This window comes from Hordeum vulgare, chromosome 3H (assembly GCF_904849725.1).
Source record: "Hordeum vulgare subsp. vulgare chromosome 3H, MorexV3_pseudomolecules_assembly, whole genome shotgun sequence".
Taxonomy (NCBI): Eukaryota; Viridiplantae; Streptophyta; class Magnoliopsida; order Poales; family Poaceae; genus Hordeum; species Hordeum vulgare.
Genome location: NC_058520.1, coordinates 33,456,283 through 33,528,371, shown reverse-complemented (window position 1 = coordinate 33,528,371; position 72,089 = coordinate 33,456,283). Strand labels below are relative to the sequence as shown.

Below are 72,089 nucleotides of genomic sequence, written 5' to 3'. Positions count from 1 at the left end.
TTTCTTCGCAACTTCTTTGCGATCAAAGTCTTCAAGGAACGACCAAAGTCTTCACCCGAAGACATACATTTTTAGGGGTCGATATTCATCGAATAACTCAAACTCCTCAACGTCTTATAGAGCATGTGTACTCTCACAAATGTATCAGTCTCTTAACCTATAAGTCTTCAAACCACCAAAATCACTAAGGGGCACTAGATGCACTTACAATCTCCCCCTTTTTGGTGGTTGATGACAACTAGGTTAAGTTTTCAATGGGGATAATAATATGGAATGTAAGTACAGAGTTTGAGGAATTTGAAGTCAAGATACATAGAAACTCCCCCTAAAGATGTGCATGTTTTGAGGAATTTGCTTTGATCAGCAGATGCACATTGATGACTTATATCATGGAGATATCCCCCTGTATCTTGCAATTCATGCATGCATTTGACATATAATATGAGGAATTAGAAATGCATGATGAAAAATGGTGTCTGATGAATTTCAACATGCATGCATTAATAGACTTGAGGAATAAGCATGTGAAGAAAAATGTTCAAAAGAGTTAGAACAACATCGGGCTTAAGTTACAACTCATTACATTAAAAACTTGAGAAGAGCCAAGAGTTTGTAACTTAATAAAGTTTATAAGCCCATAGATAGAATCCCGCTTGAAGACTAACTCTCAAATTTCTCCCCCTTTGTCATCAAGTGACAAAAAGGGACAAAACTGAGGACTAACGCCCTTGAAGAATGTCACTTCTGTGTTGAAGTAGAGGCGTGAGGATCCTTGGAGGCGTACTTCTTGGTTGGACTGGTTGTAGTATCCTCGGGTTCTTCATCTGATTCTACACTGCAGAATGAAGAAAATGAGCTATCCTCCAAGTCAGGAATTGGAATTGGCTTGAATTTATTCTTTGGAGGCCACGACCAGTCAAAGACTTGAGTAAATTCCATTTTTGCAAGTTCCTCAAGAGTCTTTAGGTTAGCCAAGGTGGCCCAAGTGCGATCAAATACCTCATGAAGATAATAGTGATTTTCTTCACTACATTTCGAGTCTCGTTGAGAGTTTTCACAATGGCGCCAAACTGACGTTTTACCCACTTGTGATTGCGATCGACTTTCTGATGAAGACCGAGGAATAGCTCTCTGTTAGTCATCACCCTGGGGGCTGTTGGGCTTGGAGGTTTTGCTCTGCCATCAGACTCTTGAGTGGCAGTGTCGTCATATGAAGAATAAGAGGCAGCGTTGAGAAATTGACCATCCAGGGGTCGATTTCCTTCATCAATCACAGACTTGCATTTGTCTTCAAAATGTTTGATAGTTCTCTTGATGACTTTGAGAGGCGGCAGATAGCCGAGGTGATTCTAAAAGTCAGCTTGGTAGTTGATGGCAGATCTGTTTGTGATGAAAGTCATGATCCAAGGTGTATAAATCTTCACCTCAAATGGTGATAAGGCATTGTCAGCCAAAGTCCTTAAGAAGAAATCATGAAGATTCATCTTGTTGCCATGAACAACATGAAATAGGATATTCTTCATAATCCCAACTACATCTTCTTCCATGTCATGGCCCTTGATTGGTGCGATGGAATATGACAGTATTCTGTAAAGTGTCCTCGACACATACAACAATTCCTTCACCAGGAATCTTGTCCTGGGTGGTTGACCTGGATCCAAAGGTTTCATGAGGAATTCCATCAGATGATTTGGCAGTTCTCTTTCATCATAGAGTCTAATTGCTTCATATGAAGGAATTGGGAGTGGAGTAGCTCAAAGAAATTCTGTGGCTGGGGCTTTGTAGTGAGTGTGCTATGTCATCCAGTCCAGAACCCATGAGTTGATGTCTTAGGGGTCACCAGAGAAGTGCAGCGTGGCGTAGAACTGGAAGATGATGTCAGTATTCCAGTCACCAATGGATGTGCAGAATGGCAATAGCCCTGCATCGTGAGGAACATTGAGTACTCGGGTGAAGTAAGGAATTTCCTCCATGTCACGGTGAGGAATATGGGTATGAAGAAATATCTTTCTTTCTTCCAGAGAGCACATAAGCATAGTAGTTGAGCTGATTTCTGGTCCAGAACTTTCTGTGCCTGATGCGAAGCCTATCATAAGGATTTTCTCCTATGAAGTAATGGCATTCATCATAGAAGTATTTCTTCTAAAACTTTGTCCTTTTTTAAAAGGGCTGATGAGGCTTCAGTTGAAGATTATGTTGCTGTTCATGTTGAGGAGTTGTGGCGACTACAATTGCAGTTTCAGGATTGACCACTACAATCGCAGTTTCAACATTTTGAGCAGGAGCATTTTCTTCAGCTTGAGGAATTTGCTGATCCGAGGGAGCAGTTGCAGTTTTTGGTGCTGTAGTTTCTTCAGCTAATGCAGTTGATTCTCAGTCATGTGCTGATTTCTCATGTGTGCTCTTTTCTTCAAAGCCAGTTAGAATCTCCGTGGCTACATGAGTTTGAGAAATCTGAGCTGATCTTGGCGAGTTTGGGTGAGCCTCTTCCCAGAACTCATCATGGATCAGAGGCGTACTGCATCCAATGTCTTCATCATCCTTCATTTCATCAGGTGTCATTGGAGGTGTTGTGTCTTGAGGAATTTCATCTGCTTGAATTTCCTCATCCATTGGTGTGGATGCACTAGAGTGATTGTCCTCCATTTCCTCATCCTCTTATGGAATGATGTATTCTTCACCGAATGGAACCATCATATATGATGGTGCTACATTGAGGGGAGTAGCATCCACTAGAGCTGATGATGAGGTTGGCTCAGTCTTCATGCGTTTCGCCTCTGAAGATTCTGAAGTATTTGAAGCTTTTCTCTTCTTAGTTTCTTTTTCAGTAGCTTTAGTTTTCTTCACGTATGATGCTGACGGAGTAGTTACTTTGTTCACCTTTGAAGATTTTGGTGAAGGTGCAATTTCACCAGGCACTGCATTATCAGTGTGAGGCCTCGCAGATTCTTCAGCTGAAATATTCTGAGGAATTTCTTCAGCAGCTCGTTCTTCATTTTCATCTTCCTCAGTCAGTTGCATAGTATAGCTTGGCTGAGGACTTGGTTGATGCTTTGGAGCGGCAATTTTGCTATTGTATTCATCAATAGCAGCAGTTGCAGCTTTCACAAATTGCACTTTGACCCCTTTCGATCAACATGAAAACTTGCATACCTTTCAGTGAGGGTTTTTAGTTCTGCCTGAGTAGAAACAAGTTTCTCAGGCGTCAGGTTAAGGAGGTTTTGCTTCAAATATTTCTCCTTCTTAACTTTTGTAAGCCTAGCTTGTGTGGCTTGCTGATCCTTCCATTTTGCTTCATTGATGAATGTAACAACCATATGGCTTACTCAAGGAGGAAGCTTAAAATCATCAACTGGAGTGTTTGGATCCTCATACGAGAGATCGATGAAATTCAACAGTACTTTAGGATCAAGTGCGAGGGGTATGGTGCTGCGAGTGGCTTGTGCAATTCTTTCTTGCTTGTTTGTGATGATGGCTTGAATAGTTTCATCAGCATATTCTTCACTTCCTTTTGATGCAGAAGGAATGTTGACGACTTTGCTTGGACTCGGCCTGGTGCCTCTACGATCAGTCATCTTAGTCTTCAACAAAGCAGGTGAAGATTTTGAAGCTGAGCCCGAGGCAGATGGCACAGAGGAACTTGTGTTTTCTGATTGAAGCTTACTAAGCTGTTTCTGTTGAGGAGGTGAAGACTTTGCAATAATAGCAATTTTCTGAGGAATTTGCTCTTCTGAAACTGCAGATGAGGCTTTTGGTTTGAGACTTTGTTTCTTCAATAGAGTCTTCTTTTGAGGTTGTTCTGTAGGAGAGGCCTCAGCAGCAGAAGAAGTGGCAGCAGCAGCTGCAGCAACAGAGTCCTCATTGAATTTGGTGACAGCAGCTTTGGCCTTTTTCTTCAGCTTTGACAAATACTTGTCTTTTTCATCAGGGTAATCCTCAATAGTGGCTACACTTGAGGGATGTGCTGCTTGTTGATCTCCCTGTGGCAATCTTTTGCAATGTGGTTTGAAGGCAAACTTCTTGGCATATTTTGGAGTGACATATCTGTATTCCTTCCACTCCTCTGCCCACCCGCGTTCAATTTTCTGAAGCCTGATCTTGCGTTCAGCCATAGTCTCTTTGCCATGAATTTCTTCATCTCGCGTGCAGTACTCAGCATAAATCTCCTCAGGGATCTCAAAGGCAGTGTTCTGTTCTAGCTTCTTGCCACCGTTCTATTTTCGGTCTTCCTCCATTTTCTTCAGCTGAGGTTTTTGCTGAGAAATTTGTATTCTTGATGATTCTGAGGACACATGCAATGTTTCTTCTAGAAATGTTGCAAATGAGTTAAGTTGATGAGAACCTAGAGATTCATCAGCTGGCATTTTTGTACCAATGAACAGAGTATAGGTGCGAAGAATTTGGAGAGGTCAGATGCGTTCTCAGATTTGAGGAAATTGAAGAAATTCTTAAGTTTAGGAATTTGACCAGTGAGTTGAGGAATTTGACTAAGCATTCTAATCTTGGGTTCTAGAGTTGTGCAGACTCGAAAATTTACACAATTGAGGAATCTCGTGAAGGATTTGGTGGCTTAGTGAAATTCATCAAGTATTCTAGACATGGGTGTGTACAGCTGAGAGATTTTCTGAGAAAAACTGATCTTACAAATCTAAAGAGAATAAAGAGATCAACGGGGGTAGTAAAATAGGATTTTAATTACCCTTAGTGAAGAACTCGATGAACTGAAGCAGTAAAAGAGGAAGTTCTTCGGTCCAGATCTTCAGTGCCCTAACTTGGCGACTGAAGACAGCTACGATAGTGGCAGAGGAAGATATTCCGCACTTGGCATGAGTCAGGCGACAATGAGGTCGAGGTAGTGAAGCTATTCCTCACCGGCGATGAGGATGCTAGCGGCGGCGCTAGGTTTTGAGCTTGAGCGGAGAAGATGAGAGGAAAGAAGAGTTTTGACTGAGGGGAGGTAAGGGGCTATTTATAGCTCAGGTGAAAACGGTCCGGGGCTAAACTTTTGGACCGAACTACCCTTGCCCTTTCGTCTCCACATGACACGTGTTGCCCACGATCGAAGCGGTGGAGATCGTGGTTATCCGAACGTGAGTAGTGGGTGCGGTAACTGTGTAACGTTATAATAAATAAATATTTGAATTTTGAGGATTTTGTTGCAAAGTCCTCAGTTGACAAGGACTCAGTGAGGATTTGGAACCGGTGTCAAACAGAAGACATATGAAGAATTGAGAATAGACTGGGTTGAGCTTAGTATAGAGGGGAGTAGGGTCCGATCACATTTACTTAGAAGAAATACTAACTTGAAGATTTAGCAATAAGTGAATGTTGTTGAGGACATTGAAAGCACATTATAATATATATATAATCAAATGAAAATAATCACATATAGTTTTGAGGAAATTGAAAATTTTGAAGACTTTGAAAATTTTGAGGAATTTGTGAGAAGTCTCACATTGAAAAATTTCCAAGTTGAAGAATTTCAAAGTTGGGTGGTGGCGTGACCCACCGTATAAGAATGATGATTTCACACGTCACGTACAATTGTCGTAGGGCCCTGAGAACCAAATTCTTCATTAATTTCTTCATACTTAGAGTGATATTCTTCATTCATTGAAGAAAAATCGTTACTTCGTGTGTTGCACATCTAGGTCATCAATTTTGCATAAGTGTTAGGATGTGTGCATGTTTTTACAAAACATTTGAAGACTCTACGATATTTAGCTCACACCGCAACTTGCAAAACCTTCTCTCATCCAAGGGCTTTGTGAAGATATCTGCTAGTTGATTGTCAGCCTTCACATGATCGATGATGATATTGCCCTTGAGGACATGGTCTCGAAGAAAATGATGACGAATCTGGATGTGCTTGGTCTTCGAGTGTGGTACTGGGTTGTTGGAGATCTTGATTACACACTCATTGTCGGAGTAGAGGGGTACATTCTTCATGTTGATGTCGTAGTCTCTAAGGGTTTGCTTCATCCATAGCAGTGTATTCAACTTAAGTAGTGGAGAGTGATACACAATTTTGCTTCTTTGAGGACCAGCAGACTAATGATCTTCCAAGGAAATGGCATGTGCCTCATGTTGACTTGCGATCCACACGGTCACCAGCATAATCAGAATCAGAATACCCAACGAGTTGAAGATTTGAGCCCTTGGGGTACCATAATCCTAGTGTTGGTGTGTGAGCTAGATATCGAAGAATATGTTTCACAGCCTTATGGTGTGATTCCTTCGGTTTGCTTGAAAACGAGCACACATGCAAACACTAAGCATAATATCTGGCCTAGATGCACATAGGTACAATAAAGAGCCAATCATAGAACGATATACCTGCTGACCAAAATCTTTACCATTTTCGTCGGTGCAGAGGTGGCCGTTGGTAGGCATAGGAATCTTGACACCTTTGCATTCATGCATGCCGAATCTCCTGAGAACATCCTTGAGGTATTTCTCCTGAGATATGAAGATGCCATTTTGTTGTTGACGAATTTGCAGACCTGAGAAGAACTTCAGCTCCCCCATCATGGACATTTGATATTCTTTACCCATCATGTAGGCAAATTCATCACTGTAACGTTTGTCAGTACAACAAAAAATAATGTCGTCGACATATATTTGGCACACAAATAGTTCATTGTCATAGGCTTTTTTGAAAAGAGTAGGATCAAGTGAACTGGGTTTGAAGCCTTTCTTCATGAGGAATTCCTTCAATGTATCATACCATGCCTGAGGGGCTTGCTTGAGGCCATAGAGTGCCTTTCTAAGTTTGAAGACTTTGTCAGGGTGCTTCGGGTCTTCAAAACCTGGGGGTTGAGCAACATATACTTCTTCCTCAAGCTTACCATTGAGGAATGCACTTTTCACATCCATTTGATATAGAGTAATATTGTGATGATTAGCATAAGCAAGTGATATTCAAATAGCTTCAAGTCTAGCAACAGGTGCAAAAGTTTCATCAAAGTCAATTCCTTCAACCTGTGTGTAGCCTTGGGCTACAAGTCGTGCCTTGTTCCTCACTACTTGACCATCTTCATCTTCCTTGTTTCGGTAGATCCACTTGGTGCCGATGATATTTTGCTTGCGAGGATCTGGTATTTTGATGAGTTCCCATACGTCATTTAGCTTGAACTGAAGAAGTTCATCTTGCATGGCTTGAATCCACTCAGGTTCCATGAAGGCTTCAGTAACTTTTGAGGGTTCTGTGATAGACACAAAAGAGGAATGCCCACAAAAGTTAACTAAATGTGAAGCTTTTGAGCGAGTGAGAGGACCTGGCACATTGATGTCATCGAGGATTTTGTCAAGTTCCACTTCATTTGCAATCCTTGGATGAGCTGATTGAAGACTTTGGATAGGCTGAGGAATTTGTTCTGCAGCATGTTCCTCAGGTGCACGTGCTTGAATTTCATCAGTGTTGGGGACGACTTCTACAACAAGGGGTTGTTCCTAAGTAGGAATGATATCTTCAGTAGCTTTGAGCTTAATGGCTTCCCCAAGAGTCGATTTATCTGACACAGGAGGCAGTTGCTCTCTTTGCGAGCCATTAGTTTCATCGAACCGCACATCTACAGTTTCAACAACCTTGTTGTGATAGGTGTTGAAGACTCTGTAGGTGTGCGAGTCCTTTCCGTAACCAAGCATAAAACCCTCATGTGCTTTCGGTGCAAACTTTGAGCTATGGTAATGATATCTAATCCAGCATCTTGCACCGAAGACTTTGAAATAACTTACATTGGGTTTATTGTGAGTGAGGAGTTCATATGAGGTTTTCTTGAGGAATTTGTGAAGATATACCCTGTTGATGATGTGGCAAGCAGTGTTGATTGCTTCAGGCCAGAAACGGCGAGGAGTCTGATATTCTTCAAGCATAGTCCATGCCATTTCAACCAGAGTCATGTTCTTGTGTTCAACGACTCCATTCTGTTGAGGAGTATAAGGGGCAGACAATTCGTGAGTAATACCAAGTTCATCAAGATAATCATCAAGACCAGTATTTTTAAATTCTGTCCCATTATCACTCCTGATGTGTTTGATCTTGACGCCGAAGTTCGTCGAGGCCCTTGAGGAAAATCATTTGAAGACTTCCCGCACTGCAGTTTTATACAGAATGATGTGTACCCAAGTATAGCGAGAATAGTCATCAACAATGACAAAGCCATATAACAATGTTGCATTGGTTAGAGTAGCATAATGAGTAGGTCCGAACAGATCCATGGGAAGCAATTCAAATGGACGTGTAGTAGTCATGATAGTCTTCGAGGGGAGTTTGGATCTGGTTATTTTTCCACACACACAAGCACCGCAGAGATGGTCCTTGAGGAATTTGACAGATTCGATGCCAATGACATGCTTCTTCTTGGCTAGTGTGTGTAAATTCCTCATGCATGCATGACCAAGTCGTCGATGCCATAGCCAACCTTCCGAGGTTTTTGCTAGCAAGCATTGTTGGAAATATGCCCTAGAGGCAATAATAAAATGGTTATTATTATATTTCCTTGTTCATGATAATTGTTTATTGTTCATGCTATAATTGTATTACCCGAAAACCGTAATACATGTGTGAATACATAGACCACAACATGTCCCTAGCGAGCCTCTAGTTGGCTAGCTCGTTGATCAATAGATGGTCATGGTTTCGTAATCAAGGACATTGGATGTCATTGATAACGAGATCACATCATTAGGGGAATGATGTGATGGACAAGACCCAATCCTAAGCATAGCACAATATCGTGTAGTTCGTCTGCTAGAGCTTTTATAATGTCAAGTATCATTTCCTTAGACCATGAGATTGTGCAACTCCCGGATACCGTAGGAGTGCTTTGGGTGTATCAAACGTCACAACGTAACCGGGTGATTATAAAGGTGCACTACAGGAATCTCCGAAAGTATCTGTTGGGTTGGTACGAATCGAGACTAGGATTTGTCGCTCCGTGTGACGGAGAGGTATGTCTGGGCCCACTCGATAATGCATCATCATAATGAGTTCAATGTGACTAAGGAGTTAGCCACGAGATGATGTGTTATGGAACGAGTAAAGAGACTTGCCGGAAACGAGATTGAACAAGGTATAGGCATACCGACGGTCGAATCCTCAACATTGTGGTTCATCCGATGAGATCATCGTGGAACATGTGGGAGCCAACATGGGTATCCAGACCCCGCTGTTGGTTATTGGCCGGAGAGGTGTCTCGGTCATGTGTGCATGGTTCCCGAACCCGTAGGGTCTATACACTTAAGGTTCGGTGACGCTAGAGTTGTTATGGGAATTGTATATGTGGTTACCGAAGGTTGTTCGGAGTCCCGGATGAGATCGCGGACGTCACGAGGAGTTCCGGAATGGTCCAAAGGTAAAGATTTATATATGCGAAGTCCAGTTTCGGTCATCGAAAAGGTTTCGGGGTTAATCGGTATTGTACCGGGACCATCGAAAGGGTATCGGGGGGTCCACCGGGAGGGTCCACCTGTCCTGGAGGGTTGGATGGGCTGAAAGTGGAAGGGAACCAACCCCTGGTGGGCTGGTGCGAGCCAAGAGAGGAGGTTCCAAGGCGTCTAGGGCTAAACCCTAGGGCGTGAGGCTACCACCCACCCACTTGGGTGGCAAGCCACCCCTAGGGTGTCGCCGCCCCCTCCTAGGGGAACCCTAGGGTGGCCGCCCCCCTCTCCCTGCCTCCTATAAATAGTGAGGGTTTTGGGAGGGCTGCACACACCTTGAACACCTGATTCTATCTCCCTCGGCGCAGCCCTACCTCTCCACTTCTCCTTCTCCGCGGTGCTTGGCGAAGCCCTGCCGAAGAACCACATAGCTCCACCGCCACCACGCTGTCGTGCTGCTAGAGTTATCCCTCAACTTATCCTCCCTCTTTTATGGATAAAGAAGGAGGATACGTCCGTGGGCTGTAGGTGTGTTGAACACGGAGGCACCGTACGTTCGGTGTTCGGATCGGATCTTCCGCGATTTGAATCGCCGTGAGTATGACTCCATCGATCGCGTTCACAGTAACGCTTCCGCTTTGCGATCTTCAACGGTATGAAGATTCTCTTCCTCACTCGTTGATAGCTTCTCCTAGATGATCTTGGTGTGATGTAGGATTTTTTTTGAATTATTACTATGATCCCCAACAAGCATGTGGCTGGTTGAGGATCTGTGGAAAAATCAACAATATACAAATCTCCTCTCCTAAAGCCTTCGAAGACTTTGAATTTTTTAGATTCCATGATGACTACACATCTATATTTTACAAAGATGACAATCATATCAAGATCACAAAGCATCGAGACCGACATGAGGTTAAACCCAAGGAATTCGACAAGCATGACTTTGTCCATGCGTCGGTCCTTGGAGATAGCCACTTTACCAAGTCCCAATACCTTGCTTTTACCTTTATCAGCATAAGTGATTTGCTTTAGTGGTGATGGAGTCAGTGGCATATTCAGCAATAATCTTCTATCGCCAGTCATGTCATTTGTGCAACCACTATCAAGAACCCACTCTGTATTCTTGGGTTTGTCATCCTGCAGATGAATTAGTACATCTTACCATCTCATATGCTTCAGATTTGAAGAATATGATATCAATTTCATCAGACAAGAATTTCATCATAAACAGTAAATTTGAGGACATGTGAAATGTTATCATTTCATCATTTTTAGCTTGCATCCAATCAAGCAATTTCCTCAGGTCTCCAGCAAATTCTTCAGATGATGACTTTCATCTGGAGACCTGACATGTAGAAGTGATTAGTTTGATTTCTTCACCACCCACATTTGAAGGGGTGGCAAAGAGTTCATCATACTGCGAGCACCATATGAGAATGGAGGCATTGAAGCTAATGCACTTATTTTCATAGTAGGGGGGTTAGAGTACTCAAATGAATAGGCACATAAATTCTTTGAGGACTTATGAACATAATGATTTGAGGAATAACGCTCATATTCATGTCCCTTGTAGTTTCCCTGCATATCAGAAGCATTAGTGCGAGTACGAGCATAATATTGACCATTTGAGGAATTTGATCCTCGTGAAGACTTTGGTCCACGTGAGGAATTTGATCTGGGGTTCTAGTTCTTCAATGGTGGTGTCATGAGGACATTCACCTAAAGATTTTACAAGCAACTTTTGGGGACCCAGATTTTCCTCAGGGGTGGTCCATTCCTGCAGTTAGTTCTAATATATCGAGCAAATACTTCACGAGATTGATTTTTGAACAGATTATAGCTGGAGTCAAATGACTCACCAGGGGAATAGGACATTTCACATGCAAAGCCTGTTAGAGTGGATGGATCAACGGGAGGGCCTTTAGGAGCAACCCATGAGGTTTTGGGGTACTGCTCAGGTTTCCAGTATGATCCATCTGCATTCAATTTCCTCTCGAAGGCAATGCCTTCTTTCCTCGGGTTCGTGTTCAGAATCTGCTTTTTGAGCACATCACAAAGGGTTTGATGCCCTTTGAGACTTTTTTATATGCATGCCACATACAATTCCTTCAACCCTGCATTTTTGTCAGTAGCATTTGTGGTTTCCTAAAGTGAAGAATTTGATACCAGTTGAAGAATTTGTAGCGATAGAAGCATTTGATGATTCACGTGAAGAATTAGCAGTTTCACGCTCAATGCATTTCAGACATGGTGGAATGAATTCAACCTGAGCGGTACTGATATGTTGAGCAAGCAATGAATCATTTTCCATTCGAAGATGATCATGAGACATTCTTAACTTTTCAAGATCAAGCTTCCTTTGAAGAAATTCATGGGAAATTTTTTATGATCAGTCAAGAGTGACCCATAACGATCTTGAAGACTATCAAATCTAGTCTGGAGACTTTTTACATCTTCGGTAAGGACTTGAGTACGATTCATTTCATCGTTTAACAGAGCATTGCTTCTGTCTAGCAGTTTCTGAAGCTTTTCAATGGCACTTTGTTGCTTAGTGGCAATGTTGGCAAGTTTATAGTAACTGGGTTTTGATAATCATCAGGTTCACAGTCACTAGAATCAGAGGAGGAAGTGTGGTTTGGTACCTTTGAACCTTTTGCCATGAAGCAATAAGTTGGAGCGAAGTCATCAGAATATTCATCACTGTAGATAGCGTTGTCGTTTTCTTCAATGTTGAAGATTGACTTGCTGACGAATGTCGTAGCCTGCCACACCAGACTTTGACTCCACTTCGGAACCTTCCTCTTCATCACATTCCTCAGATTCTTCTTCAGAATCCATTTCCTTGCCAATGAGTGCCTGATTCTTTTTGAAACTGGTCTTCTTGTGCGATGAGGACTTTGAAGATGAGGATTTTGAAGATTTCTTCTTCTTCTTCGAGTCATCAGAACTTTCATCCTTGTATTTCTTCTTTTCTGATTCTTTCACCCAACGAGGACAATCAGCAATATAGTGACCAAATTTTTGCATTTGTGGCAGGTTCTTTTCTTGTACTCCTCAGATGAAGATTCAGATTTCCTCATATCCTTTCTTGAAGATTTTCCAAACTGGCCACGTTTAGTGAACTTATGGAATTTCCTCACGAGCATTGCAAGTTCCTGTCCAAGTTCTTTAGTGTCACCAAGACTGCAATCCGAGTCTTCTTCCAGATGAGGAAATAGCCTTAGCCTTCAGCACACGAGGTCTTGAGTAGCTTGGTCCATACAGATCTCTCTTTTCTTCTTGTTGAAATTCATGAGTATTGAGTCTCTCAAGTATATCAGCAAGATCTAGCATCTTGTAGTCTCTTCGTTCTTGAATCATCAGAACCAATGTGTCAAATGATGGATCAAGAGATCGAAGTAGTTTCTTCACAACTTCATGGTCACTGATGTCTCTAGCTCCCAATGCTTGCAGTTCATTTAAGATGTCAGTGAGGCGATCAAAGGTATCTTCGCAGCTTTCATTGTCAAGCCTCTTGAAGCGATTGAAGTGATTGCGAAGAACATCGACACAAAAGTGACGCTGTGTTGAGACTCCCTCATTGACTTTGGACAGCCTATCCCAGATAAGCTTCGCTGCGCCCAAAGCACTAACTCTGCCATACTGACCTTTGCTCAGATGGCCAGAGATGATATTCTTCGCTTGCGGGTCAAGTTGCTTGAACTTCTTCACATCAGCGGCAGAGATAGTAGTAGTGATGACGGGAATACCATTTTCCACAATAAACCAGAGATCATTGTCAATAGCTTGAAGATGCATCTGCATCTTGGTATTCCAGTAGGGAAAGTCCTTTCCTTCGAAGGTAGGACATCCTGTAGTAACCTTGATCATACCTGTGGTCGACATAACTAAAACTCCAGGTGGATAAACCAAAATCACACAAAACAAGGGAGTACCTTGCTCTGATACCAATTGAAAGTGCGTTATATCGACTAGAGGGGGGGGTGAAAGGACGTGGATGTCGCCTAGGGGGTGAATAGGCGCTTTAAAATAATTACGGTTTAGGCTTGAACAAATGCGGAATAAAACTAATGTTTAATTTGTCAAGCACAAAACCTAAAAGAACTAGGCTCACCTATCTGCACCAACAACTTATGCTAAGCAAGATAAACAACTAAGTGATAGCAAGATATATGACAATAAACAATATGGCTATCAAAAAGTAAAGTGCATAAGTAAAGGGTTCGGGTAAGAGATAACCGAGGCACGCGGAGACGACGATGTATCCCGAAGTTCACACCCTTGCGGATGCTAATCTCCCTTTAGAGCGGTGTGGAGGCGTAATGCTCCCCAAGATGCCACTAAGGCCACCGTAATCTCCTCACGCCCTCGCACAATGCAAGATGACGTGATTCCACTAAGAGACCCTTGAGGGTGGTCACCGAACCCGTACAAACAAGGTTGGGGCAATCTCCACAACTTAATTGGAGGCTCCCAACAACACCATGAAGCTTGCATATGGCTTGAGGTGACCACAAATGCTCGGGGCAATCTCCACAACTTAATTGGAGACCCAAACGCTTGCCCGGAGCTTTACACCACAATGATTGAGCTCCAAGGCACCACCAAGCTTCTAGGGGTACCAAGTACCCAAGGGTAATAAGCTTCTCAACTTCTCGCTTCCACGTATCACCATGGAGAACTCAAACCGATGGAACTAATGCAATGGAAAGAACACATGAAGTGGTCAAGTCCCTCACACTCAAATCCCTCCACAACAACAAAAGATATGGAGAAATATGAGAGGAAGAACAAGGAGCTCACAAAGAACTCCAAGGTCAAGATCCAAGGGGTTCCCCTCAGATAGAGGAGAAAGTGATTGGTGGAGATGTGGATCTAGATCTCCTCTCTCTTTTCCCTCAAGAACTAGCAAAAATCATTGGAGGAATTGAGAGTTAGCAAGATCTAAAAAGGTCAACAATGGGAGAAGAACACGAGCTCAACGGATAGATAAGGTCCAATGGGGAAGAAGACCTCCTTTATATAGCGGGGGAACGAATCCAACCGATACGCCCACTCAGAGCCCGACTGGAGTGGTACTACCGCAGCTCGGAGCGGTACTACCGCTCCCAGAACGTTCGAGGGAGCGGTAGTAAAAAATTACTACCGCTCCGGGGGCTGTACTACCGCTCCAGGAGCGGTACTACCGCTGGATACTGAAACCGCTCTAACTTTCGCATACGAACGCCGAATCGAGCAACCTCAAGCTTGTTGAATTCACAACGACAAGAGCTATTCAACAACGACATAAAATCTTAAGAACACGCAGTTAGAAAATGCCAATGATATAGAGAAGTGAGACCTCTATGAACGAACAACCGACAAAAACTTCCAACATCGAAAACATCATATAAGATGCATATGGACTCCGTTTTCGATGAACTAGAGATTTTCATGAAGATGACCATAAGATCTAAAACTCACAAAGAGAAACACCAAACAAGAACCAAGAAATATGATGCAAGGATGGAAATGGTTTGAGCTCTCAACGAACGATACAATCAAGCTACTCACTTGAGAGCCCCCCTTGACAGTACGACAATCTATCCTAAAATAGAAAACCTATCAAGGGCGAACCTATACCTTGCACCTAGTCCTCTTAAGCTAGATGATGATGATCTTGGCTTCCTCAAGACGGACCACCTTTCTTGATTGCCTTGGTTTGACGAAGACTAGTTGATTGCTCCCCCATATTCACTATGGGTGAGCCACTCTTCAACACATCTTCACAAGTCCATTGCCACCACAATGGATGGCAAGATTCAAGCATGATATATTCGTGATGCTCCACTTGAACTTGCACACCGCAATCTTGATGACGATCACCACTTAATGTCATTCTTCATAGGTTGAATGGGATCTTCCTCTTGACGCAAACCCATGGAGACACACCAAACCCCGCATAGAACTCTCACAAGGACCATGGGTTAGTAGACAAAAGCGTTATGGACAATGCTTACCATACCATGGGATCACTTAATCCCTCTCGGTACATCTTGTACACTTTGTGTGTTGATCATCTTGATTTACTCTTTGCTTAGTCTTGATAAACCTTGTGTCTTTATGACCATTCTTTGGATAATACCTTGAATACCACCTTGGTCATCATATAAACTCCTTGACACCAACAGATGGACTTCAAGAAGTGCCTATGGACAAAACTTTTGAATATAACTTAAGGCAACCATTAGTTCATAGGGATTGTCATCAATTACCAAAACCACATATGGAGAAATATGCTCTAACAATCTCCCCCATTTTAGTTATTGATGACAATCAGTACAAGATAGTTTATATAAGGAAATAATCATAACCAAGCGCACACGTACAAAGCTATAATGCATGCGTACAAGATGTAAATGCTTAAGCAATAAAAGCAAAACCATCTATGCATCACCAAACTAAACTCTCTAAACTTCTCCCCCATTGGCATCGATTGCCAAAATGGACAAAAAGTTTAGAAAGCCAATATAGTAGGTGGTCCTCCAAAAAGTGTGTACTTATCAACAATGTGCAAAGAAATACACAAATACAATGATAATCATTGGAGGAAAACAAACTATATCGAGGACCAAAAGATTGCAAGAAGGATCGTATGTCATAAAGACATACAAACGAGAGAAGCACACAATCAAAAGATACCAATAGGAACAAGCAATCATATGGTCCTTCGAACCACATGAATAAAAGATATTATGATAAGGACAATAGTGTGTTTTATCAAAACTAGAAAATCTCCCCATGATTTGTGCACTAATAAGATTTTTTTTGTATTTGATACAAGTGCACAAAATAGGATCGTTGCTCCCCCAAAATTAATAAAAGCACACAACAAGTGCAAGAAAATAGATGAGACAATAAGTATATCACTCGCACAAAGCATATGGTTGAGCAACATGTAAAAGAGGCAACTTAAGAGTAAGCTCGACCAAAATAATGTGTGTGAGTCATGACAAGGCACTTGAGAAGACTAAGGTGAGGATGTGCATTACTCATCAATATAGTCTTGAAGAAATAAGAACAAAGTGCAAGACATATCCTTCTCTCTCACACACTACTAGCAAATAGGTTCACAAGCTTACTAATAAACAACTTGAGAACCAACGCTTGTGACAACCCATGGTGAAGAAAGGTAATAATAACCTTGTCAAGAGAAGGGATACCAACCAAAATGTCAACACCCTTGTCAAGACAGGTATGAGTAAAAATAATCTTCACCATCAGCGAGTGCATCAAGATGCAAGGATAAAAGATCCGCACTCAAGACAAATCCTTTCACGAAGCCACCAAAAACTGAAAAAGGAAATGCAACGGTGGACGTGAAAGAAAAGAGGATATAAACTAGAGATGTAACTTCTCTCATGAGTAAAATATTCTAGGTAGAAGTAAATCATGATGATATATATCCACAAAGAAAGATGTACACACGAAATGGTTACAAGAAGGAACAAACAAGATATCCAAAAGGAAGTCATAAATATACCAACAAGATCTTTGCTTGAAAGCATATCACATGGCCTAATATTTTCTTATTGTACAATATGAACTTCCAACTTATGAACATCAAAGACATCCCAACTAGCAATAAGAAATCATCGTTCGGATGCTTTGAGGAAGGAAACAAGTACCACAAGAACGAATCAAGAAATTCATGCCATGATGCAACCTACGAAAGGTTGAATGCAAGAAATGTATGCATAAAGTAGATACTTGTTACCGAGATAGCACTGGATTGATGTAGTAGATAGTTGTTCGTTGATCATCCTAACTTGGCTCCAATAAGCACATGGTGTTAACACCTTCCTTGTAGGTGAGCCGAGCATCCAATGCCTCTCCAATTGTTCCTAGAACAACAAAACAAACAAAATGGTGCCCAAACTCATTGGGACCAAAGAGTTAGAAAACCAACAATACATAGGACAAACTCCACATAAATATGTGCATATAGATATGAAATTGAATTTCATGCACAGTTTAGCCAATTTATGACAAGGTGGAGTTTCCCCTATATATCGGGTCAAGGAAAGAAAGCATGCAAAAGAAACTATATGTATATAGTAAATATGCATGCTCAAGGCATTCAAAAATCAAATCAACACGTAGTTGATAAGACACCAAAAGACAAGGTATCAAGTGGAAATAAAATACCAAACGGAAAATTATCACTTGAAGGATACCAATTAAAAGATACATTAAGGAATAATATCCATTGACACATGCCGGGCAAAAGGAAACAAGATACCAATTGAAGGAAAACAAACACGAGGTATCTAGTTTCCAAAAGAGATAGGTTCTAAACAAACCACACCCTCTACAAATTTTCATGATGGCACAAAGCATCATAAAGATCAAGACTTGCCTCCCATCAACACACACTTGATGGGGATCAAAAGATTTTAGGATAGACGTATAAAGAGCGTGTTCCAAAGAAAATAGGATAGCTCCCCCAAGGGATGTGCATTATATAGAATTTCTGTTTGAATACAAAATGCACAAGATGGTATCATCTTCTCTATATCTGTAGATACACAATACATGTTCAAACCAATCAACAAGAGACAAGGAAGACAAATGATACATAAAATCCAATGTAAAGATGATTAGCAATTTCTACCACATGAAGGGAATACCAATTGTCGAAGGACAAGAAGTATTTGGAAACAATTTCCATTGGTAGATTGCAAAAATATTCAACATCATCTTTACTCCTAAAATGCAAGCAAATGGCACTTGTAGAGCTAACATGCCACCTAGGAACAAGATAATTTACAATATCAACACTAAGTGGCAATACCTCAAATATACACATTTTCTAGGCTTGTAATATGCACATAGCATATTACTCCCCCATAATGTGATAACCTAACATTATTAACAAGTGGAAAATGAAACCCAACAAGAGATAATTAATGGACCATTTAGAATCTAAATTTCTCATGAGCAGGACATACCAGCTAGAGACTAGATGGCCGCATGCATCTCCCTGATGCAGAGGCCAGGGGTCACCCTCATTTTCTAAAAAAAATCAATACTAAGTGGTATTAATCATGTATACAAATTTATAGGATTGTGAGGTGCGCAGAGCACATCACTCCCCCACAATGGGATAATCCATTAATCTCTCAGATGAGCCAACAAAGATACACACAAGATGCAAAGAGGCTCAATACAAGACTCACGTGTACATGATGTGCAAACCGATATACACATACTTGATTACTCAAGATAAGCAAGTTGGAAAAACAACATATACAAACATATGCATGGTACAAAACCAAATTATGCAAAGGGAAAAGTAACTAACAATGTAACTAATTTAAGTACAAGTTACCGTAAGGAGGCACACTGGATATAAGATAGAAACTCGATAATCCAAATGACTTGACTTGATATAATATGAATTATGAAGGTCCCCTAATTCTTCAATATGAAACCAAGTCTCCAATGTCCTCCACGATCACCTATTGATCAAGTTTGAGCTTGTTGGTCCCCAACCACGTTGGGTCCTAAAAGGTTAGTCACAATAGGCATGGCTACCCAAATGGTTCTTTTCTTGACACCACTTTGAGTACCAACAAACTTGGCAAACACATTGCCAACCTTATCCTTCCCAAGAGAATATATATCATCAATAATGATTGGGTTGGATTACCTCTCGTGCAAGAAGAAGCAAAGTGACCCTTCTCATGACATAAATAGCAACATCTACCCTTTACTTTCTTCCCAATTAATTTCTCAACTTGAGGAATGTTGGCTTGGGTATTCTTGGGAAGAGGCCTTTCTTCAACTTGAAGTTGAGTATGTGATTGGATATGTGATTTAACTTGTGGCCGCTTCCCTTGTTGCTTGTGACTTTGGAGCTTCTTCTTTAATGGGCAAGATCTAACATGGTGCCCTTCAATTTTGCACTTGAAGCAAACAATCTTGGCAGAATTCTTGACTTGTTATTGGCCCTTCTTATTGAAGCTTTTGGACTTGTTCTTCTTGTTATAGTTTAACCCAAGTCCACCTTTGTCAATTTGGGATTTTTGCCCACACAAGACATTGTTGAGTGTGGACATCCCTTCCTGACTCTTTTCCAAATATTTCTTCAATGTAGTGACTTGGGCCTTGAGATCTTTAATTTCCTCTACATGGTTAGTATAAACACAAGTACTAAAGGAAGTATAAGCTTCATTGTTAGAGCAACAAGGCAAGGAAAGTAATTCGTCACAAGATGTAGCAACATTATGAGTAGATGAATTACGAGGACTAGTACATGTCAATATAGCATTTCGACTAGAAGTAGTAGCCTCATGAGCTAATTTTAGCACATTACGGGATACTAGAAGATCATCATGAGAGCTTGTGAGCATTACATGAATTTCTTCCAATTTCCCATAATTGCTAGATAGCAACTCAAGTTGAGCCCTTAGCTCAACATTCTCCTTTGAAATGGATGCTTCACAAGAAATAGAGTTAGTATCACAAACATAATTATTAATAATAAGAGGAGAAGGCAACTTGGCAAGCTCTTTAGCATATGACGCTTCAAGTTGAGCATGAGACTCGGTGAGTTCAATGAGCAAACTCTTAATAGCCCTTGAGCCATTTTCGAGGTGCTCATCGTCCTCAAGGAGTTTAGGATGTGCAAATTCAAGCTTATCATTTTTAGTTCTAAAATAATTAGCCACCTCGAGATCTCTATCATGAGATTCCTTTAATCTAGATAATTCTAGAGCAAAGGTCTCCTCAAGAGATTCCTTGATGGTTTGTTCATTTTGAAGAGCTTGAGATAGCTCTGTGATACGTCTCCAACGTATCTATAATTTTTGATGGTTCCATGTTATTATCTTGTCAACTTTGGATGTTTTTTATGCATTTTATATCTTTTTTGGGACTAACCTATTAACTCAGTGCCAAGTGCCAGTTCCTGTTTTTTCCGTGTTTTTGACCTTTTTCAGAGGAGAATATTAAACGGAGTCCAAACGAAATAAAACCTCCGGAAAGATTTTTTCCGGAACAGAATATAATTAGGGAACTTGAGAACCAAGGCAAAGGGATTCGTGGGAGGCCACAAGCCCTCTAGCCGCAGCCTGGGGGGGGGGGGCGCCTAGCAGGCTTGTGGGCCCCCCGTGGCTCCTTTGCCCTACCTCTTCCGCCTATAAATTCCCTAAAAATCTGAAACCACGGGAGGGAGGCACTAAAATACTTTTCCGCCGCCGCAAGCTTTTGTCTCCGCAAGATCCCATCTGGGGCATGTTCTGGTGCCCTGTCGGAGGGGGGATTCGGACACGGAGGGCTTCTTCATCAATACCATTGCTTCTCCGATGATGCGTGAGTAGTTCACCACAGACCTTCGGGTCCATAGCTAGTAGCTAGATGGCTTCTTCTCTCTCTTGGATCTTCAATACAAAGTTCTCCATGATCTTCATGGAGATCTATCCTATGTAATCTTCTTTTCTGGTGTGTTTGTCGAGATCCGATGAATTGTGGATTTATGATCAGATTATCTATGAATCTTATTTGAGTTTCCTCTGATCTCTTATATGCATGATTTCATATCCTTGTAATTCTCTTCGAGTTGTGGGTTTCGTTTGGCCAACTTGATCTATAATTCTCGCAATGGGAGAAGTGCTTGGTTTTGGGTTCATACCGTGCGGTGACCTCACCCAGTGACAGAAGGGGTAGCGAGGCACACATCATGTTGTTTCCATCAAGGGTAAAAAGATGGGGATTATATATATTGCATGAATTTATCCCTCTACATCATGTCATCTTGCTTAAGGCGTTACTCTGTTTGTTATGAACTCAATACACTAGATGCATGCTGGATAGCGGTCGATGTGTGGAGTAATAGTAGTAGATATTAAAAGTATCGGTCTACTTGTCTCGGACGTGATGCCTATATGTATGATCATTGCCTTAGATATCGTTATAACTTTGCGCGGTTCTATCAATTGCTCGACAGTAATTCGTTCACCCACCATAATATTTGCTATCATGAGAGAAGCCTCTAGTGAACACTATGGCCCCCGGGTGTACTTCACATCATATTTTCAGCTCTACACTTTTACTTTGTTGCACTTTCCACCTTCATATCTCACCTTGCAATCAATCGTGAAGGGATTGACAACCCCTTTGTAGCGTTGGGTGCAAGTTTGTTGTTTTTGCGTAGGTACTTTGGAGACTTGCCTTGATACTCCTACTGGATTGATACCTTTGTTCTCAAACTGAGGGAAATACTTACTGCTACTGTGTTGTATCACCCTTTCCTCTTCAAGGGAAAAACCAACGCATGCTTAGAGGTAGCAAGAAGAATTTCTGGCGCCGTTGCCGGGGAGTATCAAGTCAAGAATAGTCTCCGTTCAACGTGTCAATTTCTGGCACCGGGGATTATTCTAAGTGAAGCTTATCCAAGTAACTGTCGCAAACTCATCTCTTGCATTTACTTTTTTTGCCTCTCGTTTTCTTCTCCCCCACTTCTGAAAAACAAAAATTTACAAAAATATTTGCCTTTTTCATTCGCCCTTTTGTTTCACTTGCTTACTGTTCGCTTGTGTGCTTGTCTTGCTTGCTGAAGTCACCACGACTGAAAACACCAAACTTTGTGACTTCTCGAATACTAATAATAATGATTTTATTAGTACTCCGATTGCTCCCGCCACTAGTGCGGAATCATATGAAATCAATGCTGCTTTGCTAAATCTTGTTATGAAAGAGCAATTCTCCGGCCTTCCTAGCGAAGATGTCGCATCCCATCTTGATACCTTCATTGAGTTGTGCGATATGCAAAAGAAGAAAGATGTGGATAATGATGTGATTAAATTGAAGCTATTTCCGTTCTCATTGCGAGATCGAGCAAAAACTTGGTTTTCATCTTTGCCCAAAAATAATATTGATTCTTGGAACAAGTGCAAAGATGATTATATATCCAAGTATTTTCCACCGGCTAAGATTATCTCTCCCAGTAATGATATCATGAATTTTAAGCAACTAGATCATGAACATGTTGCACAATCTTGGGAGAGAACGAAATTGATGATTAGAAATTGTCCCACTCATGGCTTGAGTCTTTGGATGATTATACAAATCTTCTATGCTGGTTTGAATTTTGCTTCTAGAAATATCCTTGATTCCGCCTCCGATGGAACTTTCATGGAAATCACATTAGGAGAAGCCACAAAACTCCTAGACAATATCATGACAAACTATTCTCAATGGCACACTAAAAGGTCACCTACTAGTAAAAAAGTGCGTGCTATAGAAGAAATTAACTCTTTGAGTGCTAAGATGGATGAGTTAATGAAATTGGTTGCTAGTAAAGGTGCTCCTTTAGATCCAAATGATATGCCATTGTCTTCCTTAATTGAGAGTAGCAATGAGAGCTTGGATGTTAATTTTGTTGGTAGGAATAATTTTGGCAACAACAATGCTTTTAGAGGTAACTATATTCCTAGGCCTTTTCCTAGTAATCCCTCTAATAACTTTGGCAACTCCTACAACAATGCTCATGGAAATTACAATAAACTACCCTCTGATCTAGAGAGTAATATTAAAGAGTTTATCAACTCGCAAAAGATTTTCAATGCGTCCATAGAAGAAAAACTGCTCAAAATTGATGACTTGGCTAGGACCGTTGATAGAATGTCTCTTGATATTGATGCTTTGAAATTGAGATGTGCTCCTCCCAATATCAATATGGATGAAACTTTGAAAGCTATGCGTGTTTCCATGAATGAGAGTAAAGAAAGAACCGCCCAAATTCGTGCTAGACATGAATGGCTTAAAAAGGCGTGTTCTCGTGATGAGAATCACGAAGATCTTAAAGTGCTTGGTGTGACTCCCATTGAATCCTTGTTTTATAATGTCAAACCTAATGATGATGGGGCTGTATATGAATCCACTTTGGTTGAGAAACGCCCCAATGATTCAGAGTCTATCTATCTTGATGCTAAAAGCATTGAAAGTGGAGTAGAGGATATCAAAACTTTGAGTAGTAATTAAATTACTACTTTGGATTTCAAGGAATTCAATTATTATAGTTGCTCTTTGATTGAATTTATTTCCTTTATGCAATCCATGCTAAACTCTCCACACGCTTATAGCCAAAACAAGGCCTTTACCGATCATATCGTCGATGCTATGATGAAATCTCTTGAAGAGAAACTTGAGTTGGAAGTTTCTATCCCTAGAAAAGTTCATGATGAGTGGGAACCTACCATCAAAATCAAGATAAAAAACTATGAATGTAATGCTTTGTGTGATTTGGGTGCTAGTGTTTCCGCTATTCCAAAGTCTTTATGTGATGTTCTAGGCTTCAATGAGATTGATGAGTGCTCTCTTAATTTGCATCTTGAGGATTCTACTGTTAAGAAACCCATGGGAGGGATCAATGATGTTCTTATTATTGCAAATAGGAACTATGTACCCGTGGATTTCATTGTGCTTGATATTGATTGCAGTCCAGCGTGTCCTATCATTCTTGGTAGACCTTTCCTAAGGACTATTGGTGCTGTCATCGATATGAAGGAAGGGAATATTAGATTTCAATTTCAATTAAAGAAGGGCATGGAACATTTTCCTAGAAATAAAATAAGATTGCCTTATGAATCCATGATGAGGGCTACTTATGGTTTGAGCACCAAAGATGACGATACGTGATTCTGTCGCCTTATGCCTAGCTAAGGGCGTTAAACAATAGCGCTTGTTGGGAGGCAACCCAATGAATTTATCTTTTCTTTTTGCTTTCTGTTTTGTTGTGTCCACACCATCATAATTCTGTTATGATTGTGTTTTTTGTGTTTCTTTTTGTGTTTGAGCCAAGTAAAACCTTTATGACTAGTTTTGGTGATGGTTGTTTGATCTTGCTGAAAAAGACAGAAACTTTGCGCTCACGAAATTATTTTTCATTCCTATCCAGAAAGAGATTTTGAGTTGATTCTTTTTGCTGCTGGTTGATATGCAAATTCTCAAATTTTCATAATTTTTCAGAATTTTTGAGATACCAGAAGTATACGAAGTATACAGATTGCTACAGACTGGTGTGTTTTTGACAGATTCTTTTTTTTGTGTTGATTGCTTATTTTGATGAAACTATGGATAGTATCGGGGGGTACTAGCCATAGAAAAGTGAGAATACAGTAATCTAACACCAATATAAATAGAAATCAAGTTTGCTACAGTACCTAAAGAGTTGGTAGTTTGTTTTCTTGTGCTAATGATATCACGAGTTTCTGTTTAAGTTTTGTGTTATGAAGTTTTCAAGTTTTGGGTGATGTTCTCATGGACAATGGGATAAAGAGTGGAAAGAGCTCAAGCTTGGGGATGCCCAAGGCATCCCAAGCCAAATTCAAGGACACCAAAAAGCCTAAGCTTGGGGATTCCCCGGAAGGCATCCCCTCTTTCGTCTTCAATCCATCGGTAACGTTACTTGGAGCTATATTTTTATTCACCACATGATATGTGTTTTGCTTGGAGCGTCGTGTATTATAGGAGTATTTTCTTTTTGTTGTGTCGCAATAATCCTTGCTGCACACCTTTTTGAGAGAGACATGCACTCATCGTGAATTTTCTAGAATACTCATTGAGCTTCACTTATATCTTTTGAGTTAGGCAATTTAGCTCGCATGTGCTTCACTTATATCTTTTGAGCTAGATAACTTTGCTCTAGTGCTTGATACGTCTCCAACGTATCTATAATTTTTGATGGTTCCATGCTATTATCTTTTCAACTTTGGATGTTTTATATGCATGAATATGGTATTTTATATCTTTTTTGGGACTAACCTATTAACTCAGTGCCAAGTGCCAGTTTCTATTTTTTTCGTGTTTTTGGCCCATTTTCAGACGGAGTCCAAATGGAATGAAACTTTACGATGATTTTTTTGGACCAAAAGAGACCCCCGAAGCTTTGAAAGAAGGCCAGAAGAGCCACGAGGGAGTCACAAGCCCTGACGCCGCCACCACCCCCCCGGTGGTGGCGACCAGGCTTGTGACCTCCTCGTGGGCCCAACTGATGCAATTCCACCGCCATAAATTCCTATAAATTTAGAAACCCCCAGAAAGAAACCTAGAACGGGAGTTCCGCCGCCGCAAGCCTCTATAGCCACCAAAAACCAATATGGAGCCCGTTCCGGCACCCTGCCGGAGGGGGAATCCATCTCCGGTGGCCATCTTCATCATCCCGACGATATCGATGACGAGGAGGGAGTAGTTCTCCCTCGGGGCTGAGGGTATGTACCAGTAGCTATGTGTTTGATCTCTCTCTCTCGTGTTCTTGAGATGTCTTGATCTCGATGTACCATGGGCTTTGCTACTATAGTTGGATCTTATGATGTTCTTCCCCCTCTCCTTCTTGTAATGAATTGAGTTTCCCCTTTGGAGTTATCTTATCGGATTGAGTCTTTGAGAACACTTGATGTATGTCTTGCACGTGTCTATCTGCTGTGATCAACTTGCGGGTTTGTGACAATTGGGAACCTATGCATATGGGTTGGCACACGTGGATTCATGTGAGTACTTGATGTATGTTTTGGTGATCAACTTGCGGGTTCGTGACATTGGGAACCTATGCATAGGGGTTGGCAGACGTTTTGACTCTCTGGTAGAAACTTTGGGGCACTCTTTGAAGTTCTATGTGTTGGTTGAATAGATGATTCTAAGATTATGTGATGCAGATCGTATAATCATGCCCATAGATACTTGAGGTGACAATGGAGTATCTGGGTGACATTAGGGTCTTGGTTGATATGTATCTTAAGGTGTTATTCTACTACGAACTCTTGAATAGACCGATCAGAAAGAATAACTTTGTGGTGGTTTCGTACCCGACAATAATCTCTTCGTTTGTTCCCCTCTATTAGTGACTTTGGAGTGACTCTTTGTTGCATGTTGAGGGCTAGTTATATGATCCAATTATGTTATCATTGTTGAGAGAACTTCACTAGTGAAAGTATGAACCCTAGGCCTTGTTTCCACGCATTGCAATACCGTTCGTGCTCACTTTTACCATTTGTTACCTTGCTGTTTTTGTAATTTCAGATTACAAAAACCTATATCTACCATCCATATTGCACTTGTATCACCATCTCTTCGCCGAACTAGTGCACCTATACAACTTACCATTGTATTAGGTGTGTTGGGGACAAAAGGGACTCTTTGATTTTTGGTTGCAGGGTTGCTTGAGAGAGACCATCTTCATCCTACGCCTCTCACGGATTGATAAACCTTAGGTCACCCACTTGAGGGAAAATTGCTACTGTCCTACAACCCTCTGCACTTGTAGGCCCAACAACGTCTACAAGGAGAAGGTTGCGTAGTAGACATCAAGCTCTTTTCTAGCGGCGTTGCCGGGGAGGTTAGTGCTTGAAGGTATATCTTTAGATCTTGCAATCGAATCTTTTTGTTTCTTGTTCTTTCGCTGAAAATTAAAAAAAATGGAATTGAGGATGCCTCATATGCTCCATCTTTTCAATGTCTTTCTTGAGCATGATGGGAAGGAAAATTGTGCTCAAGTGCTGAAAGAAGAATTACATAGAATGCTTGGCATAGAATATGTGAACAATGAGCATGATTACAATGTTCTTAGCATGAATTCTTTGAATACCCATGATGCTAATGATATGCAAAGCCACAAGCTTGGTGTAACATCCCAAATTTTGGAATGTTAAAAATAATTATTAGATTGTTTTTTTGTTTGATTGAGTGATTTAAACTTGAGTGGAGTTTGAAACTTTTCAAAAACTTTTGAATGAGAGGGAATAAAATGACTTTCCCCTTCTCCGGTGAATGCAAATTCATCCATTTAAAATCAATGAGAGAAGATGACATGACTTCTTCAACTATAAAGAATTTGAATGTAGTTTGCATTTGAATTCTTCAAGTATTTGCTTTTGCTTTTCTATTTTTTTCTTCCCCGAGAAAATACCCCAAAGATAATTCTTGCACGCAAGAAAGAGCGGAGGAAAATGACCCTCCCAAGCCAGGGGTGTTTTTGAAAATCTTCGAGCCAAGAAAAACCAAGTTTATGGAGAAAATAATTGCAAAAAGAAATAAAGCCCTTAGGGATTTTCTGAAAAATATTTTTTTTTAAAGTTTTTATTTTTGCCTTGGAAAAATGTTAATCGTGTAGAGATTTTTTTCTGAAAATTTTGGTATATAATACCCGATATTAATTATTTTATTTTGTTTCCTTTTAATTCCTTTTAGTTTCTGTTTTTGAAAAAGATCAAAATCGGGAAAGGAATTTTTAAAGTAGGAAAGCGCCCTGGGCGCGATTTAGCTCGGCCCAGATCCCCCTGGCCCGGGATCCCTCCCTCCTTTCCTTTTCGGTCAACCGACCGAGCCACCTCCCGCCCCCTCGCTGCCACCTGGGCCCCGCCCGTCCGACCGCCCCTCCCTCGGTCACCCCCTCCCCTGTGCTCCCTCTCCTTCCTTCCCCGCGCCTGATAGCCCCGAGCTCGCCGGAGATGCCGCCCCTTGCCCGATCTCCTTCCCTCTAGCACCGCCCCACCCCCTATAAAACCCGACCGCCCCGAGCTCCCCCGGCCCCCGTTCCCCTAGTCGCCGCCTCCTACCCAAGCCCCGCCGCCCTCTGCCCGAGCTCGTCGGAGCCGAGCTCCGCCCGAACCCCGGTGCCCTGCTGCTCCTTCCCCGGCCCTCGAACCCCCTCTCCGCCGCCCCCAACCGACGCGGGAGACCCGCCACCGTCTCCTCCAACCCTCGGGCGTCGCCGGAGACCACCGGAGCCCCTCCCCATCGCCAGCTCCGCCTCGGCCTCGCCGGCGACCTCGCCGGAGCACCACCACCTCTCTGGGAGCTCCCCCTCCCGTTAATAACCGTCCGATCTAGATCTTACGTGCACGATTAGAAGTAGGATAACCCTTCGGTTTTTAAACAAAAACCGAACGGTTTTCTTCACTTATTATTTAGCCGGGAAGGCTTTGTTTAGTTTGCGACCGTTCGCTAGTTAGCCTCAGCAACTCACACCCCCGAGCCAACCACAACGCGCCACGTGGACCCCCTATTCACAAATTAGATTTTTCTATTTTTAGTTTTAGTTCAAAAACAGAGGCAGATTCAATTTCCTTTTGCTCATAACTTTTGATCCACAACTCCAATGGAGTTGAAACTTGTTCGAGTAGATCACAATTTTTCTGTAGTTTTCAAAAACATATTAGTTGTCTAGGTTTGAAATTTTCAAATTTGAATTAGATCAGATTTAGTTTAAACCTTGTTTTGCTTATTCTAGGAGTTTTAAAATAGATTTTTAATTAATTCTTTTTGCTACTGATCACTAGTGATATTATTTATCAGTGGCAAAAATTTCAGAATGTTTTGAGTATTTGAGCTCATTATTTCTTGTGAAACACTTTCTGTTTCACTTCTTTTAGGATTATGACTATATTTCTTTCTTTAGTTGTTTTTAAATTATTTTTTTCTTTTATATTTCAGAAATATTAGGTCTTGTTTCTGTTAGTTAAAAGTAGGTTTGCAACAAACTTTTATTTTATTTTTATACGTTATCATGAAATCAATTCTAGTTCTCTAATAACTTGCAATTGGTTTCTTTATTGTTTCAAATCCCGTTTGGAAATACTTTCAAATAGTTTTGTGAAAAATACTTTATTTTATCTTAGTTAAATTTATATCTTAGTTCCCTGTTATTTAAGTATTTTATTTTCTGTTAGACAAAAACTACTTAGTGTTTGATGTAGTAGAAGACTCCCTAGTCTTATTTGAAGTTTCCTTCGGATTCTTATTCGCTCTCTCTTTTGTTTTGATTGCTAGAATGGTTGCTAGTATGAGTGCTTACGTGAATGATATGGTTGTTATATAGATTTCATCGGAGAGTGACGAGTAGTCTATCAAGTTATTCATCGAGAACGAAAATTCTTCTTCGTCAACATCACCAGGCAAGTCATTTTGATCATACTATTCGCCTATGTTTTCTATGCATGGTAGTTTCACCTTTCTTTGCCCAATTGCATGTTGAGTAGGTACTTGGAAATTATAGTTATAGGTTGTAGTATCATGTGGTAGGCACACAACAACCCCGATACTTGCCCCGGGACGACAAATTTCATATTGCTATGCTTGAGTAGACGGGGTTCTGGTTGAGTGCATAACACGAGTGATGCGAGGATAATTAAATAACCAAGACCGGTTAAGTCAAGATTTTCAAGACCTCGTGAAGCAATGCAACTCTGGGTGAAGGACGGTTTGACGGGCTCCCTGGAGAAACCAGTGGACGACCCCGGGATGCTTGGAGACGTGCCATGTCACACTACAAGGAATATGCTAATACATGACGCTATTTTTTCGTCGCTACATCGTCACGGTTTTTAGTTTACGACGATCTCACGACGAAAAACCAAACGTCAAAAACGGAGCGTCAGAAATGAACAGCAGCGACGTTTTGATCAAAATCATCGTAACCTTTACGACGATTCCACGATCGTTGTAACCTTTACGACGATCCTAGATCGTCGTTGGCAATCCAACCCAGTCCTACGTGGCAGTCTTACGATGAAATCAAAACGTCATGGTTGAAATCAGCCCAACCCATTTCAATTGATCACATGGGCTCGTTTTATTTTTTTGGGCTTTTCGTATTAGGCTTCTTTTTGGGCCTTGGCCTATTTACAGCCACTTTCGTTTTTTTTCAATTTTTTTTATCATTCTAATTTGGGCCTTGACCTTTTCATGCCCAAATACATTTGATCCAGTTTCAGTTTTGGCCTTTTTTCATTTTTGAATTCAGCAACTTTTTGTTCCAAAACTTGGTTTCATTTCTATTTGTTGGGCCTTTTCAACCCAATTATTTGTCCAGTATTAAATCCAACACTATTTCATATTTAAATCAAGAAAGCTTCAAGTCGAATTAAAATCAAGCATCATATAACATCACATAATACATCTCCCAGGTTTACATAACACAATAACTCATCTCTTGAATACATTTCTTTACACAGGAATATAGCAAGAACGGACAGAATTACACAATAGAACAATGTCACATTTGCTACTATCCCAACAATACAATGGACACCTCCATACAGAGGCTGCCTTGGGCCAAGAATCATGACATTGAAGTGGTGAGGCACTGATCCCATGACAACAACAGCGGCAACACCAACGATCACCTGCATGACATTTCAGATCATTATTACAATTTTTTTTATTTATTTAAGACACTAGCAACAAAGATAGCTTCTGGCTTCACATATAATTAAATAGCCTACTGTTACTATCATGCATGTCGAATATGAAAGAGGTAGAAACAATAGTTATGTACATTCATTGCAAACAGACCTGTCCTAGATAGTTTGACAAGGTAGTCAAGCCCAATAGAACAATAATTAACATATAACTATATGTATGCTGCAGATAAGTAGTTTGAAGAACATGTGCAGAAATCAACATAAGTAGCTTGCAACAAACGTTTCCTGCACAGTTTTTTGAAAGAGCAGGGTAAGAGTTTAATAACTTAGAATAGCAGTTCTCCCTACAGATGAACTTATGCCTGAATGCTCCAGGTTATTTATTTCATTTTTTATAACAGCTCTCCCTAGAGATGGTTTTTCGCGTGAAATGTTTGAGCGGGTTACTCATGCGCCTGCAACTAACTAGTTTTGCTGCTATGGACAACCACGTGTGTGTTACTGGCTTAACTGAAGTAGTACCAGAAAGTTTTAGTACGAGTATATCATCTGCACAACACTTGCCATCTCTTGGCATAGTTTACAACGGGAAACCGACCTCTTTTCAGACCACCACGGTTAACAACTAATCATAGCACCAAGTAGGAACAGATCTCACCAATAGTACTATGACACAACGACACTTACAATGATGAGGGGATGTGTTGTTTGAGCAACACGTATCCGGAGAGCACGGCGCGGTCGCGCTCTTTCACCTTGGTCTGGTACTGCACCCTGCACAAGCCAATCGTTCCAATCCCATGGGTTCCTTTCTTGTCAACAACAACACATTTCAGGGATCAGCAACATTTACTTACCTCTAGCCATCGACCCACATCTCGGTGACCAGCGTTTCGTCGGGGTAGACATGCAGCAGGAACCCGCCAAATATGTTCTGCACAGCCGTTGGATCCCCGTTGCAGAACGACTTGATTACCGCCCGGGCCGCGAACCCCAGGGTGCAGAGGCCGTGCAGTATCGGACGGGTGAACCTGCAGAGGGGTTCTCATCACATTCAGAAGATAACCAGAGCTCAAACATAGACAAATTATACATCTGTTCATGTGGAATAACAGTTCTCCCTAGAGATGACAGATGGCTATGTGCAGAGGTCTTTATCTCCATCTATACATCTATGTACTTCATATATCTATTGATCTTACATTTTATACTGAAATATACCTCACACTGGGCAATTATTTATGTTTGATTTTGAAGAAAAAAGTATTCCTATTACTTACTTATTTGTTGAATTTTGGTCCTGCAAAAGGTTCATAAGCTGGGAAGTATCCTGAGCGTCCCAGAGTCATTCTTAAAGCGGCACCCATTTCCTGGGCCTGGTCTTGCTGTACGTGTCATAGGCAATGTTACCTGGGCCAGGGATTTTTTTTAATTGCTGCAAACTACAGTTTGGAAATCACTAATCCATACAGGGAAGTTAGATAGCTAGTCAAGATGCAGTAGTTTACGTTCACCGTTCATAGTGTTTTGTTTTTTGTTTTATTTTGAATTCAGGAACGACTAGTAGTGAGTATTACTTTTTTCATATTTTTCTCCTCTGTCTAAGTTCTACATTTGTCTCTTTCTCCATTTCAACTTTTTCGCCCTACCTTAATTCTTGGTTTGTCAGTTGACGTGTCGTTAGTTTCCAATACTTGACTCCACCCTGATTGCTATAAAGATACCATCATTTGTTTGACAGACGTCAGTAAAATATGAGCACAGCTCCTGCCCCTACGCATAAGTTTGCACGAAGTTATTTTCATTTCTTAGCCTGCGCTGTTTTTCGTTTCAGTTTAAAATAAGTAAATAAATGAACTGGGCGTACAACATTAAACTCCACTCTGCCTCACAAATTAATACTTTCTCTATAATTAAATATGCATTGACTAAAGGAAACACATGCATTTGATACTTTTTTATCCCTGAGTTTCATCTCATCTGGCGGTACTGCAGTTTAAGTAAACTGAAACCAAATTAACAGCTACCATTCTTGTATTGAACAAAATTAAGGCACACATATGTATAAGCAGATCAAGGCTAGCTATGAGCAAACTGCAGATAGATGATATACTTTTAGCTATAGCCACATGTTAAATCATGTTTCCCCCATCCGGAATTAGTTGATGCTCAAACGGATGTATCTAGACGTATTTCAATGCTAGATACATCCGTCTTGGAGTCAACTAATTTCGGACGAAGGGAGTACTTGACAAGAGGGATATATAATTGTGATGTTTTAGAAAGAAAACTTGAGTTCGCTCGAACCAAAGAGTGTGTTAGAACCTTGTTTATTTTGTATCTTTAGCAAAGTGTTAAACCAGGACCTGATGCAAGCACATGACCTGCTGTAGTTTCAGTCATCTACAGTGCTGCAACCTAATAAGCAGCAGGGTAGTAGAGGCATGGTAAGTGGCGGCATGTGGTATAGCTTGACATGGGTTCATACGGTGCACGTCCTAGTACTGCCTGCTGTATCGACAGCATGGCTGTAAAAGGGGTGAGGTGCATTTGTGCAACAACCTAACCCAACTGAAAGAATAGAAAAAAAGGAAGGCTCCCAAGAAGGAATGCTTGGGATTTTATCTCCGACGAGTTTTTTTCAATCTCTTTGTGTATCCATTGGAGTTCACCGTGCAAACAATCTAGTTGGACATTACGTACTACTGCATGTTGATAGAAATAGAAATCCAAAAGGGGTGCTTCGTTTTTAGTCAAAGTTTAACCATGCACGTAAAAGCTGAACCAAAATGTGATGTGTAGTCATTCATATGTATGTACAATTAATTGCAAGTGCTGATCTAGGGGTAGAGAGGGGAAAGAGGGGTAGCTCACCACGTATGCCCGCAAGGCTAGGAGGGGAGGGGGAAGTAGCCATCAGTTATCCCCTCCATGCGCTAGAGGAGAGAGGAGGCAGGTGCGAAGAGGGATGGTGGCATGCTCCTCCACCTCCTCTGGTAAAGAGGGCTCGTCGGGGAAGGACGCGTTGAGGAGGAGGTTTCTTGCTGCTAGTGTCGAGGATGCTCTCAAAGTAGATCTTGAGCGAGGCACTGCAGTGCTTCCTCAACTCTCTCCACAGGGTCCCTGTCTTCCTCCAGCGTCACCACCCCTTGCTCCGGCTCTGGCGAGTTAGGAGCAACAGCAATTAACAACAGTATAACTTTCTGTTCACCTTGTACATACAACTTTGACATGAAAAAAAAATATGAAGTAGGAAATTTCCTTGCTATTTCCAGTGAAAAGAGATCTAAGAGGCCCAAAAACAGGGGTGTTGTACTTCGAAATTGCGACATCTGAATAACTGACTTTAGCAGGTTGTCATTTTCAGGGGAAATCTGGCAAAATTTTAGTCGACATCTTAACAACTGAATTGAGCAAACATTTATGTTTCTGTGCCTTTTTCAGTGCGAGGAGCAGAGCTTTTTTCTTCCGGCGAGAGTTCCAGCTGAACTTGACTGAATCAAAAGAAGCACAGTGGAACGCTTATATTATAAAATGTCAATTAGCGTTTGTCGTGTCTGATTGCCTTCTTGCTTGTGGAGCTGAACAACGACCGGTGACAATTTCAAAGGAACGGGCAGAGACAGAGGATAGGAGCAGAGAAGAGAGAAGGTACCCTGCAGCGGGTACTCCGGGTAGAACATGGGCCGCTCCGGGATCACCGTGTGCTGCAGCATCTGCACGTCCACCAGAATCGCGCTGAGCGCAACAGAAGCAAGGGAACCGCCGGATAAAAAGGGAATTTGGGAGGGAGGGAGAGGAGGGACGGACCTGCGTCATGTTGTTCTGTTTCTTGAGGAGGGAGGTGAGGAGTGGGCCGAAGGAGGAGGCACCGGCGAGCGCGAGCGCGGCTAGCAGGCACGACGTGATGCCGGTTGCACCTCCCGACGACGACATCGGCGTCCTGGCATGCGCTACTCGCCGCGGCCACCCCTCTCAACGAGATGGGTTTCTTGGCGACAGGATGCAGCAGCGCGGGCACCTCCTGCGCCACCGCGTCCGGCTTGGACGCCGCCGCCCCGCCGCATCGAGCGAGCGTCCATGCCTCGGTGACCATGGGCACCATACTAATTAGCTTCGTGCGGAGGAGCCGTCAAATAGGGGCGAGCCATCCATGGCTAGATGCGCCCAGATCGACGACCGCGTACATACCTTTTCCTCCACTTCGGGGTGGAGCTCGACTGCTTCATGCATCCAAATCGATGGGACGGTGAGACCTTCCTGTTGGAATTATGCCCTAGAGGCAATAATAAATATAGTTATTATTATAATTCCTGTATCAAGATAATCGTTTATTATCCATGCTATAATTGTATTGAATGAAGACTCATTTACATCTGTGGATAAATAGACAAAACACTGTCCCTAGCAAGCCTCTAGTTGGCTAGCCAGTTGATCAAAGATAGTCAGTGTCTTCTGACTATGAACAAGGTGTTGTTGCTTGATAACTGGATCACGTCATTAGGAGAATCACGTGATGGACTAGACCCAAACTAATAGACGTAGCATGTTGATCGTGTCATTTTGTTGCTACTGTTTTCTGCGTGTCAAGTATTTGTTCCTATGACCATGAGATCATATAACTCACTAACACCGGAGGAATACTTTGTGTGTATCAAACGTCGCAACGTAACTGGGTGACTATAAAGATGCTCTACAGGTATCTCCGAAGGTGTTCGTTGAGTTAGTATGGATCAAGACTGGGATTTGTCACTCCGTGTGACGGAGAGGTATCTCGGGGCCCACTCGGTAATACAACATCACACACAAGCCTTGCAAGCAATGTAACTTAGTGTAAGTTGTAGGATCTTGTATTACGGAACGAGTAAAGAGACTTGCCGGTAAACGAGATTGAAATAGGTATGCGGATACTGACGATCGAATCTCGGGCAAGTAACATACCGAAGGACAAAGGGAATGACATACGGGATTATATGAATCCTTGGCACTGAGGTTCAAACGATAAGATCTTCGTAGAATATGTAGGATCCAATATGGGCATCCAGGTCCCGCTATTGGATATTGACCGAGGAGTCTCTCGGGTCATGTCTACATAGTTCTCGAACCCGCAGGGTCTGCACACTTAAGGTTCGACGTTGTTTTATGCGTATTTGAGTTATATGGTTGGTTACCGAATGTTGTTCGGAGTCCCAGATGAGATCACAGAAGTCACGAGGGTTTCCGGAATGGTCCGGAACGGAAGATTGATATATAGGATGACCTCATTTGATTACCGGAAGGTTTTCGGAATTACCGGGAATGTACCGGGAATGACGAATGGGTTCCGGGAGTTCACCGGGGGGGGGGGGGGCAACCCACCCCGGGGAAGCCCATAGGCCTTGGGGGTGGCACACCAGCCCTTAGTGAGCTGGTGGGACAGCCCAAGAAGGCCCTATGCGCCATAGGAAGAAAATCAAAGAGAAAAAAGGAGGAGGTGGGAAAGGAAAGAAGGACTCCTCCCACCAAACCAAGTAGGACTCGGTTTGGGGGGGGAGACCTTCCCCCCTTGGCTCGGCCGACCCCCTTGGGGCTCCTTGAGCCCCAAGGCAAGGCTCCCCCTCTCCCACCTATATATACGGAGGTTTTAGGGCTGATTTGAGACGACTTTTCCACGGCAGCCCGACCACATACCTCCACGGTTTTTCCTGTAGATCGCGTTTCTGCGGAGCTCGGGCGGAGCCCTGCTGAGACAAGATCATCACCAACCTCCGGAGCGCCGTCACGCTGCCGGAGAACTCTTCTACCTCTCCGTCTCTCTTGCTGGATCAAGAAGGCCGAGATCATCGTCGAGTTGTACGTGTGCTGAACGCGGAGGTGCCGTCCGTTCGGCACTAGATCGTGGGACTGATCGCGGGACTGTTCGCGGGGCGGATCGAGGGACGTGAGGATGTTCCACTACATCAACCGCGTTCACTAACGCTTCTGCTGTACGGTCTACAAGGGTTCGTAGATCACATATCCCCTCTCTTAGATGGACATCACCATGATAGGTCTTCGTGCGCGTAGGAAATTTTTTATTTCCCATGCGACGTTCCCCAACAGTGGCATCATGAGCTAGGTTCATGCGTAGATGTCTTCTCGAGTAGAACACAAAAGTTTTTGTGGGCGGTGATGTGCGTTTTGCTGCCCTCCTTAGTCTTTTCTTGATTCCGCGGTATTGTTGGATTGAAGCGGCTTGGACCGACATTACTCGTACGCTTACGAGAGACTGGTTTCATCGCTACGAGTAACCCCGTTGCTCAAAGATGACTGGCAAGTGTCAGTTTCTCCAACTTTAGTTGAATCGGATTTGACCGAGGAGGTCCTTGGATGAGGTTAAATAGCAACTCATATATCTCCGTTGTGGTGTTTGCGTAAGTAAGATGCGATCCTACTAGATACCCATGGTCACCACGTAAAACATGCAACAACAAATTAGAGGACGTCTAACTTGTTTTTGCAGGGTATGCTTGTGATGTGATATGGCCAACGATGTGATGTGATATATTGGATGTATGAGCTGATCATGTTGTAATAGATAATATCGACTTGCACGTCGATGGTACGGCAACCGGCAGGAGCCATAGGGTTGTCTTTATACTAACGTTTGTGCTTGCAGATGCGTTTACTATTTTGCTAGGATGTAGCTTTAGTAGTAATAGCATGAGTAGCACGACAACCCCGATGGCGAAACGTTGATGGAGATCATGGTGTGGCGCCGGTGACAAGAAGATCGTGCCGGTGCTTTGGTGATGGAGATCAAGGAGCACGTGATAATGGCCATATCATGTCACTTATGAATTTCATGTGATGTTAATCCTTTTATGCACCTTATTTTTCTTAGAACGACGGTAGCATTATGAGGTGATCTCTCACTAAAATTTCAAGACGAAATTGTGTTCTCCCCGACTGTGCACCGTTGCTACAGTTCGTCGTTTCGAGACACCACGTGATGATCGGGTGTGATAGACTCAACGTTCACATACAACGGGTGCAAAACAGTTGCGCACGCGGAACACTCGGGTTAAGCTTGACGAGCCTAGCATGTGCAGACATGGCCTCGGAACACATGAGACCGAAAGGTCGATCATGAATCATATAGATGACATGATTAGCATAGGGATGCTTACCACTGAAACTATGCTCAACTCACGTGATGATCGGACTTGAGCTAGTGTAAGTGGATCATGAACCACTCAAATGACTAGAGAGATGTACTTTTTGAGTGGGAGTTTAGCGATTAATTTGATTAAGTTAAACTCTAATTATCTTGAACATAGTCTAAGTCCACTTTGAATATATTTGTGTTGTAGATCATGGCTCACGCGACAGTCACCCTGAATTTTATTACGTTCCTAGAGAAAGCTAAGTTGAAAGATGATGGAAGCAACTTTGTAGACTGGGCTCGTAATCTTAAGCTAATGTTACAAGCTGGGAAGAAGGATTATGTCCTTAATGCTGCGCTAGGAGATGAACCACCCGCTACGGCTGATCAGGATGTTAAGAACGCTTGGTTAACACGTAAGGAGGACTACTCAGTAGTTCAATGTGCAGTCTTGTATGGCTTAGAACCGGGACTTCAACGTTGCTTTGAGCGTCATGGAGCATTTGAGATGTTCCAGGAGTTGAAGTTTATCTTTCAGAAGAACGCCCGGATCGAGAGGTATGAGACCTCCGATAAATTCTATGCTTGCAAGATGGAGGAAAACTCGTCTGTCAGTGAACATGTGCTCAAAATGTCTGGGTACTCAAACCATCTAGCTGAGCTGGGGATTGAACTCCCGCAAGAGGCTATCACTGACAGAATCCTTCAATCACTGCCGCCAAGCTATAAAGGCTTTGTGTTGAACTACAACATGCAAGGGATGAACAAGTCTCCCAGCGAGTTGTTTGCGATGCTGAAAGTCGCAGAGTCTGAACTCCGTAAAGAGCATCAAGTGTTGATGGTGAATAAGACCACTAGTTTCAAGAGAAACGACAAAGGCAAGAAGGGTAATTCAAAGAAGAGCGGCAAGCCTATTGCCAATCCGACGAAGAAACCCAAAGCTGGACCTAAGCCTGAAACAGAGTGTTACTATTGCAAGGGTATGGGTCACTGGAAGCGCAATTGCCCCAAGTATCTGGCAGATAAGAAAGCGGCCAAAGAAAAATCAGGTATATTTGATATACATGTTATTGATGTGTACTTAACCGGCTCTCGTAGTAGTGCCTGGGTATTCGATACCGGTTCTGTTGCTCATATTTGCAACTCGAAACAGGAACTGCGGAATAGACGAAGGCTGGCGAAAGATGAAGTGACGATGCGCGTAGGAAATGGTTCCAAGGTTGATGCAACCGCCGTCGGCACAATTTCACTTCATTTACCATCAGGATTAGTTATGAACTTGAATCATTGTTATTTAGTGCCCGCGTTGGGCATGAACATTATATCTGGATCTTGTTTATTGCGAGACGGTTACTCTTTTAAGTCAGAGAATAATGGTTGTTCTATTTCTATGAGTAACATCTTTTAGGGTCATGCACCCAATGTGAGAGGATTGTTCATATTGAATCTTGATAGCGATACACACATACATAACATTGAGACCAAAAGAGTTAGGGTTAACAATGATAGCGCCATATTTTTGTGGCACTGCCGCTTAGGTCATATTGGTGTAAAGCGCATGAAGAAACTCCATGCCGATGGACTTTTGGAGTCACTTGACTTTGATTCACTTGACACGTGCGAACCATGCCTCATGGGGAAGATGACTAAAACTCCGTTCTCCGGAACAATGGAGCGTGCAAGTGACTTGTTGGAAATCATACATACCGATGTGTGTGGTCCGATGAGCGTAGAGGCACGCGGCGGATATCGTTATTTTCTCACCTTCACTAACGATTTGAGTAGATATGGTTATGTCTACTTAATGAAGCACAAGTCTGAAACATTTGAAAAGTTCAAGCAATTTCAGAGTGAAGTTGAAAATCATCGTAACAAGAAGATCAAGTTTCTACGGTCTGATCGTGGGGGTGAATATCTGAGTTTCGAGTTTGGTGCTCACTTAAGACAATGTGGAATTGTTTCACAGTTGACACTGCCTGGAACACAACAGTGTAATGGTGTGACCGAACGTCGTAATCGTACTTTATTAGAGATGGTGCGATCTATGATGTCTCTTACCGATTTGCCGTTATCGTTTTGGGGTTATGCATTAGAAACAACTGCATTCACTTTAAATAGGGCACCATCAAAATCCGTTGAGACGACACCATACGAACTGTGGTATGGCAAAAGGCCAAAGTTGTCGTTTCTTAAAGTTTGGGGATGTGATGCTTATGTCAAAAAGCTTCAGCCTGAAAAGCTGGAACCCAAAGCGGAAAAGTGCGTCTTCATAGGTTACCCAAAAGAGACAATTGGGTACACCTTCTATCTCAAATCCGAGGGCAAAGTGTTTGTTGCTAAAAACAGAGCTTTTCTCGAGAAGGAGTTTCTCTCGAGAGAATTGAGTGGGAGGAAGATAGAACTTGACGAGGTTGTCGAACCTCTCATCCCTCTGGATGGTGGCGCAGGGCAAGGGGAAACCTCTGTCGTTGCGATGCCGGTTGAGGAGGAAGTTAATGATGATGATCATGAAACTCCGGTTCAAGTTTCTGTCGAACCACGCAGGTCGATGAGACCACGTGCTGCTCCTGAGTGGTACGGTAATCTCGTCTTATCAATCATGTTGTTGGACAACAATGAACCTGCAAATTATGAAGAAGCAATGGTGGGCCCAGATTCCAACAAATGGCTAGAAGCCATGAAGTCCGAGATAGGATCCATGTATGAGAACAAAGTGTGGACTTTGGAGGAACTGCTTGAGGGCCGCAAGGCTATTCTGAACAAATGGATCTTTAAGAGGAAGACGGACGCTGACGGCAATGTGACCGTTTATAAAGCTCGACTTGTGGCAAAGGGTTTTTCACAAGTTCAAGGAGTTGACTACGATGAGACATTCTCACCCGTAGCGATGCTTAAGTCCGTCAGAATCATGTTAGCAATAGCTGCATTTTTCGATTATGAAATCTGGCAGATGGATGTCAAAACGGCGTTCCTTAACGGTTTCCTTAAGGAAGAATTGTATATGATGCAACCCGAAGGTTTTGTCGATCCTAAGAATGCTAACAAGGTGTGCAAGCTGCAGCGATCCATTTATGGACTGGTGCAAGCATCTCGGAGTTGGAACAAACGCTTTGATGAGGTGATCAAAGCTTTTGGGTTTATACAAGTGGTTGGAGAATCTTGTATTTACAAGAAAGTGAGCGGGAGCTCTGTGGCGTTTCTAATATTATATGTGGATGACATATTGCTGATTGGAAACAACGTAGAGTTTTTAGAGAGCATAAAGGATTACTTGAATAAAAGTTTCTCTATGAAGGACCTAGGAGAAGCTGCTTACATTCTAGGCATTAAGACATATAGGGATAGATCAAAACGCATGATAGGACTTTCACAAAGCACATACCTTGATAAAGTTTTGAAGAGGTTCAAAATGGAACAGTCCAAGAAAGGGTTCTTGCCAGTTTTACAAGGTACGAGATTGAGTAAGACTCAGTGCCCAGCAACTGATGAGGATAGAGAGCATATGCACTCCGTCCCCTATGCTTCAGCCATAGGTTCTATCATGTATGCAATGCTGTGCACTAGACCGGACGTTAGCCTGGCCATAAGTATGGAAGGTAGGTTCCAGAGTAATCCAGGAGTAGATCACTGAACGGCGGTCAAGAATATCCTGAAGTACCTGAAAAGGACTAAGGAGATGTTTCTCGTGTATGGAGGTGACGAAGAGCTCGCCGTCAAAGGTTACGTCGATGCAAGCTTTGACACAGATCCAGACGACTCTAAGTCGCAAACCGGATACGTATTTATTCTTAATGGGGGTGCTGTAAGCTGGTGCAGTTCCAAGCAAAACGTCGTAGCAGATTCTACATGTGAAGCGGAGTACATGGCTGCCTCGGAGGCGGCTAAGGAGGGTGTCTGGATGAAGCAATTCATGACGGATCTTGGAGTGGTGCCAAGAGCACTGAATCCAATAGTTCTGTGACAACACGGGTGCCATTGCCTTAGCAAAGGAACCACGGTTTCACAAGAAGTCCAGACACATCAAACGACGCTTCAACCTCATCCGCGACTACGTCGAAGGAGAGGACGTAAATATATGCAAAGTGCACACGGGTCTGAATGTAGCAGACCCGCTGACTAAACCTCTTCCACGGCCAAAGCATGATCAACACCAGAACTGTATGGGTGTTAGATTTATTACAATGTAATTCGCATGATGATGTGAGGGCTAGATTATTGACTCTAGTGCAAGTGGGAGACTGTTGGAATTATGCCCTAGAGGCAATAATAAATATAGTTATTATTATAATTCCTGTATCAAGATAATCGTTTATTATCCATGCTATAATTGTATTGAATGAAGACTCATTTACATGTGTGGATAAATAGACAAAACACTGTCCCTAGCAAGCCTCTAGTTGGCTAGCCAGTTGATCAAAGATAGTCAGTGTCTTCTGATTATGAACAAGGTGTTGCTGCTTGATAACTGGATCACGTCATTAGGAGAATCACGTGATGGACTAGACCCAAACTAATAGACGTAGCATGTTGATCGTGTCATTTTGTTGCTACTGTTTTCTGCGTGTCAAGTATTTGTTCCTATGACCATGAGATCATATAACTCACTAACACCGGAGGAATACTTTGTGTGTATCAAACGTCGCAACGTAACTGGGTGACTATAAAGATGCTCTACAGGTATCTCCGAAGGTGTTCGTTGAGTTAGTATGGATCAAGACTGGGATTTGTCACTCCGTGTGACGGAGAGGTATCTCGGGGCCCACTCGGTAATACAACATCACACACAAGCCTTGCAAGCAATGTAACTTAGTGTAAGTTGCGGGATCTTGTATTACGGAAAGAGTAAAGAGACTTGCCGGTAAACGAGATTGAAATAGGTATGCGGATACTGACGATCGAATCTCGGGCAAGTAACATACCGAAGGACAAAGGGAATGACATACGGGATTATATGAATCCTTGGCACTAAGGTTCAAATGATAAGATCTTCATAGAATATATAGGATCCAATATGGGCATCCAGGTCCCGCTATTGGATATTGACCGAGGAGTCTCTCGGGTCATGTCTACATAGTTCTCGAACCCGCAGGGTCTGCACACTTAAGGTTCGACGTTGTTTTATGCGTATTTGAGTTATATGGTTGGTTACCGAATGTTGTTCGGAGTCCTGGATCAGATCATGGACGTCACGAGGGTTTCCGGAATGGTCCAGAAACGAAGATTGATATATAGGATGACCTCATTTGATTACCGGAAGGTTTTCGGAATTACCGGGAATGTACCGGGAATGACGAATGGGTTCCGGGAGTTCACCGGGGGGGGGGGGGCAACCCACCCCGGGGAAGCCCATAGGCCTTGGGGGTGGCACACCAGCCCTTAGTGAGCTGGTGGGACAGCCCAAGAAGGCCCTATGCGCCATAGGAAGAAAATCAAAGAGAAAAGAAAAAAAAAGGAGGAGGTGGGAAAGGAAAGAAGGACTCCTCCCACCAAACCAAGTAGGACTCGGTTTGGGGGGGGGGGGAGACCTTCCCCCCTTGGCTCGGCCGACCCCCTTGGGGCTCCTTGATCCCCAAGGCAAGGCTCCCCCTCTCCCACCTATATATACGGAGGTTTTAGGGCTGATTTGAGACGACTTTTCCACGGCAGCCCGACCACATACCTCCACGTTTTTTCCTCTAGATCGCGTTTCTGCGGAGCTCGGGCGGAGCCCTGCTGAGACAAGATCATCACCAACCTCCGGAGCGCCGTCATGCTGCCGGAGAACTCTTCTACCTCTCCGTCTCTCTTGCTGGATCAAGAAGGCCGAGATCATCGTCGAGCTGTACGTGTGCTGAACGCGGAGGTGCCGTCCGTTCGGCACTAGATCGTGGGACTGATCGCGGGACTGTTCGCGGGGCGGATCGAGGGACGTGAGGACGTTCCACTACATCAACCGCGTTCACTAACACTTCTGCTGTACGGTCTACAAGGGTACGTAGATCACATATCCCCTCTCGTAGATGGACATCACCATGATAGGTCTTCGTGCGCGTAGGAAAATTTTTGTTTCCCATGCGACGTTCCCCAACACTTCTTTCGCATCGTGGTGGCGAGACCTTCCTCCGCTTCTGGGCAGAGCTCGATTTGGGGGAGAGGAGTGGAGGAAGAGGATGGGATTCGCCGCCGCCACCGCTCAGATCGGGAGAGAAAAGGATAAGGTAGAGGGGGTAGAGATATTAGGGTAGGCTGTGGGGACGAGGGCCAGAAAAATTTGGATGGGCTTCGCGTGTTTAGTTTCATAGGCACGCGCGCGCGGGTATTTTGGCCGGCCCAATTGGCTACCCACAGTCAGATAGATGGATATGTGCGGCGAGGCAGGGGAGTTCGTGGATGGATGGATGGATATGTGGGTTGGATAGCTGGATGGATGGATAGATACATGCCACATCATCGATCCGTGGTACAAACGTTTCCACCAATAGGAATCCAGCTCATGTAATTGTGTTTTCCATTTTTTTTATAACTTCTAATTTTTTCTACCCTCTTGGATTGACGAATGAGGGAATCGCGGCTTTTTTGACGTTTTAATTATGTTTGGCCCGTGACATATAATGGACCCACGAGTGACATGTCAACATAGTTAGAACATGTTACGACATTTTTATAATCATCGTAAAAGTTATGACGATCTCATCTTATGCGGTTACGATGTTTTTGACTCACATCATCGTAATTTATATGTAGATTTGATCCCCTCAAACGGCTTACGACAATCTCGGACGAAATCATCACAGATTTATGACGAATTCATCAACGACGTCTTAAAAACATCATGTATTAGCATATTTCTTGTAGTGTCATCTTGCGGAAAGCTTCACCCAGGCTCGAAGAGACAGACGGAGGCTTCAAGACCCAAGGCTTACCTGCACAGCCACAAGTCATTATGGGGTTTGGCTTGGTTGGACAATGCGTCGACTCTGGACAGGCGGTGCTAGCACATGTAGAAGAACGGTAGGAATGGATGGGCACCGACAGGGATTCAGAGGGACCCATTGAAAGACCATGTTTTGATCATCCGGTCTTCAAACACCCTGAAGTGCAAGGACATACTCGGAGGCGATCAAATCTTGTGGGGAACGTGTGCAAAACTCTGCAGAGTACTCAAACCTAATCGATTAGCCGTGTCCACGACCATGGACAACTTGAGCCAAAGGAACTGAAGTTATCTGGAATTCTCAACACCATTTATATATATTTGATGTGGGTAATATTGATAACCTGGGTATGAGAACTGGTTGGCGGAACCATCTCATTAACAACCAACAGCGTAGTAATATTTTGCTTTTAGCCCCTCTTGTTGTAGGAGAAAATTTGCTTTACGCCAAAACTTACAACACCACCTGCCATATATGCATATAGTATAGATGATATTTTACCCCCTCTCATATGTGACTTGCCGGCATATTTAATATGCTGACCTACACGGCTGCAACGTCTTATGTTGCAGATATTTTTCTTCGACGAGTAAGAGTACGATTCAGGGTTACGGTCTACACTCAACTTGCCGTTGGTTTTTATTGGGACTCCACTCCCTTGTCTGCTTCCGCTGAGATATTTAAGGTATATATCAGTTTTACGCTATTTCCATGTGATTGCACTTTGATATATACATTGAAGTACTGTGTGTGCCAGCATACTGATCCAGGGATGGCATAGATACATAGAGGCTTGACTCGTTTTGAGTCGGGTCGCTACAGAAATGGTATCAGAGCACATGTTGACTGTAGGACGTGACCCTAGAAACTAGAAATTTCTTAGGAAAGGATCTCTCTAAAATTTTATTTCCAAGAACATTCTTTACCTCTCATCTCTTCTGATTTCATCAAACGTTCTCTCTCACCTCAAATAGTTAGACAATGCCCTTTCCCTTTGACCACATGAAGGATCAACCGACTCCCACTTCAAAGTAAAGAGGATTTCATCATGCATTTGAAGCATTGAAGCTGCGTCAATTGAAGACTCTGAAGACCCGAAGAATTCGAAGACCCTGAAGCGTTCGAATATTTATATGACCATTAGAAGTCCAAATCCCCGTTATATACCCACATTAGATACGATGATTGGTGTGTGTTTTCCGATAGCCACAAATAAAACTTATTCTCAAAAATATTGTTTGTATCGTGTGCAACTCCCTCTCTATCTTACCTGTCTCATCCCAAAAACCTAGGACCCAATAGATGGCGTATGAAGATGGACTTGTAATCTCTGGACCAATGACCCAGCTGGAGGCTGATATATGGATTCAGAACATGGAGAACCACTTCGGGAGCAATTTGATCTCAAGGAAGTATGAAGTGGAACACGCTCTTCAGTACTTTACCCAAGGTGCTGCTATCTGGTGGAAAATGCATCATGCCATACAAGGATTTAGTGGAGCAGAAACTTGGGACGAATTCAAGAAGACTATGTTAAGATCCCGTCTCATTCGGAAGTGCTATGATAATCCGAAGGAGAAGACTTGTGTATGCAAGATCTGTGGAGAAATAGGACACACCCAGGAAGAACACAAGGATGGATGCACTCATTGTGAAGAAAATCAGCCAGCTGAGGAGTGCCGAAATAGTCAGGTGACTTGTTTCCTTTGTGAAGGAACCACCCACTACCCAGCTCAATGTCACATTTACCCCAAGGTGCAACAGGTTGTCAAGCAGCAGAAAGATGCAATGAAGGAAACACTCAAGAAGAAGATTCTAGAAGAGTCGGTGATGAACGAAAATATTGAAGACCCTGATGGACAAGGTCTGACTAGATTTTACTCCAATGCATGCTACTCATGTGGAGAAGAAGGACATTATTCACAGGATTGCACAAAGGGAAGCCAAGAGTATCTGGGAAACTTCCCGACGGAAAAAGTGGAGTTTGATCCACTTGAAATAAAAGAACTGGCCAAAATAAAGGAGTCCGGAAAGAAGAAAAAAGGTACCCTCGTAAGAGCCAAATCTCTGCAGATATAGACCTGAGTCATGTCAGATGTTACAAGTGTATGGAATTTGGCCACCACAAATACATGTGCTCAGGAAGGAAGCCGGAAACCCAAGGAGCAAAAGCAAACACTAAGACGTCTCGAGACTTGTCAGAACTCATTTGCTTTCATTGCAAGGAAGCAGGACATTTTGCTAACGATTGTCCACAATGGAAGAAAGCTAAAAAGGAGTAGTTAAGTTTTGACCGCGGCAATTAGTGTAATCTGAAGAACTCTTGTTTTTCATGAGATCATGGAGTGAAATTTTTGTAACAGAAGTCCGTGAGATTGTAATAACTTCATGAATCAATGGAATTTATTGTCTCATGATTGCCTATGTTGAAACTAATGCGTTGTTTTCTCTACGAACAAAGATCTCTGAACATTTATGAGGATATGAGAAAATATGGTCTATGCAGGCATGAGTATAATTCGTTTTAAGTGTGGTATTAATCGGTAAACCCATAGGATCCACTGAGTACGAATGTACCATAACTACCAAGGAGACATATACATTCCTCTGAGTACCTATTTACTGACACCTGCAGATGACAACTCTCTACGAGTCATTCCTCAAGGGCCTAGAAATGATCATGACCCTGACCAGTGATCATGATTACCCGAAAATCCTGAAGGACATGATGAAGCACATTCATCTTGAAGGAGATGCAGTCTACAAAGGCTACCCATTCATGGAGAATGGAGTGGAACTTTGGTATGTGGAAGTACATCTCCACCGTGTGAATGGAGTTTGTCCAAAGACTATGGGGCAATACTTTTTCATTTCACGTGTACCACGAGCAACCTTCTTTGATGCTGTTCGTGAAGCTGCCATGGAAGCCATACGTCAGATTGGAGAAATACTTGAAGCAAGACTCCGTCATACCTAGGAATACCTGGGTGAAGTGCATGCGGAGATGATGGAGATGAAGCTAATGGCCACCATGATGAAGCAGAAGATGGATGATTTCAAGGAGCACCTCGGAAAGTTCCAGTGGGACTAAAATATCTCCAAGGGAGACGAATGAATAATGTTGGCAGAAATGCTCGACCATACCGAACAATGTGGATGGCAGCATTGTAATAGAGTACTTTTGAATTGGAGTTTTTGAGAAGAAATTAAGGATGTAATAAAGGATTGAATATGAAATAAAATATGAATTATTGATGAGCAATATCTTCTTATGGTATCCCATGGAGTGGAGTATTTACCAAAAATAAGTCTGAGGATTATTATTATATGATGGTTACCCCAAGAGTATGATGGAATGAAACATTATGGAATTTAAAGGCAGAGTAATTCCAAGTATGCCTGAAACCCACAGACCCCGGGACTAACAAGGATCAAGTACTATCTTTTGGAGAAAGAAACTTGTATCAGCAACATTTCCCTAGGAGCATACGAAAACCTGAGAGTTGTGAAGTTACGATAGATGTTTTGTTCAGCTTGCAGAATCATTGGATTTATCCGAACTTTGTTCGTGTACAAGAGAAATTCTGCAACGTTTGTGAGGATGCCCAAGTGTTAGAATACGAGATTCACTAAGACTTATACAAGGTAATGATTTCAGTGCGACATGGCTTGGCCACCATGACGACTTACTATTATCATTCTCTTGCTATTCGGAATGGTAAATCTGAGAGACTTACCCATAGTGAGAGACGGCGTTCTTTGAAGCTTTTATTTAAGACTTAGAATGGTATAAGAAAAACCCATGTACATGGCAGTTGTTGTCACGCGTAGGAAATTTTACGGTGAGGATGAAGACAAGACCCCTCTCTCTGTAGGATAACCACAAATGGTAGACCACCATGAGAATCATCGATAGGTTATTTAGAATTGACCACGAGACTGTCAGTTAAGAAGACCCAGTAACGGAAGAAGCTTATATCAACAGAAGAACCCTCGATTTTGATGGGAACGTTATGAGTATAATGTAAGAGAATCACCAGAGGAGTTAGTATGAAGACTGTGAGGAGTCAGATGCCAAAACCCGAGAGGATTTCTAAAATTCTGAGGGACCAGTAGCTCTCATTTTAAGTGTGGTAGCATCCCACTTTGCCGGAGGTTGGATTTGTTAGAAGACCCCAAAACCCTAACCTTTTCTTTCTAGCCTTTGGAATCTTGAGGACGAGATTCATTTTAAGTGTGGTAGGTTTGTAACATCACAAATTTTGGAATGTTAAAAATAATTATTAGATTGTTTGTTTGTTTGATTGAGTGATTTAAACTTGAGTGGAGTTTGAAACTTTTCGAAAACTTTTGAATGAGAGGGAATAAAATGACTTTCCCCTTCTCCGGCGAATGCAAATTCATCCATTTAAAATCAATGAGAGAAGATGACATGACTTCTTCAACTATAAAGAATTTGAATGTAGTTTGCATTTGAATTCTTCAAATATTTGCTTTTGCTTTTATATTTTTTTCTTCCCCGAGAAAATACCCCAAAGATAATTCTTGCACGCAAGAAAGAGCGGAGGAAAATGACCCTCCCAAGCCAGGGGTGTTTTTGAAAATCTTTGAGCCAAGAAAAACCAAGTTTATGGAGAAAATAATTGCAAAAAGAAATAGAGCCCTTAGGGATTTTCTGAAAAAAATATTTTTTTGAAGTTTTATTTTTGCCTTGGAAAAATGTTAATCATGTAGAGATTTTTTTTCTGAAAATTTTGGTATATAATACCCTATATTAATTATTTTATTTTGTTTCCTTTTAATTCGTTATAGTTTGTGTTTTTCAAAAAGATCAAAATCGGGAAAGGAATTTTTAAAATGGGAAAGCGCCCTGGGCGCGATTTAGCTCGGCCCAGATCGCCCTGGCCCGGGATCCCTCCCTCCTTTCCTTTTCGGTCAACCGACCGAGCCACCTCCCGCCCCCCTCGCTGCCACCTCGGCCCCGCCCGTCCGACCGCCCCTCCCTCGGTCACCCCCTCCCCTGTGCTCCCTCTCCTTCCTTCCCCACGGCCGACAGCCCCGAGCTCGCCGGAGATGCCGCCCCTCGCCCGATCTCCTTCCCTCTGGCACCGCCCCCTCCCCTATAAAACCCGACCGCCCCGAGCTCCCCTGGCCCCCGTTCCCCTAGTCACCGCCCCTACCCAAGCCCCGCCGCCCTCTGCCCGAACTCGCCGGAGCCGAGCTCCGCCCGAACCCCGGCGCCCTGCTGCTCCTTCCCCGGCCCCCAAACCCCCTCTCCGCCGCCCCCAACCGACGCGGGAGACCCGCCACCGTCTCCTCCAACCCTCGGGCGTCGCCGGAGACCACCGGAGCCCCTCCCATCGCCAGCTCCGCCTCGGCCTCGCCGGCGACCTCGCCGGAGCACCACCACCTCTCCGTGAGCTCCCCCTCCCGTTAATAACCGTCCGATCTAGATCTTACGCGCACGATTGGAAGTAGGATAACCCTTCAGTTTTTAAACAAAAACCGAACGGTTTTCTTCACTTATTATTTAGCCGGGAAGGCTTTGTTTAGTTTGCGGCCGTTCGCTAGTTAGCCTCAGCAGCTCACACCCCCGAGCAAACGACAACGCGGCACGTGGACCCCCTGTTCACAAATTAGATTTTTCTATTTTTAGTTTTAATTCAAAAACAGAGGCAGATTCAATTTTCTTTTGCTCATAACTTTTGATCCACAACTCCAATGGAGTTGAAACTTGTTCAAGTAGATCACAATGTTTCTGTAGTTTTTAAAAACATATTATTTGTCTAGGTTTGAAATTTTCAAATTTGAATTAGATCAAATTAGGTTAAACCTTGTTTTGCTTATTCTGGGAGTTTTAAAATAGATTTTTAATTAATTCTTTTTGCTACTGATCACTAGTGATATTATTTATGAGTGGTAAAAATTTCAGAATTTGTTGAGTATTTTAGCTCATTATTTCTTGTGAAACACTTTCTGTTTCACTTCTTTCAGGATTATGACTATATTTCTTTCTTTTGTTGTTTTTAAATTATTATTTTCTTTTATATTTCAGAAAGATTACGTCTTGTTTCTGTTAGTTAACAGTAGGTTTGCAACAAGCTTTGATTTTATTTTTATATGTTATCATGAAGTCAATTCTAGTTCTCTAATAACTTGCAATTGGTTTCTCTACTGTTTCAAATCCCGTTTGGAAATACTTTCAAATAGTTTTGTGAAAAATACTTTATTTTATCTTAGTTAAATTTATATCTTAGTTCCCTGTTATTTAATTATTTTATTTTCTGTTAGACAAAAACTATTTAGTGTTTGATGTAGTAGAAGACTCCCTAGTCTTATTTGAAGTTTCCTTCGGATTCTTATTCGCTCTCTCTTTTGTTTTGATTGCTAGAATGGTTGCTAGTATGAGTGCTTACGTGAATGATATGGTTGTTATATAGATTTCATCGGAGAGTGACGAGTAGTCTATCAAGTTATTCCTCGAGAACGAATATTCTTGTTCGTCAACATCACCAGGCAAGTCATTTTGATCATACTATTCGCCTATGTTTTCTATGCATGGTAGTTTCACCTTTCTTTGCCCAATTGCATGTTGAGTAGGTACTTGGAAATTATAGTTATAGGTTGCAGTATCATGTGGTAGGCACACAACAACCCCGATACTTGCCCCGGGATGACAAATTTCATATTGCTATGCTTGAGTAGACGGGGTTCTGGTTGAGTGCATAACACGAGTGATGCAAGGATAATTAAATAACCAAGACCGGTTAAGTCAAGATTTTCAAGACCTCATGAAGCAATGCAACTCTGGGTGAAGGACGGTTTGACGGGCTCCCTGGAGAAACCAGTGGACGACCCCGGGATGCTTGGAGACGTGACATGTCACACTACAAGGAATATGCTAATACACGACGCTATTTTTTCGTCGCTACATTGTCACGGTTTTTAGTTTACGACGATCTCACGACGAAAAACCAAACGTAAAAAACGGAGCGTCAGAAATGAACAACAGCGACGTTTTGATCAAAATCGTCGTAACCTTTACGACGATTCCTCGATCGTCGTAACCTTTACGACGATTCCTCGATCGTCATTGGCAATCCAACCCAGTCCTACGTGGCAGTCCTACGTGGCAATATTACGATGAAATCAAAACGTCATGGTTGAAATCAGCCCAACCCATTTCAATTGATCACATGGGCTCGTTTTATTTTTTTGGGCTTTTCTTATTAGGCTTCTTTTTGGGCCTTGGCCTATTTACAGCCACTTTCGTTTTTTTTTCAAATTTTTTTATCATTCTAATTTGGGCCCTGACCTTTTCATGCCCAAATACATTTGATCCAGTTTCAGTTTTGGCCTTTTTTCATTTTTGAATTCAGCAACTTTTTGTTCCAAAACTTGGTTTCATTTCTATTTGTTGGGCCTTTTCAACCCAATTATTTGTCCAGTATTAAATCCAACACTATTTCATATTTAAATCAAGAAAGCTTCAAGTCGAATTAAAATCAAGCATCATATAACATCACATAATACATCTCCCTGGTTTACATAACACGATAACTCATCTCTTGAATACATTTCTTTACACAGGAATATAGCAAGAACGGACATAATTACACAATAGAACAATGGCACATTTGCTACTATCGCAACAATACAATGGACACCTCCATACAGAGGCTGCCTTGGGCCAAGAATCATGACATTGAAGTGGTGAGGCACTGATCCCATGACAACAACAGCGACAACACCAACGATCACCTGCATGACATTTCAGATCATTATTACAATTTTTTTATTTATTTAAGACACTAGCAACAAAGATAGCTTCTGGCTTCACATATAATTAAATAGCCTACTGTTACTATCATGTATGTCGAATATGAAAGAGGTAGAAACAATAGTTATGTACATTCATTGCAAACAGACCTGTCCTAGATAGTTTGACAAGGTAGTCAAGCCCAATAGAACAATAATTAACATATAACTATATGTATGCTGCAGATAAGTAGTTTGGAAGAACATGTGCAGAAATCAACATAAGTAGCTTGCAACAAACATTTCCTGCACAGTTTTTTGAAAGAGCAGGGTAAGAGTTTAATAACTTAGAATAGCAGTTCTCCCTACACATGAACTTATGCCCGACTGCTCCAGGTTATTTATTTCATTTTTTATAACAGCTCTCCCTAGAGATGGTTTTTCGCGTGAAATGTTTGAGCGGGTTACTCATGCGCCTGCAACTAACTAGTTTTGCTGCTATGGACAACCACGTGTGTGTTACTGGCTTAACTGAAGTAGTACCAGAAAGTTTTAGTATGAGTATATCATCTGCACAACACTTGCCATCTCTTGGCATAGTTTACAATGGGAAACCGACCTCTTTTCAGACCACCACGGTTAACAACTAATCATAGCACCAAGTAGGAACAGATCTCACCAATAGTACTATGACACAACGACACTTACAATGATGAGGGGATGTGTTGTTTGAGCAGCACGTATCCAAAGAGCACGGCGCGGTCACGCTCTTTCACCTTGCTCTGGTACTGCACCCTGCACAAGACAATCGTTCCAATCCCATGGGTTCCTTTCTTGTCAACAACAACACATTTCAGGGATCAGCAACATTTACTTACCTCTAGCCATCGACCCACATCTCGGTGACCAGCGTTTCGCCGGGGTAGACATGCAGCAGGAACCCGCCAAATATGTTCTGCACAGCCGTTGGATCCCCATTGCAGAACGACTTGATTACCGCCCGGGCCGCGAACCCCAGGGTGAAGAGGCCGTGCAGTATCTGAAATGAAGGAATGAGAAGACCGAGTGTCAAAGAGAACAGACGCTGGGTGATGATTAACAAGAAGCGTACCCAGCATGACGTCGGGATCCTCTGCAGCTTCTTCTGCTGAGACATAGTTCACACGGCCACGTGCAGGAGTTGGCTTCACATAGTAAGCTTTGCCCGACTTGCCTTGCCCGACGGACTTTCCGGGTTGCTTAGCACCCACATTTTGAGGACACTCACGGGAATAGTGCCCTGGTTCTCCACACTTGTAGCATATCACTTGGTTGGCATGTGGTGCAGCATTGCTAGCTGGACCACCATAATTTTTTGCTGGAGGGTTGGTCTGATTCGTCTGAGGCGCCACGTAGGATGGCCTCGGAGTGTATCTTGGCGGCAGAGAACTGTTCGGAACCCACAGCCTACGTTTTGGGAACGCGGAACCAGAAGACGAGCCAAAGTCACGGGAGTGCTTCCTTGTGGCTTCAAAGTCAGTATGACCAGTCTCGGCACTGATCGCCTTGTTGACCAGGGCTTGAAAGCTTGCACACTCGTGGAGGCGCAGATCACGACGTAGCTCAGGGCTCAGACCCTTACGGAATCTTGCTTGCTTCTTGGCGTCAGTAGACACCTCCTCTGTTTCATAGCGGGCGAGGTTACCGAACTCGCGGCTATAAGCATCCACGGTCAACTTGCCCTGAGTGAAGGCACATAACTCCTCTCTCTTTCTGTCCATCAGGCCCTCTGGAATATGGTGCAGACGAAAGGGTGCACTGAAGTCTGCCCATGTGGCCGCTGGTTCAGCTGGACAAATAGCTTCAAAGTTCTCCCACCACCGATTGGCGGGTCCTTCCAAAAAATACGCCGCAAAGGTCACCTTGTCGGCCTCAGACACATTCGCAGAGCGAATCTTGCGTGAGATGCTGCACAACCACTCATCAGCGTCGAGGGGATCGATGGAATGATGAAACTTTGGAGGATTCAGCTTCACAAAGTCGTTGAGGGACACTGCAGCATTCCTAGGCTGACGAGCCGTATTCTGCTCAATACGCTCTAACAGTCGGTTGGTCTCTCTTTTGTTTCTCTCTGCCTCAAGCATAACTTCCGCCAGAGAGGGCGGGTGAGGCAGGTCTTCCTGTGACGCTTGACTACCCTCGCCTTGCTCATGAGCAGGGGCACGGTTCAACCTGGTGAACACCATCCTGACAAACAAACTCACAGCTTAGACCAATATCATATCAATACTAGCTATGGATTACGAATGTACTGAACACACGAAATGAGGAAATGAATATCCGAACAGCATGGTAACAAGCAACTGCTATATATACACCATGGTTCATACACACCCTTACATAGTTCAGTACAACCTTATCCGAAGAGCAAACTACTGAAATTATGAAACTACTCATCAGAGGCTTACAAGCTTCATGTACATTATTTATCTAGGCCTCCGGAATTCATTTCACATCACAGGCATACTTCACAAGTCACGCAGGACTGTGAACGTACGACTACTACCATACTATCCTTCCGCTCACAGCTCAGGCATCCGCATAGAACATCTCATAGAGATTACCTCCATGACCTGGAAGCTCAACCTGCGGATCAGGAAACACTCTAGCCTGAGATCCCTGGGATCCATAAGGACACGGATGTGGCCTTGGTCCCCTGACTGGTGGTAAGAGGGGTCCCCGAAGAGGGGTGACTCCTCCTATAGCTGGCCAGTCAACGTGGGCCGGAAGATGGGTCCTAACAGGGTTCAACATCTCCATATCTCCGTACCCTGTTTGGACTACCGGTGCCAGCTTCGTCAAAGCCGTCCATATACGGGCACGGGTAGCATAAAGCTCCATGCGGAGAGCATGAGCATCCCTGTCTCTGTTCTCTAGCATCTCAACAGTGGACTGCAGTAGTGGATCCTCCATAGAAGAATCAAAATAGACTCCACTGAGGTATCCCTCTTCACCAGGCTGAGAGGCCGGAACGTAGCAGAACTCTGAATTCTGCAGCAGTGCATGTCTCGCTCTCATAATGGTCAGCATTGAATAGGCAGCATCTTGTACTGCCATGTCAACAGTGACTCCCAACCCATAGGACCAATGGATTGGCTCCTCAGCTCCAGGGTAGTCTGGAAATACCCTAACAGTGCAGACATACTGGCTCTGGTTGAAGTCTCGGTACTGTTCCTCCACTGTGTACTCGGGGTACCAGCGGTAACCGCACACCGACATCACCCTGACCAGCATGGCCGTATGACCCGGCACATCAATGCACCTGTTCAGACGTACCACCTGACGAGAAGGACGGCCAGGCATCTGTAAATAGAGAGTAATGCAAAAGCATTAGAGCTCCGAATGCAAAATTGGGCAGCATAACGGCTGTAAATGCTCAAAAACAAATTTTGAGACAACCCAAAATGGAATAGCGTAACCACTCAACTATCAAGTTCAATTCTCTGATCATCAACTTACTTCCTTTTTCCTAGGAATGAAAGAAACCCAAATATCTCTTGACCCGTAGTCTTATAATCTACCGATCAGGAACACGAGCCTAGAAGAAGATGAGTAACCTAGTCCTTAATTCCCGCAGAAGAAACGAGGATGACCAGAATAGAATAACTTGAGAAGAGAACAAGAGTCTTACGTTCCCTTCCACAAACAATTCCCTTATATATAACTAAAGCAATTCTAGACTCAACTTCGACCAGTTTGGCTTAGTAATCCTACAGTCAGTCAGGCTATGATACCAACGCTGTCGGGACCCCGATCCTAAGCCATAGGAATCCAGCCTGTAACACATCGCATCCCTTTGCGGTCTCACGCACGGTTAACTCCACGGCTGCAGCGTTACCTTAGCCGGGACCGTTTGCGTCTTTTGACTCACGTATGCAATAGTGTCGCTAGCATTCCAATGTCAAATAACCCGGATCGACAAGTCTAGTCATAAACCAAAGTGGCAGTACCGCACAAGGACAGGCATACATGACCCAACAAAGCAGGTGTCGGTCACCAACGAGTGTAGACGAGTCGTAGCAAGCTACAAGGACTCCATTACATCGCGTGACATTTCCCCAAAGGGGACAGACACAACAGCTAAGAAGGACACATGCCGGTCAACCAATGTGTCCGGAGCAGTAGCGAGCTACCATGGCTCGTTGGATCACAAAGGGGCATTTCCCTGTAAGGAGTGCTACTAAAATTCACGACTAGGTAATCGAACCCCATACATATCAAGTACGACACACGTACGCATGGCATACCGATATGTATAGATACATCGATGGCATCACAACATAACCATAAACATACAAACTTTATTTAAGAGGCTCGGAAGAGCCACACACATAATATTACATAGTAAGGGTCTCACGACCCATAATAGCAGTCATTTAGTTACAAGCCAGCGGAAGAGGTTAAAACTGTCTGAGTACAGACAGGTGCAACTAGAAGGCACATGGCCTGACTATACTACAGACCCAACGTAGGGCCAGATCGTAGCTGGGACACCAGCTACTCGTCGTCGTCGATGTCTACGAAGAACCCTCCATTAGGGTAATTAGCAACCTCTGCAACATTTATTAAGCAAACATGAGTACGGAGGTACTCAGCAAGACTTTAGGATAACTATCTACTCATGCAAAGTATCAATAAGGTATTGTGGGGTTTCATGCAGAAAGCCAACATTTGACTCGTGGCTAGACAACTTGCATTTTTAAACAATTTTGACAACGTGATTTCTCGCACACGAGTCCACTAACACCACAACAATACACCATCGTGGAATCATTCCGTCTCCATACGGAATTGCCGTCCACGACACTCACGCTTATCTTGACAATTTTATGAGTAGCCATTGAAGTTATCTATGAACAACATATGTCTCCAAGTAGTCCATATCCGCGGACGCGGCTATCCGAATAGATCATAACCCTGCAGGGGTGTACTTCGTCACACACGCTCTCGCCACTTATCACCATGTGCACGTCATGCACCTCGGCAACCTTCAAGCGGAAACCGAGCGAGGGAGTCGGCCACGACCGTTAACCACACTAGTACCTAGTCCAGGTTTATCGCCTATCTGAGAGTAACCCGTACGGAAGTCCGGCCGAGGTTTCCGCCACGGCCTCAAACGATGTGCGCATGGTTCCCAAGCCCACCATCCGGGTGCCACTTGGTACACCGTGCCACTGCCTACCGCATCACAGCCCACCTCTCAGGTCAGCACTATGCACGGCCTCCAGCACGACTATAAACACCAGAAACTACTTGCAACTCCTGGACCGAGTACTAAGCGATTAATAAGTCGAGAGGGTCAATTAAGTATCCCAACGTGTGGTAGTATCTAGTCTTGGATTACATACACGGAACTCAGTTCCTAAGGACGGTTCCAATGAAACAACCCGCCATATACTCCTACACAGCCTTTCACCGGTACCTTTACCAAATCAGGTTCAACACACAACCTTTGCTTACCGAGCACATTCTCACAATTCTGTTCATCTCCCAGATGACAGACCATACACAACTCTAAGCATAGCATGCATAGCAGGATAAGGCACATCACGGCTCAAGCAACTACCAGGTATGCTAGGTTGCAAGGTTCATCTATTTACTGTGACAAGGATAGGTCATGCAAAGGAAGTGGGTTCAACTAACGTGGCAAAAGCATTTGAAGCATTTGGTCCTAATGCAATAAGTAAGTGCAGGAGCAAGAACATGGGATTTATCGGAATGATCAAAATGGTTGCTTGCCCTGTTGCTCAGAGGAGTGACAATACCCGTCAGACGGATATTCGGTGGAATCCGGGGGAGCGGAGCCTACCGAAAGGAATGACAGTAATCAATAACAAACATATGCAATCAAGATGATGCATGAGCATGGCATGAGAATGCAAGGTGACGAACTAATATAGTTAGCATATATTAAGTTTGAAGTTGATTTGAATCAAATTCAAATATCACTTCAAACGAGGTATTCTCGGATACCATTTTAATTGATTCGACCTGATGCTCAGATCAACTTGATGTTAACATGCATGGGATGGCATGTTAAGTTGCTCGTTTGTAATTAGAACAGTGTTTGATCATGCCATTCATAGTGAAATTTAAATATTTGCCAAATTTCATTTATAAAGTATTTATAAGAATTAACTTATTCATTAAACTACATGTTTGGGTTCTGTAACATTTTCAAACATGTTTGAAAATGGCATATTCTGATTCCTTGAATTTTTCTGATACTTTTTCATATATAAATTATTTTCATTGGAGTTACAGATTAATTTCTATGAATTTTTAAAGTTTTAAACATTTCTGGAATTATTTTTATACTGGAAAATCCCTTTACTTCATCAGCATGACATCAGCAGGTCCAACTGGCCGTTGAAAGTCTAACCTGACCAGTGGGACCCACTCGTCAGTGTCTCTGGTCAGTTTTAGATTAAAATTAAATTTAATTAGCTGATTAATCTTACTGGACCCACATGTTAGTGTCTTATTAACTTATTTGATTTTATTTTTATTATTCCTAAACTCCCAGAGGCTGGCCCCACACGTCAGTGGCTCAGGCCAGCTGAGATCCACCGGCGGCGAGGTCGTCCTCGCCGGCGGAGAGCCTCCGGCGAGCACCAGTACGTCGGAGGGGCTCGGAAACGGTGCACAGGGGGCCAAACTCGGCGCGGAGAGCACCAGAGGAACGACACTTCTCCCGCGGGTTCATTTTTGCACTTGGCTGGGGCTGATCTGGCCGGAGATGACGCCGGTGACGAGCTTGGCGGAAGCCAAGGTTCGGGCGTCATCGAGGTCATCGAAACAGAGGGAGCTACGCACGGGACTCAGCTCCTACGGCACCTACGCGACGGCCTGAAGCTACTGGTGGCCTCAGAAGGACGAGCTGATCACCGGAGGGCTACCGGCGACGAGCTCCCGCGGTAGATCTCGTCGGGCTCCGATGGAACTAGGCCTAGAGGAGGGGATCGACGGGGAGATCTTAGGGGAAAGATGCGCAAGCTTACGAGGAGTGCAGTGGTGGCGCTAGCTTGCTCGGGGACGGCCTGGAGAGGAAGAACGCCGGCGACGAACTTCGGTGACCCGAGGAAGAAGACGACCGCGTCTCGTCGTTTCACTGCGTCTCGGCGTCGGGCTCGTGGCTAGAAAGCTTCAGGGAGTTGCGGCGGACCTATTGCGCGGCTCAGGAGGGAGAGAGGTAGGCTAGAACGACGGCGAGCTCGAGCTCTGCTCGGGCTCCAATGGCGACAGAAAGAAACGAGGCAGAGGGGGAGAATGGGCACGGGGATGGATAGCTACGAGCTCGGGGAGGTTATCCCCGTGCTTGCCAGCGCGAAGCGGCGGCCAGGCAGTCAGGGAGCTGCGTGGAGGCGCGCGGCGACGCGGCGGCCACCTCCTGCTCCTACTGGCGAGGAGGAAGACGACACGAGGAGCTGGGCCGGGCCAGGTGGGCGACAGGTAACTTCTCTCTCTTTTTTTTTCTGATTTGTTTCTGTTTTTGCTATTTCATTAACTTGCTATTTATTTCAGCTCCCAAATAGTTTGTAAGAGCTATTTTAAACATACCAGAATATTTGTTGGAATATTTCCAACCATTCCTAAAGTTTCCAACATTTTTGAAAGTTTAAAGTTTCAGATTTCAAATTTAAAACTTGAAACCAGTAGCTTTTGCATTTATTTAAAATGCCTAGAGTGTCAAGAAAATGGTTTTCTTCATTGCTCATTTACTTTCATTATTTATCAGAAAGATTGAAATTTCTTGAGGCCATTTTGGGTTCATTGATTTTAACTAGTTTGGAATTTCCTTTATTTTAAGAAGTGGCTAGGGTTTTAGCATTTTCCTTCATCTCTTGCTTTGTTCTTGTTCAAAATTTCTTAGATGCAATGCAAAGAAAACATGAGCACAAAGCTAACTTGCTTATGATGTCAGGGATGTGACAACTCACCCCCACTCAAAAGAATCTCGTCCCGAGATTTAGAAGTCGCCGGGAATAAAGTAGGATACTCAAGTCGGAGACGATCCTCTCTTTCCCAAGTTGCCTCCTTTTCAGAAAGATTTGACCATTGAACTTTAAGAAACTTGAGGTTTCGACGTCGAGTGGTACGCTCAGCTTGATCAAGAATACGCACGGGGTATTCTCGGTATGAAAGGTTATCTTGGAGATCAAGCGTTTCGTGGTCCACTTCACGGATAGGACTCAAAAAGCAACGCCTGAGTTGCGAGACGTGGAAGACATCATGAACCTTAGAAAGATGCGGAGGAAGTTCCAACTGGTAGGCAACTTCTCCTCGTTTGGCAAGAATGCGAAAAGGACCAATGTAACGAGGAGCCAATTTGCCCTTGATACCGAATCGATGGGTACCCTTCAAAGGTGTAACCCGAAGGTAAGCCTTCTCGTCAACTTCAAAGGTCACAGCCTTATGATGACGATCATATTGGCTCTTTTGACGAGACTGGGCTGTTTTCAACTTTTCACGAATAATGCGAACCTGCTCTTCTGCATCCTGGATCATATCCGGGCCAAAGAGTTGCCTCTCTCTGGTTTATGACCAATTAAGAGGTGTTCGACATCTTCGTCCATAGAGAACTTCAAAAGGAGCTTTGCCCAAGCTTGATTGATAACTATTGTTATAAGCGAATTCGGCGAATGGAAGGCACTTCTCCCAATTCATACCGAACGATATAACACAAGCTCGGAGCATATATTCTAGGATTTGATTCACTCTTTCTACTTGACCACTTGATTGGGGATGGAAAGCAGTGCTAAAAGATAAGTGAGTCCCCATGGCATTCTGAAAACTTTCCCAGAAGCGAGAAGTAAAGATACTCCCACGGTCCGAGTTAATCTCCAGGGGAACACCATGAAGAGACACTATTCGAGAGATATATAACTTTGCTAGCTGGCTAGCTGTTATACTCTCACGAACGGGAAGAAAATGAGCCACTTTGGAAAGACGGTCAATGACCACAAAGATAGCATTATTTCCTTTCTTGGTCTTGGGAAATCCGGTAATGAAATCCATACTAACTTTTATCCCATTTCCATTCAGGAATAGCTAGAGGTTGAAGGGTGCCAGCAGGCCTTTGATGTTCTGCCTTAACTCGACGACAAACGTCGCAGTTAGCAACGAACTCAGCAATTTCTCTCTTCATCCTAGTCCACCAGAACCTCTGGCGTAGGTCCTGATACATCTTAGTACTACCGGGATGAATGGTGAGAGGAGAATCATGAGCCTCCTTAAGGATGAATTGCCGCAGACGTTTGCTCTTAGGAACCACTAAACCGTTCTGAAAGAACACAACACCTTTCTCATTGATGGAGAAATCCCTAGCGTTACCACTAGCAATATTCTCCTTGATCCGGGATATACCCTTATCATAAGCCTGCACGACTATGATTTGATCCCTAAGAGTAGGCTTCGCCACCAGGGTAGAAAGGAATCCTTGAGGAACAATATGAAGATTCATCTTCCGAAATTCCTCATAGAGATGTGGTTGACCTTGTTGTAGCATCAAATTGTTACAATAAGATTTACGACTTAGTGCATCGGCCATAACATTGGCCTTTCCCGGGGTGTAAGTTATCCCTAAGTCGTAATCCGAGATCAACTCAACCCACCGTCTTTGCCTGAGATTCAAATCCGGCTGGGTGAAGATATATTTCAGACTTTGGTGATCAGTGAATATTTCGCAACGATTACCCAGAAGGTAATGTCGCCAGGTTTTTAGTGCATGGACCACAGCTGCAAGCTCAAGGTCATGTGTGGGATAATTATCCTCATGTGGACACAACTGTCGAGATGCGTATGCGATCACATGATGATCTTGCATGAGAATGCAACCTAATCCTTGTCGCGAGGCGTCGCAATAGATAACAAAGTCCTTAGAAAAAATCTGGTGGTAGCAACACAGGTGCGGAGGTCAGGCGTCTTTTCAGTTCCTGAAAACTATGCTCACACTGTGGTGTCCACTCGAACTTTTTATCCTTCTTGAGGAGTTCAGTTAGAGGCTTTGTAACCTTGGAGAAATTCTCGACAAAGCGGCGACAATAGCTCGCTAGACCAACAAAACTCCTAACTTGCTTAACCGATTCAGGTTGAGTCCAATCAAGGACAGCTTGAACTCTCTCGGGATTGACAACAATACCCTTACCAAAGATTACGTGACCTAGATAGGTCACTTCTGGTAACCAAAATTCACATTTTGAAAACTTGGCATAAAGGCGATGCTCTCAAAGTTTCATCAATTCCAGCCTTAGATGCTCGGCATGTTCTTGTTCGTTCTTCGAGTAGATGAGAATATCATCGAGGTATACCACGACGAATTTATCCAAATACTCCATGAAGATTGAATTCATCAGACGAGAGAAGGTGGCTGGGGCATTGGTTAAACCGAAGGACATGACGGTGTACTCGTATTGGCCATAACGAGTAACAAAAGCCGTTTTTGGAATGTCCCTGTTCTTGATCTTGATTTGATGGTAACCCAACCTCAAATCCATTTTGGAGAAGACTGAGGATCCAGCGAGCTGATCATACAGATCGTTGATCCTGGGGAGCGGATACTTGTTCTTTATGGTGACCAGATTAACTCGTCGATAATCTACAACCATCCGATCCGTTCCGTCTTTCTTCTTGACGAAGAGGACGGGGCAAGCCCAAGGAGAAGAGCTAGGACGAATGAAACCTTTATTCAAGGCCTCATCTAGTTGCTTCTTAAGTTCGGCTAGCTCCAGTGGTGCCATCTAATATGGTCTTCTGGCTATTGGGACAGTTCCCTGAACAAGATCTATCACAAACTCTACATCTCTGTCAGGTGGAATTCCTGGCATTTCCTCTAGAAAAACATCCGGGAAGTCACGCACTACCGGAATGTCTTCAAGTTCCGGAAGAGGGTTGGCATTTAAGGAATAGAGTTGGCATTTGGCAACCCGAGTAGAGACATTTACTATCTCACCCGAGGGATGGGTAAGCTGGACATTTCTAGAATGAGTATCAATCTTGGCATAGTGAGCTGACATCCAGTCCATGCCCAAGATGATATTAATATCCGAAGATTTCAATGCTATCAATGAGGCTAGAAAAACTAGCCTGTCTACTAGAATTTCATTGTCATAGGTTATCCTAGAGGTTTGCCATTTACTACTAGGAGTTTGGACAACCAATGGAATTGGCATATCACAAAAAGACATGTTATGCAACTGTGCAAAACTTTCTGAAATGAAGGAATGAGAAGACCGAGTGTCAAAGAGAACATACGCTGGGTGATGATTAACAAGAAGGGATCCCAGCATGACGTCGGGATCCTCTGCAACTTCTTCTGCCGAGACATAGTTCACACGGCCACATGGAGGAGTTGGCTTCACATAGTAAGCTTTGCCCGACTTGCCTTGCCCGACGGACTTTCCGGGTTGCTTAGCACCCACATTTTGAGGACACTCACGGGAATAGTGCCCTAGTTCTCCACACTTGTAGCATATCACTTGGTTGGCACGTGGTGCAGCATTGCTAGCTGGACCACCATAAGTTTTTGCTGGAGGGTTGGTCTGATTCGTCTGAGGTGCCACGTAGGATGGCCTCGGAGTGTATCTTGGCGGCAGAGAACTGTTCGGAACCCACAACCTGCGTTTTGGGAACGCGGAACCAGAAGACGAGCCAAAGTCACGGGAGTGCTTCCTTGTGGCTTCAAAGTCAGTATGACCAGTCTCGGCACTGATCGCCTTGTTGACCAGGGCTTGAAAGCTTGCACACTCGTGGAGGCGCAGATCACGACGTAGCTCAGGGCTCAGACCCTTACGGAATCTTGCTTGCTTCTTGGCGTCAGTAGACACCTCCTCTGTTTCATAGCGGGCGAGGTTACCGAACTCGCGGCTATAAGCATCCACGGTCAACTTGCCCTGAGTGAAGGCACAGAACTCCTCTCTCTTTCTGTCCATCAGGCCCTCTGGAATATGGTGCAGACGAAAGGCCGCACTGAAGTCTGCCCATGTGGCTGCTGGTTCAGCAGGACGCATAGCTTCAAAGTTCTCCCACCACAGATTGGCGGGTCCTTCCAGAAAATACGCCGCAAAGGTCACCTTGTCGGCCTCAGACACATTCGCAGAGCGAATCTTGCGTGAGATGCTGCACAGCCACTCATCAGCGTCGAGGGGATCGACGGAATGATGAAACTTTGGAGGATTCAGCTTCACAAAGTCGTTGAGGGACACTGCAGCATTCCTAGGCTGACGAGCCGTATTCTGCTCAATACGCTCTAACAGTCGGTTGGTCTCCCTTTTGTTTCTCTCTGCCTCAAGCATAACTTCCGCCAGAGAGGGCGGGTGAGGCAGGTCTTCCTGTGACGCTTGACTACCCTCGCCTTGCTCATGAGCGGGGGCACGGTTCAACCTGGTGAACACCATCCTGACAAACAAACTCACAGCTTAGACCAATATCATATCAATACTAGCTATGGATTAAGAATGTACTGAACACACGGAATGCGGAAATGAATATCCGAACAACATGGTAACAAGCAACTGCTATATATACACCATGGTTCATACACACCCTTACATAGTTCAGTACAACCTTATCCGAAGAGCAAACTACTAAAATTATGAAACTACTCATCAGAGGCTTACAAGCTTCATGTACATTATTTATCTAGGCCTCCGGAATTCATTTCACATCACAGGCATACTTCACAAGTCACGCAGGACTGTGAACGTACGACTACTACCATACTATCCTTCCGCTCACAGCTCAGGCATCCGCATAGAACATCTCATAGAGATTACCTCCATGACCTGGAAGCTCAACCTGCGGATCAGGAAACACTCTAGCCTGAGATCCCTGGGATCCATAAGGACACGGATGTGGCCTTGGTCCCCTGACTGGTGGTAAGAGGGGTCCCCGAAGAGGGGTGACTCCTCCTATAGCTGGCCAGTCAACGTGGGCCGGAAGATGGGTCCTAACAGGGTTCAACATCTCCATATCTCCGTACCCTGTCTGGACTACCGGTGCCAGCTGCGTCAAAGCCGTCCACAGACGGGCACGGGTAGCATAAAGCTCCATGCGGAGAGCATGAGCATCCCTGTCTCTGTTCTCTAGCATCTCAACAGTGGACTACAGTAGTGGATCCTCCATAGAAGAATCAAAATAGACTCCACTGAGGTATCCCTCTTCACCAGGCTGAGAGACCGGAACGTAGAAGAACTCTGAATTCTGCAGCAGTGCATGTCTCGCTCTCATAATGGTCAGCATTGAATAGGCAGCATCTTGTACTACCATGTCAACAGTGACTCCCAACCCATAGGACCAATGGATTGGCTCCTCAGCTCCAGGGTAGTCTGGAAATACCCTAACAGTGCAGACATACTGGCTCTGGTTGAAGTCTCGGTACTGTTCCTCCACTGTGTACTCGGGGTACCAGCGGTAACCGCACACCGACATCACCCTGACCAGCATGGCCGTATGACCCGGCACATCAATGCACCTGGTCAGACGTACCACCTGACGAGAAGGACGGCCAGACATCTGTAAATAGAGAGTAATGCAAAAGCATTAGAGCTCCGAATGCAAAATTGGGCAGCATAACGGCTGTAAATGCTCAAAAACAAATTTTGAGACAACCCAAAATGGAATAGCGTAACCACTCAACTATCAAGTTCAATTCTCTGATCATCAACTTACTTCCTTTTTCCTAGGAATGAAAGAAACCCAAATATCTCTTGACCCGTAGTCTTATAATCTACCGATCAGGAACACGAGCCTAGAAGAATATGAGTAACCTAGTCCTTAATTCCCGCAGAAGAGACGAGGACCAGAATAGAATAACTTGAGAAGAGAACAAGAGTCTTACGTTCCCTTCCACAAACAATTCCCTTATATATAACTAAAGCAATTCTAGACTCAACTTCGACCAGTTTGGCTTAGTAATCCTATAGTCAGTCAGGCTCTGATACCAACGCTGTCGGGACCCCGATCCTAAGCCATAGGAATCCAGCCTGTAACACATCGCATCCCTTTGCGGTCTCACGCACGGTTAACTCCACGGCTGCAGCCTTACCTTAGCCGGGACCGTTTGCGTCTTTTGACTCACGTATGCAATAGTGTCGCTAGCATTCCAATGTCAAAGAACCCGGATCGACAAGTCTAGTCATAAACCAAAGTGGCAGTACCGCACAAGGACAGGCATACATGACCCAACAAAGCAGGTGTCGGTCACCAACGAGTGTAGACGAGTCGTATCAAGATACAAGGACTCCATTACATCACGTGACATTTCCCCAAAGGGGACAGACACAACAGCTAAGAAGGACACATGCCGGTCAACCAATGTGTCCGGAGCAGTAGCGAGCTACCATGGCTCGTTGGATCACAAAGGGGCATTTCCCTGTAAGGAGTGCTACTAAAATTCACGACTAGGTAATCGAACCCCATACATATCAAGTACGACACACGTACGCATGGCATACCGATATGTATAGATACATCGATGGCATCACAACATAACCATAAACATGCAAACTTTATTTAAGAGGCTCGGAAGAGCCACACACATAATATTACATAGTAAGGGTCTCACGACCCATAATAGCAGTCATTCAGTTACAAGCCAACAGAAGAGTTTAAAACTGTCTGAGTACAGACAGGTGCAACTAGAAGGCACATGGCCTGACTATAGTACATACCCAACGTAGGGCCAGATCGTAGCTGGGACACCAGCTACTCGTCGTCGTCGATGTCTACGAAGAACCCTCCATTAGGGTCATTAGCAACCTCTGCAACATTTATTAAGCAAACATGAGTACGGAGGTACTCAGCAAGACTTTAGGATAACTATCTACTCATGCAAAGTATCAATAAGGTATTGTGGGGTTTCATGCGGAAGGCCAGCATTTGACTCGTGGCTAGACAACTTGCATTTTTAAATAATTTTGACAACTTGATTTCTCGCACACGAGTCCACTAACACCACAACAATACACCATTGTGGAATCATTCCGTCTCCATACGGAATTGCCGTCCATGACACTCACGCTTATCTTGACAATTTTCTGAGTAGCCATTGAAGTTATCTATGAACAACATATGTCTCCAAGTAGTCCATATCCGCGGACGCAGCTATCCGAATAGATCATAACCCTGCAGGGGTGTACTTCGTCACACACGCTCTCGCCACTTATCGCCATGTGCACGTCATGCACCTCGGCAACCTTCAAGCGGAAGCCGAGCGAGGGAGTCGGCCACGACCGTTAACCACACTAGTACCTAGTCCAGGTTTATCGCCTATCTGAGAGTAACCCGTACGGAAGTCCGGCCGAGGTTTCCGCCATGGCCTCAAACGATGTGCGCAGGGTTCCCAAGCCCACCATCCGGGTGCCACTTGGTACACCGTGCCACTGCCTACCGCATCACAGCCCACCTCTCAGGTCAGCACTATGCACGGCCTCCAGCATGACTATGAACACCAGAAACTACTTGCAACTCCTGGACCGAGTACTAAGCGATTAATAAGTCGAGAGGGTCAATTAAGTATCCCAACGTGTGGTAGTATCTAGTATTGGATTACATACACAGAACTCAGTTCCTAAGGACGGTTCCAATGAAACAACCCGCCATGTACTCCTACACAGCCTTTCACCGGTACCTTTACCAAATCAGGTTCAACACACAACCTTTGCTTACCGAGCACATTCTCACAATTCTGTTCATCTCCCAGATGACACACCATACACAACTCTAAGCATAGCATGCATAGCAGGATAAGGCACATCACGGCTCAAGCAACTACCAGGTATGCTAGGTTGCAAGGTTCATCTATTTACTGTGACAAGGATAGGTCATGCAAAGGAAGTGGGTTCAACTAACGTGGCAAAAGCATTTGAAGCATTTGATCCTAATGCAATAAGTAAGTGCAGGAGCAAGAACATGGGATTTATCGGAATGATCAAAATGGTTGCTTCCCCTGTTGCTCAGAGGAGTGACAATACCCGTCAGACGGATATTCGGTGGAATCCGGGGGAGCGGAGCCTACCGAAAGGAATGACAGTAATCAATAACAAACATATGCAATCAAGATGATGCATGAGCATGGCATGAGAATGCAAGGTGACGAACTAATATAGTTAGCATATATTAAGTTTGAAGTTGATTTGAATCAAATTCAAATATCACTTCAAACGAGGTATTCTCGCATACCATTTTAATTGATTCGACCTGATGCTCAGATCAACTTGATGTTAACATGCATGGGATGACATGTTAAGTTGCTCGTTTGTAATTAGAACAGTGTTTGATCATGCCATTCATAGTGAAATTTAAATATTTGCCAAATTTCATTTATAAAGTATTTATAAGAATTAACTTATTCATTAAACTACATGTTTGGGTTCTGTAACATTTTCAAACATGTTTGAAAATGGCATATTCTGATTCCTTGAATTTTTCTGATACTTTTTCATATATAAATTATTTTCATTGGATATACAGATTAATTTCTATAAATTTTTAAAGTTTTAAACATTTTTGGAATTATTTTTATACTGGAAAATCCCTTTACTGCATCAGCATGACATGAGCAGGTCCAACTGGCCGTTGAAAGTCAAACCTGACCAGTGGGACCCACTCGTCGGTGTCTCTTGTCAGTTTTAGATTAAAATTAAACTTAATTAGCTGATTAATCTTACTGGACCCACATGTCAGTGTCTTATTAACTCATTTGATTTTATTTTTATTATTCCTAAACTTCCAAAGGCTCGCCCCACACGTCAGTGGCTCAGGCCAGCTGAGATCCACCGGCGGCGAGGTCGTCCTCGCCGGCGGGGAGCCTCCGGCGAGCACCAGTACGTCGGAGGGGCTCGGAAACGGCGCACAGGGGGCCAAACTCGGCGCGGAGAGCACCAGAGGAACGACACTTCTCCCACGGGTTTATTTTTGCACTTGGCCGGGGCTGATCTGGCCGCAGATGACGCCGGCGACGAGCTTGGCGGCGGCCAAGGTTCGGGCGTCATCGAGGTCATCGAAACAGAGGGAGCTACGCACGGGACTCAGCTCCTACGGCACCTACGCGACGGCCTGAAGCTACTGGTGGCCTCAGAAGGACGAGCTGATCACCGGAGGGCTACCGGCGACGAGCTCCCGCGGCAGATCTCGTCGGGCTCCGATGGAACTAGGCCTAGAGGAGGGGATCGACGGGGAGATCTTAGGGGAAAGATGCGCAAGCTCACGAGGAGTGCAGTGGTGGCGCTAGCTTGCTCGGGGACGGCCTGGAGAGGAAGAACGCCGGCGACGAACTTCGGTGACCCGAGGAAGAAGACGACTGCGTCTCGTTGTTTCACTGCGTCTCGGCGTCGGGCTCGTGGCTAGAAAGCTTCAGGGAGTTGCGGCGGACCTATTGCGCGGCTCAGGAGGGAGAGAGGTAGGCTAGAACGACGGCGAGCTCGAGCTCTGCTCAGGCTCCAATGGCGGCAGAAAGAAACGAGGCAGAGGGGGAGAATGGGCACGGGGATGGATAGCTACGAGCTCGGGGAGGTTATCCCCGTGCTTGCCAGCGCGAAGCGGCGGCCAGGCAGCCAGGGAGCTGCGTGGAGGTGCACGGCGACGCGGCGGCCACCTCCTGCTCCTACTGGCGAGGAGGAAGACGACAGGAGGAGTTGGGCCGGGCCAGGTGGGCGACAACTTCTTTCTCTCTTTTTTTTTGTGATTTGTTTCTGTTTTTGCTATTTCATTAACTTGCTATTTATTTCAGCTCCCAAATAGTTTGTAAGAGCTATTTTAAACACACCAGAATATTTGTTGGAATATTTCCAACCATTCCTAAAGTTTCCAACATTTTTGAAAGTTTAAAGTTTCAGATTTCAAATTTAAAACTTGAAACCAGTAGCTTTTGCATTTATTTAAAATGCCTAGAGTGTCAAGAAAATGGTTTTCTTCATTGCTCATTTACTTTCATGATTTATCAGAAAGATTGAACTTTTCTTGAGGCCATTTTGGGTTCATTGATTTTAACTAGTTTGGAATTTCCTTTATTTTAAGAAGTGTCTAGGGATTTAACATTTTCCTTCATCACTTGCTTTGTTCTTGTTGAAAATTTCTTAGATGCAATGCAAAGAAAACATGAGCAGAAAGCTAACTTGCTTATGATGTCAGGGATGTGACAACGACCCCGGGATGCTTGGAGACGTGCCATGTCATCTTTCCGAAAGCTTCACCCAGGCTCGAAGAGACGGACGAAGGCTTCAAGACCCAAGGCTTACCTGCACAGCCACAAATCATTATGGGCTTTGGCTTGGTTGGACAACGCGACAACTCTGGACAGGCGGTGCTAGTAGATGTAGAAGAAAGGTAGGAATGGATGGGCACCGACAGGGATTCAGAAGGACCCGTTGAAAGACCATGTTTTGATCATCCGGTCTTCAAACACCCTGAAGTGCGAGGACATACTCGGAGGCGATCAAATCTTGTGGGGAACGTGTGCAAAACTCTGCAGAGTACTCAAACCTAATCGATTAGCCGTGTCCACGGTCATGGACAACTTGAGCCAAAGGAAGTGAAGTTATCTGGAATTCTCAACACCATTTATATATATTTGATTTGGGTAATATTGATAACCTGGGTATGAGAACTGGTTGGCGGAACCATCTCATTAACAACAAACATCGTAGTAATATTTTTCTTTTAGCCCCTCTTGTTGTAGGAGAAAATTTGCTTTACGCTAAAACTTACAACACCACCTGCCATATATGCATAGAGTATAGATGATATTTTACCCCCTCTCATATGTGACTTGCCGGCATATTCAATATGCTGACCTACACGGTTGCAATGTCTTATGTTGCAGATATTTTTCTTCGACGAGTAAGAGTACGATTCAGGGTTACGGTCTATACTCAACTTGCCGTTGGTGTTTATTGGGACTCCACTCCCTTGACTGCTTCCCCTGAGATATTTAAGGTATATATATCAGTTTTACGCTATTTCCATGTGATTGCACTTTGATATATACATTGATGTACTGTGTGTGCCAGCATACTGATCCAGGGATGGCACAGATACACAGAGGCTTGACTCGTTTTGAGTCGGGTCGCTACACTTGGGGATGCTATATTTGATGAAGATGATCTTTTTAGTTCTTCCACATTGAATGATCAGAATCATTTTGATGAAAACATGCCCCCTATCTATGATGATTATTGTGAGGATACTTATGCTTTGAAGAAGAGGGATGATAAAACTTGTCATACTCTCGAAACCCCTTTGCTAAACCTTGCTTTTTCATTGTGGACACAATTTGTAGTGCTCAAGTCTTTTACGATACTCCCACTACTATTCTTGAGAATAGATTTCCTTATGTGGAGAGTAGTAAAATTTCTATGCTTGTAGATCATGAAAATAATGCTTTAGGTGCTGGTTATATTGTTGAATTCATTCATGATGCTACTGAAAATTACTATGAGAGAGGATCATATGCTTCTACTTATTGCAATAGTATCAAGCTTCCTCTCCATATGTTGAAATTTTTGAACCTATGCTTGTTTTGCCTTCCTATGCTAGTTGATTCTTGCTCCAATAAATTGTTTGATCACAAAATCCCTATGCATAGGAAGTGGGTTAGACTTAAATGTGCTAGCCATTTGCTCCATGATGCTCTCGTTGTGTTTCAATCATTACCTTTTATGTGAGCATCATTGAAATCAATGCCTAGCTAAG

At 43.5% G+C, this 72,089-nt stretch overlaps 2 long non-coding RNA genes across 3 annotated transcripts; both read right to left on the bottom strand.

Annotated features, from left to right (window-relative positions):
* Positions 1-30,330: 30,330 nt before the first annotated feature.
* Positions 30,331-53,358, bottom strand: LOC123439425. 2 transcript variants are annotated; one of them, XR_006630091.1, is made up of 4 exons: positions 33,441-33,541; positions 31,424-31,597; positions 31,254-31,340; positions 30,331-30,548 (listed from the first exon to the last, which is right to left on the bottom strand). It is a non-coding gene; the product is annotated as an uncharacterized LOC123439425 (long non-coding RNA). The 2 variants fall into 2 exon arrangements; XR_006630090.1 differs by lacking the exons at positions 31,424-31,597; positions 33,441-33,541 and adding an exon at positions 53,240-53,358.
* Positions 33,599-34,465, bottom strand: LOC123439426. Its single transcript, XR_006630092.1, has 3 exons — positions 34,377-34,465; positions 34,222-34,282; positions 33,599-33,726 (listed from the first exon to the last, which is right to left on the bottom strand). It is a non-coding gene; the product is annotated as an uncharacterized LOC123439426 (long non-coding RNA).
* Positions 53,359-72,089: the final 18,731 nt, after the last annotated feature.